At 42.0% G+C, this 72,089-nt stretch overlaps 2 non-coding genes and 1 pseudogene across 2 annotated transcripts; 2 read left to right on the plus strand and 1 right to left on the minus strand.

Moving 5' to 3' along the window:
- The first annotated feature begins 17,053 nt into the window (after positions 1-17,053).
- On the plus strand, positions 17,054-17,125 carry TRNAC-GCA (transfer RNA cysteine (anticodon GCA)). The gene has a single exon. It is a non-coding gene; the product is annotated as a tRNA-Cys (tRNA).
- A 2,605-nt stretch (positions 17,126-19,730) lies between these two features.
- On the plus strand, positions 19,731-19,802 carry TRNAC-GCA (transfer RNA cysteine (anticodon GCA)). The gene has a single exon. It is a non-coding gene; the product is annotated as a tRNA-Cys (tRNA).
- Positions 19,803-24,908: 5,106 nt separating this feature from the next.
- Positions 24,909-25,747, minus strand: LOC114205661 (nascent polypeptide-associated complex subunit alpha pseudogene; annotated as a pseudogene).
- Between the last annotated feature and the right edge of the window lie 46,342 nt (positions 25,748-72,089).

A 72,089-nucleotide genomic window follows, 5' to 3' on the forward strand; every position in this document is an offset into this window, starting at 1 on the left:
AGAAAAATCAAATGGTCAGGCTACTGGAAGATTTCTGATCATGCCCCCCTTTACTCAAAAAGAGTAAAAAGAATATGCAAAGTGATTATTAGTTTTGATTTCCAACATCCTGAGAAATTTGCATCTAAAGCACATCGCAAATGGATTCCAGAAATTAGTTATTACATGTGGAAATGGGCTGACCTCACTAAGACTACTAAGAGGGAAGTAATCGCTTGCACTTTAAGATTTATTTAATTTACAGCATACATTTATTAGCGATAATTTGCTTAGTTCTATAATTGGGCACAAGGGTAGGGCTTGTCTAGCCAACAGCTCTAGGCAAAATGCTAAGTAGAGACTGAGTGGAAATCAAAATCTTTGTAGCCAGTATGCTGCCTCTCCAACAGTTCTCAAAGATTCTTTCCAAGTTCCCCTGAGCAATGTTTCCCATTTGAGATAAGGAGGCAGCTCAATGTCCTGCTAGTTCACCATTATTGATTTTCCCTAAACTTCCTTTCTGGCCAAATGAAGGGCTCTCCATCAGGGGATCTTCAAGGGAGAGCAGCTCTTCTAGACGAGTGTGGTTTAATGTTCTGCATCCTTGGGGATAAAAGAGAGCCGAGAGGGGTACCTGGGCTTCTTGGAACGGAACAGAGACAAAGGTGAGGAGAATGTAATGAGGTGTTTTGAATCTCTGTGGCTTCTTTATGTTTGATCGTGTACATCCCTTATAACTCCATTTACTTTAGTTATTAAGTTCTTAAATGAATAGTGTTTATTCCTTATTGGGTGGATGACAAATTCAGGTGTGACCTGGATAATCAGGAAGTCTTGGAGAGGTTTCTAAGAGGACAAAATTCTGGAAGAGGACTCGAGAACAGTTCGGCCTCCCAGCAGCCTGCTGGAAGAATGTGGATGGGCTGATGGAGATAAAGGTATAACCTCAGGAGAGGTTAGAAAATGGAAATACCTTTTGTGAGTGCTAAAAATCTCACTAAGTCTCACTGTTACTACCTTTAGGTAGAGTTCCATCTTCCTCATTTGCCTGGAACTGATATGTGTGAGGCTCTTTTCTCTGGACAGGAAGTAACTATGTAGTCAGCCCAGGAAACTGAACTCATGCTACTAAGTGGGTCTTCTCACCACCACGCTCAAGAAAAAGAGTATGAAAGGTTTTCTATATCCGGGAGTGGACTTTTTGGGTGATGATAGACTGGAGGATTTGGGGACGATAGATTAGGGAAGCTAACCCTCCTGTGACCCAGGCTAGGGTTGGTTGGAGCCTGAGGACAGACTAAGACAGCCTAGAACAACAGTGCTGATTAGAAGGAAGTGTAGTGGATGATGGAGTGGGGAGGAGCAGAAATGACAAGGGAGTGGGAAGACTCGGGCTTGGGATACCTGTTCTCAAAAGGTCACGTTTGAGACACTTTCTCCTCCAACTTCCAGAGCTCCAAATAAACCATCTGACTTGTGATATGAAAACCCACATCACACAACTTATGATCCACAGCAACAACTGAGATCACTGGCCCCACAGGACCACACCATTCTTGGGGTTTCCAGTTTCAGGAGACAATGACTATAGAACAAAACAAAAAGTCTCAATGGTTGCTATTTATACCCCCACAGAAACTCTCGCATTATCTAAGGCATTGGTTCTCAAAGTGTGGGCCATGGACCAACAGTATTAGCAACATCCGGGAAATGGTTAGAAATGCAAATTCTCGAGCCCTCACCTCTGATCACTGACTCAGACACTCAGGATCTCATCTCTGAGCCTTAAGGTGCTCAACACTTAGCCAACCTGAAAAACACCCCCACCCCAACTTCTTGGCTTTAATTGGGTTACTGTTTTAGAATTTTGGGGAATGTTAAGAATTTGGGAGTCATGTTTTACTCCCTCTCACTTGGAGCACACAAAGGAATAGCCAATAAATTGAACAAACTCAATGCTTTTCTTTCCTCACCAACTGTCAGAGCTCTTAGAACATGAAATAAAAATAGAAGAAAATTCTATTAGCAAAGAAAATCCATAGCAGATTGGAAAGCTGTAGATTTGACATTAAGATCAAGGTCTTGCAAAATGTATATTCGTATGAGATGTACAGATACCTTTATAAAATTCATGAAAAGGGAGGAAGAAAACGGTGTGGAGAGGTGTAGGCTCCAGAGAGTCAGCACCATCTGCTCCTCAGCCTGTGTACATTTCTGGCTGATGCCTTTATTTCTCACCCTTAATAATGGTGGTTCTCACCTTGAACACAGTGGCTCTTCCAACAGCCCTGCTCTGATTTCCTGGTGCACCATCATTTTCTGCTGTCTCACTCACTTGCCGTATTTTCTCCCTCTCCCTCCATTTCCCACTTCTTTCTTTTGGTGGAATTGCCGGTACACACCCCTGTCTATTCCAGACCAAGGTAGAATACGCCTTGGCCCTTCCTATCCCTCCTGACTATCTCATGACATATCTCCCCCTCATTACCTTAATAGTGGTCCTGTTGGGAGAAAGCCGTGTTCACCCACCACCTATGTACTTTCTTTTAGCTGAAGACTCAATTCTACTAATGCCTTTCAGGTAGGGTTGCTAGATTACTAAATAAAAATATAGGAAGTCCAGTTAAATTTGAATTTCAGATAAACAATGAATAGTTATTTTAGTATAAGTATGTCCCATGCAATATTTGCAGCACACTTATACTAAAAAATCTATTTGTTGTTTATGTGAAATTCGAATTTAACTAGATGTCTTGAGTTTTATCTGGCAAGCTTACTTGCAGGGAACAGGGATTCCCACTTTGGTTGCCTAATCCAGGAGAGGTACTTTCTTTTAGAAAAGAACATATTTAGTCATAAAAATAAGGACAGGCTATTTGTACACAGCTGTGCTGTGTAATAAGATAGCCGCTAGCCACATATCGATTGCTATTGAGGACCTGAACTGGGGATTGTTTGAACAGTGTATACCCAATTTTGAAGGCTAAGTATGAAAAAGGAATATAACATTTTTATATTTTATAGTCTCAATAATTTTTTACATATCGATTACTTTTGAAATGATAATAATTTAAAATATTAGGTTAAAATGTATTTTGAAAATTAATTTCACCTGTTTATTTTTACTTTTAAATGTAGCTACTAGAAAATTAAAAATTATATATGTACCAATTTACATTTCCGGCCATGGTGTGTGAGGGTCTGCTTTTCTCCATGTCCTCACCGACACTTGGAGGGAATGTAAAATTGTACAACCACTGTAGAAAGCCGTATGGAGTTTCCTCAAAAAATTAAAGATAGAAATACTATGTGATCCAGCATTTTCACTACTGGGTATTTATCCAAAGAAAATGAAAACTCTAATTTGAAAAGATATATGCACGTCTATATTTATTGCAGCATTGTTTATAATAGACAAGACATGGAAGCAACCCAAGTGTCCATCCATAGATGAATGGATAAAGAAGATGTGGAATGTATAGACAGTGGAAATATTACTCAGCCATAAAAAGAATAAAATTTTGCCATTTGCAACAACATGGATGCACCTAGAGGGTATTATGCTAATTGAAATTTGTCAGAGAAAGACAAATATAATTTCATTTATATGTGAAATCTAAAAAATAAAATATATAAGCAAACAAGAAAAGCAGAAACAGACTTATAAATATAGAGAACAGAATGGTGGTTGCCAGGGGGAGAGGGTTGGGGAGATGGGTGAAACAGGTGAAGGGGATTAAGAGGTACAAACTTTCAGCTCCAAAACCAATAAGTCATGGAGATGAAAAGTAGAGTATAGAACGTAGTCAATAACATTGTAATAATGTTGGATGGTGATGGATGGTAACTACACTTACTGTGGCGAGCACTAAGTAATGTATGGAATTGTCGAGTCACTATGTTGTACACCTGAAACTAACATAACATTATATGTCAACTATACTTCAATAATAAAAAAATAATATATGTAGCTCACATTTGAGGTCTCCATTACGTGTCCAATGGACAGTGCTGGCCTGGAGTGGAAGCCAAGTCAGGGAGACCTAATGGCCATCAGGCCATGAGGCAGATGCCCCCATGCCTAGGGGTTAGAGTCCCCTCATTACAAGGATATTGTGGCTGACACAGTTGGGGGTGTACCCAATCCTTGAATATAGTATGTATTTACAAAGTTTTCATTGTTTTTATTTTCTAGTCTGATGATTTTTGGTGATTGGTGATTTTTGAATGATTGCCGAAAAATAGTCAGGGCTGATGTTTGCTATTCTGTGCATTTGGCAGTTGAGTTCTGACATTAGATTGAGATGTGGTGGGAGGGGGTACTGAAGGAGGAGGCGAGCTGGGAAAGATCCTGGCTCCTGGAAGCGGCGCCAAGTTGTTCTTTTTCACTTCTTTTTCTTTCTTTGGTTTTATGATTGCAAACTGGTGGTGGCAGGACAGCTCTGACTATATTTGTTAGAAGCAGATGTCCATGTTAATTTAGGATTTTGGAGACCGAAAACCATAGAGAGTGGCACTATGAAATATGGAAGAGGCAAATGAAAATTTTGTCAGCCAAATCTCTACAAGTCTCCTGACTTCTGAAAACTGTTTACAGAACTGGTTTCTGAAATTGGGACATCTTTTTATAACTGAAATATTTCAGGATTTCGAGGTTTAGATCTAGGACTTAAATTCTCCTTGATCTGCCACTGCCTTTCTCCCCCCACTTACCAACCTTCTTCTGAAGTTCCTGGAAAGTAAAGAAACACTAGTGAAAGCAAAGAAAACTTGAGACCTTACAGGAGCCAAGGGCTTGCTTGGTCTGGTAAAAAAACCTGATCTCTACCAAGTTCCATTTAAAATCTGTATGCCAACCATGTCAAACTGAAGAATCCGTTCTTGGCTGCAGGATCTGCCATCTGTCAATTTCCATTTTTTGTTCCTAATCTTCACCACCCACTGCCTGGGTTGCTGCATTGCCCTCCACAGATGCCTTGTCACTTGGTTCTAGGATATGGCATCCAAGATCTCAGGCCAGTAAAGAAGAGTTGCTGCCACATCCCTTATCCGCCGCCAATCTAGTGAATCTGGTGGTTATTTCACTGAATCCTGTGGCCCTCTCCCCTGTGGCAGGCCTTCTTGTTGGCATTGCTGTCATTATTTGGGGGACCCCTGTAGTCTATGCGTAACACATGGCTTGTCAGTAAGAGGAAAGCTGATGACATTGGCTGGCAGAATGAGGCAGGGAACAGAGACACTGGGGCTGTGTGCCAGATGCCATTTTGGGAGAAGGAGAACGTCTCACTTCCTTGAAGCCTCAGGATCTCAGACCCAAAGGAAACTGTGTGTAGGAGGAGGGGTAGGTGCTGAGCAGGAGATTTGACTGTGTGGGAAAGTGCCGCTGGCTGCACTCTCTCCCTGACTGGGCATCTCCTTCACTGGGCAGCCTGGCTTGCCTAGACAGGGGTCTGAGGATTGGTACCTGGCTTGGAGCTCTGCCAAGTGAAGCTGGAGATTTGCCAGAAACTTATCAATCACTAATCATTGGTCCTTGTCCTAGACCAACGGGAAACTGGAGATGTAAGGCAATATTCTAGATGGATGTGCCAGGACAGATAAGAACAAACAAAACATTCAGACATGTCGGGCTTTGCTCGCCAGACCATATCGCCAAATTCAACTATTCTACTTTGATTTCATTTTCCTTATTTACTGCCTAGTCATAATCATGTTGCTCACCATTATGTTTGTACTATCTTGGGTTTCATCCATAAGGCAGTGACCCTGCAAATCAGAGCAGGTGAGGGAAGGACGGGGTCTGGATCTGAGCCTCATATACCCCGGTGATGGTGGCCGGGGCTAGTCCGTGAGGTAGAAAAGAAACAGGACCCAAGGGCTTTGTAGTCTCCAGTCTTGGTTGAGGCATAGAGTGGTAGAATGGCCCAACAGCTGTAGCAATGACAGGGAATACAGGCAGGTAGTTCCACTTACAAATTGCTACGTGATAAACCATCCCAAAGTTAATGTGCAATACAACAGCCGTTTATTACACTTATGAATTCTGTGTGTTGGGAATTTAGAAAGGGCACGATGGAGATGGTTTGTCTCTGCCTTGCATCATCTGGGGCCTTAGCTGGGAAGACCTGAAGTCGGGATGACTTGCCAGCTAGGACTAGAATGATCTAAAGACTTGTTCACTCACATGTCTTGCTGTTGGACTTTAGCTGGGGCTGTTGGCCTGAATCCCTGCACATGATCTTTCCCGATGGCAGCTTGGGCTTCTTCCCAGCATGGTAGCTGGGATTCAAGAGCACGAATCCCAAGAAAAACAGGCGGAAGCTGCATGTCCCTTTCTGACCTAGTCTCAGAAGGCCTACAACATTGCTTCTGCCATCCTTTGTGGGTTGTAGAAGTCCCGAGCGCCTGGTCAGAATCAAGGGGCAGGGACTACTTTTTAAGGGGAGAAGTGATGAAGAATTTTGGGGTCATGTTTTAAAGCACAATCTATCCCCTGACCACAAATGTTTACATTCTTCCCGCGTGCAAAAATACATTCACTCCTCCCAAGTCCCTACAAAAGTCTCATCCCATTATGAAATCAAGCTCAACCTCAAGGTGCAAGTGCAAACGAGGCCCCCTTGGGTGTGGCTCCTCAAATCCTTCTTGTGTACCATCCTTCTCAGTCTGAAGACCTATGAACTGAAGAGATTGATCAGGTGTCCCCCTATGTTGGGACAGGCCCAGGATATACACAACAGACACTCCCATTCAAAAAAGAGGGGAAACAGGAGGCACACAACAGCCCCTGGTCTGCAGCAATTCTAGAATCTAGCAAGGCGCATGTGACGAATTCCCTGTTAGGGTTCAGGGCTACTGTCATGATTTTCTATGCGTCTTGACTCTGCCTTCTGGGCTCTTAGTTTTGCCCAAAGTTACCTTTCCTTGGTTATAAGAAATGGACTCATAGGCAACGCCAGGAGGTTTGGGAAGGGAGGCGGCCAAGTACCTGGGCCACCCGTCCATAGCGGGCAGAGCTCTGGCCCCTGGCTTTGGTTCTGGAGCAGGGACCTGACCATCAGTGGGCAGACTCTGGTGATAAAGTGAGATCTATAGCTCTCTGTCCTTGGGGTGGGAGGACTAGACAGAAGTTAGTGTCTGATGTCCCTTACACAAAGTGGGGACCTGGGTCTAGGTATGCGTTAGTGCAGGGAGCTTGGAGGACCCAGGTAGACGAGGCAGTTTTCCTAAAAGACAACGACTAAAGCTCTTTCAATCCATGTGAAGTGGGTCAAGTCAGAAAAAACTTTATGCTTGTTTTTTTTATTCACTTCCCAGAAGTCAATCAAGGCCCTTTGAGAACTGTATTCTTCCCAGCAATCTTAAATAATGCATTAACTTGCTGTTCCCAGGGGACATAATCAAGGAGTTTTAACCTATAGTAGTTTTCCTTCAGAGCTACTGGAATATTTTAATTATTTCCTTACAGTTTATATTTCACACACTTCCAAATAGGGTTGAGGCAGTTACATTTGAAAAACAAGACTAGCAAAATAAAGTAAAAACCATGTGAATAAGTATGCTAAAAACCATGTGAATAAATATGCTAAAAACTAGAATTAATTTAGTTACAGTGATTGAATATTAAATTTACTCTGAGTTTCATTCTGAAATATGCTGTGTCTATGGTCTGATATATCTGTGAAAATGTACAAAAGTCTAAATATTTGTTTCTGGGAATATTTACTTCCAGCTCCTTTAAAGATGAAGCTTATCTTAGTGTATATGGAGTGTTATTTAGAAGATGTATTTTGAATGGAATGTTTGAAGTTGGAGGGGTCTTGAGAGATCAATTCCAGGTCTTTCTCTCTGCAGATAAAGGTTGGAGGATCCAAAGAGATTCAGGGGCTTGCCCAAAGATCTGATTGAACAGAGCTGGAGTTGATGGCTAGCCAGGGTCCTCCTCCATACCATGAAGGAGAGATTCTTAGATCTGAAGTTTTCAGTGACTGCTCTGTAAAGCTTAATGAGAAAGGAAAAAAAAAACCCTGTATATTTGCTGCAAGAAATTATGATTTGATATACACAGGGCTGATTTCAGATATAAAGTGACTCTAAACAGACACGAACAGGTAAGGGTAAGTGTACGACTAGGAAGGGAGATCTCAAGGGAGGCCAGAAGTTATTCTGGGTGCTGCTTACAGTGAGATTCCAGAGAAAATGACAGATTGAAGTCTCCATGCTACTTTCTCTTTGGCCATCCAATGGGAGAATGCCAGTATAAAGAACGATTTGGTCAGACCAAAGAATTTCAGCTTCCGTGTGTCGTTTGCTGACTTATTTCCTCCAGTAATTAGGATTGAATCAGAACCATATATGTGATATAAAGGATTTAGTATAGAGGTGAGACCTTATTCAGTTGTGGGAGCTGATTGAGCAATATACATAAGTCTGGTGCCCTGGGTCTGGTGCTGGGCCTGTGGTCAATGAGGCCAGCAGTCATGACGAGAGGGAAGATGGACATGAAGTGGGGGAGAGAAATGACAAACTGGAACCCCCATCAGTCTCTCAACGTCTCCAAACCTCCAACTTCAATGATGTGGGTGAGCTCCTGGCACATTTCACCCCAGAGCTGCTCTTACGAGGATTCAGAGAAGCTAAGGAGGAGGTCCAGCAGGAAGTGGATAGAACTGTGGACCTGGGACTGCCCAAAGCCAACAATGTGGGCCCAGAAATCAGTGCATATGAGTGAACCACAACAGCACCTGTTCTAGCTCCCTCTATCTCAGTGTAAACATTTCCCTCCACCTTCTATCTCCTGCACACTCTCTTGTGGGTGCAACCCTAGCCCAGAACCATGCAGAGAAAGGAATTCTGGGAGATGTAGTTCCAGCTTAACTCAGTTGCTTTCATTCAAGCCACCACATCTATGAATTAAATTATTCTCTTTATCCCCCCAATAACCATATATTCAGTGTGCTATCCAAACAATTGGCAGGTTGGCTATTTTTATTTTATTAAAATTTTTTTTTTATTGAGGTATAGTTGACACAAGATGTTACATTAGTTTTAGGTGTATAACATAGTGACTCGACAACTCTACATGTTATGCTGAGCTTACCACAAGTGTAGCTGCCATCTGTCACCATACAGTGCTATTATGATATCATTGACTGTATTCCCTATGCTGTGGCTTTGATCCCCATGACGTATTCATTCCAATAACTGGAAGCCCGTGTCTCCTTTCCCCTTCACCCATTTTGCCCATCCTTTTACACTGTTCCCTCTGGCCTCTTCTTAATGAGTCTGTTCCTGCTTTTTTTGTGTGTTCATTTGTTTTGTTTTTTATTTTTTTAAATATATTTTTTTAAAGATTTATTTATTTATTTGACAGAGAGAGAGACACACAGTGAGAGAGGGAACACAAGCAGGGGGAGTGGGAGAGGGAGAAGCAGGCCTCCCGCAGAGCAGGGAGCCCGATGCGGGGCTCGATCCCAGGACCCTGGGATCATGACCTGAGCCGAAGGCAGACGCCCAACGACTGAGCCACCCAGGGGCCCCCATTTGTTTTGTTTTTTAGATTCCACATATAAGTGAAATCATAATATTTGTCTTTTTCTGTCTGACTTATTTCACTTAACATAATACTCTTTAGGTTCATCCATGTTGTCACAAATGACAGGATCTAATTCTTTTTATGGCTGAGTAATATTTCACTATATATATATATATCACATCTTCTTTATCCATTCCTCTATCGATGGACACTTGGGCTGCTTCCATATCTTGGCTATCATAAATAAAGCTGCAGTAAACATAGGTGTGCATATATCTTTTCAAAATAGTGTTTTTGTTTTCTTTGTGTAAATACCCAGGAGTGGAATTATTATTATTAATATTTAAATATTTATTTATTTATTTATTTATTTATTTATTTATTTATTTATTTATTTATTTATTTTAGAGAGAGAGAGCCTGAGCAAGTGGGTGGAGGGGCAGAGGGAGAGAATCTTCAAGCTGACTCCCTGCTGGGAACAGAGTCCCACTCCAGGCTGGATACTTCCACCCATGAGATCATGACCTGAGCCAAAACCAAGAGTCGAACACTTAACTGAGCCACCCAGTTACCCCCAGTAGTGGAATTATTGATAGTATGGCATTTCTAATTTTTTGAGGAAGCTCCGTACTGTTTTCCACAATGGCTGCACCAGTTTGCATTCCCACCAACAATTCACGAGGGTTCCTTTTTCTCCACATTCTCAATAACACTTGTTATTTCTTGTCTTTTTGATTCTAGCCATTCTGGCAGGTGTGAGGTGATATATCATTGTAGTTTTGATTGTTGGCCATCTGGATGTCTTCTTTGGGGAAATGTCTGTTCAGGTCCTCCACCCGTTTTAAAATCAGATTATTTGGGGTTTTTTTGGGGGGCGTGTTGACTTGTATAAATTCTTTATATATTCGAGATATTAACCCCTTATTGGATATATCATTTACAAATATCTTCTCTCATTCAGTAGATTGTCATTTTGTATTTTTTATTTTTATGGTTTCCTTCGCTGTGCAAAACTATTTTGGTGTAGTCTCAATAGTTTACTTTTGCTTTTGTTTCCCTTGCCTGAGGAGACATATCTAGAAAAATATTGCTAAGGCTGGTGTCAAAGAGATCACTGACATGTTGGCTATTTTTGGAAAATTTTTAGGAAAACTTAGAGAGGGGCAATATACGCCAGCAAGACAATATTTCATGAAACAAATTAGCAAAGGCATTCATAGAAGGACACAGGACTATGGTTGTCACATAGTAACTTGTAAGGAACAAACTTGCCCATAAATGAGGCACATCTGTACATGAAATTTTAACTTCTGCACTGAAACACTGCAATGTGAGTAGCTTGAATGGATCTTGTAAAAGGGCCATTGTTTCATCTAGAGAATAAATTGAACCCTGGGAGATTGAATCTAGATTGCTTTGCGAGAGAGAAAGGAAGAAGGGAGGAGAGAAGGGGAGGAGACCGTGATTTTGAGAATGAGTTTTAAGGTAAAAAACAGACCTTGCTGTGACCTCAGGGCTATAGCAGAGCACATGGTTTTCCCTTGAAGCCTCTGGAGATGTCAACTGCAAAGCAATTACTAAAAATATCATTTGGCCAATCTTCCCCATGACAACCCATGTGGGTGCCCTTTGACTGGGACACCCCCTCACCCCACAATTTTAGTAAAACTAACATGTACCAGCCCCCAACTTTCTTTCACCTGGCTGAAGGCTTAACACAAATTGAATGACTTCCCTAGACAGGGTATGGATAGAGTAGACAACCTGGGCACAGGACAGGTGGATTTGTGGGTTTGACTGTGGGGCTAAATCCAGAGGCTGCTTTTCCAAGAACAGAAGAATAGGTTCTAATATTAGCTTTATTTTGCTTTTTGGTTAACTGGGTAATGAAAAGGGGCTAAAATAAATGATGCGGTGACCATCTGGGGAATAAAGAATGCCAGGCGGTGGTAGGCCCTGCTGGGAGCAGACAGAGGCATTTGGGTTTGCTGTTGAGTTAGAGGAAGAATTTGTCTTGGTCTGTGAATCAGGCAAAATCTGTTCACTAAGTTGGAGGTCGTGGAGTAGCTTCCCATCAAGTGATATAAAAGCTTACATTGCCTGCCGTTTCTACAGTAGGCATGTGTTTGGTTTTTTGAGGTGGCTTCTTTCATTACTCAAGTTCTTTGTAATATTAGGGCATAGGCTTTTTTTTGGTGTGAGAAAACACATAACATTAAATTTACCATTCTAATCATTCTAAGGGTACAGTTCATTAATGTTAAGTATGTTCATATTATTGTGCAATAGATCTCTAAAACTTCCCTATCTTGCAAAACTGAAACTCTATACCCAGTAAACATTAATTCCTTTCTTCCTCCAGCCCTTGACAAGTATTTTTTTTCTTTCTTTTCCTAAACCACTTTATTGAGGTATGATTGACATAAAAAAAGTATACATGTGTAATGTATACAACAACTTGTTGAATTTGGAAATAAGTACAGACTCATGAAACTATCGCCACATTCAAGGCTTTAAATATCCATCACCTCACCTCCAAGTTTCCTCTCACCCCCTTTATTTCTAAATTTCTATCTATCTATCTGTCTATCTATCATCTATTTATCTATATATCTTAAAAGATTTTTTCTTCTGTGATAAGAGCACTTTACATAAGAGCACTTAGCAAACTTTTAAGTATACAATAAAATATTGTCAACTGTTGGCCATATGTTGTACTGTAGATCTCCAGAACTTATTCATCTAGCTTCACTGAAACTTTGTATCCTCTTAACTGGCATTTCCCCATTTCCCCCTCCACTCAGATTCTGGTAACCACTGTTCTATGTACTCTCTAGTTCTATGAGTTTGGCTATTGTACATTCCTCATAAAGTGGGATCATGCATTGTTTTGTCATTCTGTGTCTGGCTTATCTCACTTAGCATAAACTCCTCCAGGCCGATCCATCTTGTCACAAATGGTAGGATTTCCTTCTTTTTCAAGGCTGATTAATATTCCATTGTATATTTATACCACATTTCCTTTATCCATTCATATGGTGATGGACAGTTGGGTTGCTTCCACATCTTGGCTATTGTGAATAATGCTACAGTGAACCCGGGTGTGCAAATATCTCTTCGATATTCTTCTTTGAATTCTTTTGGAATATGTATGAGAAGTAGTATTGCTGGATCACATGGTAGTTCTATTTTTAATTTTTTGAAGAAACACCATACTGCTTTCCATAGTGGCTGCACCATTTATGCTAACAGTGCACAAGGATTCCAATTTCTCTTTAACCTCACTAACACTTGTTATTCTCTGCTTTTTTGATAGTAGCCATCGTAAGGGATGTAAGGTATCTCATTGTGGTTTTGGTTTGCATTTCTCTTGTGATTAGTGATGTTGAGCATCTTTTCCTAGAGCATAGGTATTTATAAGAAAAAAAATCTTTTGTGGAATAAAATGAGGAAAAATTAGGTAGTAAGGCTGATGGTAAATCTTGTGCCCACAGTAACATATTCCCTTTCTTTTTAATCACTTTTTTCTGTCATTTTTGGGCCATCATTTTGCTTTTGACCTAGTCTCCCCACTAGAAGTTAATTTTTAATTTGTGAGTCATACATTGTTGGGATTGGAAAAGATTAAGGAGATCTTCTAAGGGCAACATCCCCATTTTCGAGTCAAGAACCCTGAGGATGAAAAAGTGAAAAAGAATTCAACTAAGAAGGAATATAAGGGGAGAAATCCTTAATATAAGGAGAAAGAGACTTCTGATTACTGAAACTTAAATTCTAATTCATTCCCATTATGAAAGAGTCCTGTGGAATCTGGAAATATCAGGAAGACCCAATTTCCAAAACTCTGTGGTCGAGCATATTTTGAATAACTGCCACAGTTTTCCTGACATTTCTGCCAGATGTCTTGTGCTGTCATCTCCTCCTCTTCTGTAGCCCTGATGTAAATCTTTGAGTGATGGGCTTTGGAGCTCAGATTAGATCATTTGGCTTGTATACCTTATAATTAAAACACATATTAACTTTTACTTATGTTTGATAATGAGACCCAGTTCACATGTGTGACATGATGATAAAGGGAAGAGAAGTTAGGAATACAATAGCAGGCCAGTTCAACCATCATTTCTGATCTCCTAGCTTGTAGGTAGGGCAGGCGGGGGTGGTCTGTGCCTCCTGAGGTATAAGAAATCTCAACAAATGTGGACAGTATCCTCAAGGCCAGAGCAGGCCCAACCATTCTTCCCAGAGCTTGCTGTGTGTATTAAGGGTTCTCTTGAGAAACGGAACCAACAGATATATGAATAGATTTATTATGGAGGCTGGAAAGTCCCAAGATCTGCAGTCACCAAGCAGTCACCAAGCAGAAGACCCAAAAGAGCGGATGAGTAGTTCCAGTCTGAGTCCAAAGACCTAGGACCGGATGGTGTGAGTACTAGGCGGAAAGACAGCAGACTCAAGCCCCAGGAGCTGATATTTCTATTTGATTCTGAAGGCAGGAAAAGACTAATTGCCTAGCTCAAAGAAGTCAGGCAGGAGGAAGTCCCTATTACTTTTTCTTCTATTCAGCCCTTTAGTGGATTGGATGAAGCCCATCTAAAAAGGGAGAATCCATCTGCTTTATTTGATCTCTGATTCAAATGTTAATCTTACACAGACTTGTACAGACACACCAAGAATAATGTTTGGCCAGATGTCTAGGCACTCTAAAACCATCACACTGTGGGTACCCTCTGAGGGTTTCCAAGATGACTTTGGGAACACATGGACATATTTACCAGCTGTGTGACCTTGGGTAAGGTATTTAACTTCACTGTGCCTCAATTTCCTCATTGTAAAGGTGATAACAATTCCTCTCTCACTGGGTTGTTTTAAGGATTAAGTGAATTAATATTTGTAAAGTGCTTAGAACCCTGCATGGCAAATTATAAGTACAGCATGTGTTTAATACAACTTTAACATATTTCAATAGTTTTGTATTTATTTTGATGTGTAGTAGAAGGAAATACAACTGGCATGATTTCAAGGATATTTTTGCTTAGGATGAGGTGAAAAAAAAACCAGTAGCTTGATTTCAAGACAAATAGTAAGTATAAATACTGGTATGGTAGACCTTGTGATAGGGGAAAATGAATGATTCTGTTTGGGAAATATTGTGGATGAGAAAAAAATAAGATAATATGTAGGGTAACCAATGAAACCCAACCCAGTTTTCTGGGGGAGTTCATGGGACACAGGACCTTCAGTGCTGAAACCAGGAGAATGCACCGCAAATCAGGATGTTTAGTGTACTCATATGTAATGTGGAATTGGATAACATTTCTGGACATTAGAGACTATTTGAAGCTCCATTTTCCTTTCCAACTAATGAACTCTTGAGCTGGGCTAGAAGTGGCAATTGGTTCACAAGTAGATGCTCATAAAATTTAGACAGAGCTACTGGCATTTGGATCATATGAGGACAATGAAGTTGGCTGGTACATATGAGAGACAGTTTTGTTTGATAACACCAATAAAGTAATCAATAAGATAGAAGCAGCTCAACCAGTCAGCACCAAATGAGCAGTTTTTTTCTCTTCTCCTTTCTTCTTTCCCACAAAAATCCTGTGCTTTCCCCACAGGAGCGGGACCCTTTTCTGACTACTCCATCCGGAATCTGTACATCCCAAATTGCAATTCTGACACCCCAAATAAAGGCCTTTGTTCTTTTTTCAGTTTCCCCTCCTTTTCTCAGTTGACAGTAAGTTTGATATTTATCCCAGAGTCACACATTTTTCCTGGCACAGGGGGTCTCCAAGGAGCTGGTAGTAGGTAGAACCTTGGTTCTGATCCTGCTTTGATATGTCTGTGACTTTATTTATTTATTTATTTATTATTTATTTTTTTAAAGAGTCATCCATTTATTTAAGAGAGAGAGAAAGAGAGAGAGAGAGAGAGAGAGAGAGAGTGCACGTGCTGGGGGAGGGGCAGAAGGAGAGAGAGAGAGAGAATCTCAAGCAGACTCCTTGCTGAGGGTGGAGCCCAATGCAGGGTTTGATCCCAGGACCCTGAGATCATGACCTGAGCTGAAATGGAGAGTCGGACGCCTAACCAACTGAGCCACCCAGATATGTCTGTGACTTTAAACAAGGGTCTTCAGTTTCCCTCCATCTGTGTTTCTTGGTCTGCAAAAGAAGTGGTTGGAATAAATGATCTCCAAATCCCGTCCAGTGCTGGTTCTTAGATATGAAGCACACACTATATCTGTTGCGGCTAAAATCTCAATTCCACTGATGTTCCAGGTGAGAAAAGAACAATGAGAAAAGCATGTACTGTTAGTCTCTTCAGGGGCTCTCAAATCCAGCCTAAGGCAGAGGAGAAAAAGAACGGAATGGAGTTTCTCCCCTCTCCTGACTCCCAACCAACCACAGCCCTGACACAAAGTGACAAGCCCACGCTTAGGATGCTTTAAAAAGACCTGAAAAATGTATGTGGTCTGGGAAATCAGCAGAAGACAGACTTCTCAATAGGTTTAAACATGCAAGATTTCCATAAGAAGGACCTGAACTGTTTGTTGGGGTGAGAGATGTCTTTATATAAAGCCATGAAACATAGGTGGCTTTAATTGTGGCTGTGTTTGGAAGCTAAAAAGGAATCTTTGGTGGTAAGTAGGACTGGGAAAAATAATTGACTTAATTGATTAAAGGCTCCTGTTTGGAGCCTTGTTTCTCTTCATCCAATGAACTTTCGGAGTTGACAATATTCCAAGTTCCAGGCAAGTTATGTGTTTTTTTTTTTTAAGATTATTTATTTATTTATTTATTTAACAGAGTTAGAGAGAGCACAAGTAAGCAGAGCGGCAGCCAGAGGGAGAGGGAGAAGCAGGTTCACCGCTGAGCAGGGAGCCCGATGCAGGGCTCGATCCCAGGACCCCAGGATCATGACCTAAGCCGAAGGCAGACGCTTAACCAACTGAGCCACCCAGGCGCCCCTCCAGGCAAGTTATGTTACATAAGAATGTAATTCGCTGACCATCTGTTTTTGTAAGATTAAAATCATCTTACAGTCCTGGCTTGGAAAAGCTATTTCACACCAATCATTATTTATACATATTTTTTTTCCAGAATCAATTTAATGTAACAAATATCTACTGAGGGCAGTTATGAGCTCAGTTCTGTGAAGTCATGAAGAGGAATAAGAATCTCAGTTGCTAGGAGCCCCAGCTATAAAGGAAGTGTGACAGGAATCCAGTCATCGGCATTATGTTGATGTTGCCATTTGTGGAAACCCTGATGATTTTTACCTGGCACTGAGATTCACTTTATGTGAGATGGGGTGGGCAGACAGGCTCTGGGTATTGGGAAGTCTAAGAAGAGTTTCTGGGCTCCAAGAGCTTAGTTTTCAGGAGTCCTGTCGTTTTTTCATAATAAACTTCTTCTAAGGCTTGTAATGCCCAGACGCCTTCAAGGCAGCGTTCTCTCTAATTATAGCTCCCCTGAGTCACTGGAGGTTTCAGAACCAGAGTGTTGAGAGAGAGATAGACTATAAAAACAAGCTTATATCACTGGGGGTATAGCTCAGGGGTAGAGCATTTGACTGCAGATCAAGAGGTCCCTGGTTCAAATCCAGGTGCCCCCTGTACACTCAAATTTTGCTTCAGAAGGATATGGATTGATTTTGGCTCTATTATTTTCCGTAACTCGTGGCTGAATAATAACTAATGTCCTTTGTGCATATGCCAGGCACCAGTCTGAATTCTTTGCATCAATTATCTCCTCCATTTCCCTCCCAGATTCTACAAGATACATACCATGCCATCAGTATCTTCATTTTACACGAGGAGACAGACAGACTTGGAGACACCCAGTAATTGGCTAATGGTCAAAAATCTACAAAGAGAAGGTTTAGGATTTGGACTCAGAGCACATGTCCTCAATGACTTCCTGATGCTACTTGTACTGTTCTAGTGGTAAAAGTTTTGTGACAAAATTCCGCTTAGTAATGCTCCCAAGGTGCCAGGACTGTCCGTCCACTTTTAGAATCTTTGGGCTGCAGGGTCAACCCAGCGACTTAGTGACCGTGCTCACACTGTGCAGTGCCCTGGGGAAAGTAAGTCTTCATTCATAAAACACTGCTAGGGGTGAGCATGAAAGGGCCCGAAGTTTAGGGAGCTGCACTCTTTTCCTGCTCTAAAGCTCGAGGAATTTCTATTGCCTTTCCACCCCCCATTCCTTTCCTGTAGCCCCGCACTCCCACCACAGGTGCCTTCACTCAGGACCCAGGTGTGGGCCAGAGGTCAGGCCCGAGTCTGAGTCTAACCCCTGCCCACAGCCCAGGCCATGCTGTGTCTTTAGAGGGGCTTGAACAACACACAGAATGCTGACTATGAGGCAGGACTGTGCCAAGCGGGAACCCCAAGGTGACTAGGGCACGGCCCTGGTCTCAGTGTGCTCTCCACCAGGAAGCAGGGCTGCAAAGTGCACCATCAGAGGGATGGGACTTGCAGGGAGCTGTGCCAATGTCAGGTATGCAGAGGAGGCAGTGATGCTGTCCCTCTAGGGGAGGGAAGGGTAAGGGAGGCTTCCTTGGGTTGCTGATGGCAACAAGTTTCAAAGACGAATAATATCTCCCAGGACAGAGCGTGGAGTGGAGGAAGGGGTGTGGGGCGTGGCAGCTGAGCTGCAGCCGGACTAGGCTGCCTGGGCCAAGGCTGGGACCAGATGGATGCAGGTGGAGGCAGCTGGAGAACACAACAAGATTTGGGAGTGTCAGAAGATGAAGTTGAAGAGGCAGATAGAGATCCACATGAAAACAAGCCCGCCTATTGTGCTGAGACTTGGAGCTTCTGGGGGAGGCATTTAAAGGGCCGTGACCCAGATAGACTCCATTTTAAGCAGGGTGCTCTGGGAGCAGGAAGGGGGGCGGCTGTGAGCAGTGGAGGCTGGGAGGAGGCCATTTAGGGGGTGGTGACATTGCCAGTGTGGGGGTGGGGATGGACCTAAGTGACGTCAGAGCTAAAATGAGCAATACCCAGCGATTAACTGGAGCTGGAGAAGAGAAGCTGAGAGAAGCCCACGGTTGTCAGTGTTCTGACCAAATGATGGAGTACACGGTGGTGTCACCAACCCAGATGGGGAGGCGGCTGATCATATGGTTAGGGAGGCAGGCCTGGCGCTGAGCCCCAAGCCTACACCGGAATCCCGGCCTCAGCACCTCCTGGCTGTGTGACCACTCTGTGCTTCAGTTTCCCTACGTGCAAAATCCATATGCTGATATTAATACCTATTTTATAGCATCTTTGTAATGATCCCCTGGGAAGTTATGGGTGGAACCTTTACTACAATGGCTGGCACATAGCAAATGTCCGGTAAATATGAGCTGTTATTATGACGACAAAGCAAAATGAGGAAGAGGTGCAGGTTTGGGCAGGCAGGTGGCACGTTTGTTTTGGGGCACACTGGGTATGAAAGCTGAGGTTTTTGTAAGGCCTCAGAGGGGAGCGGCTGCGAACGGGCATCTGGGACCCCCCGAGAGCTGGTGAGCTGAGGCTTCAGCTGCTTTTGGCTCCTCGGCTTCGTGGAGGCGACAGGCCTCTTCAGGGAGGATTTGTTGCAACGGCAGAGATTCTCTCGACCTTTCTTCTCAGTCTCAGAGATACACAAGATTAAAAATCCTCAGACGGGAGCTGAAGGCAATAGGATTCAGAGGTATTAGAGGTGAACTTTGGACTTTGGAATACCTTGTTGTTGTTCGACTGTAAACCGGGACAGTTCATCCTGGATGGAGTCCCCTTTGAAAATCTGATGAAAACATACACACTATCCGATACGTGCACACACACGACATTTGCCTATCATTTCAGAGTCATACCTGAACCTCTGAAGTTTCTGGATACGCGGTTAAGGTGCCCTCCCCGTCCAATACTCGTCGGTGACCCAGTACTTAAACATTCATCGGTGTGAGGGTGCGGGGGAGAACCTCTGTAGATGTGCCCAGAGATTCCTGGGCAGTTGGTAGTGTATTTTAAAAACTGGAAGATTATACTGAGAATTACACTGAGCTTTAGGTGCTGGGAAGAGGATGAACATACATGTTCTGGGAAAAGTAGGAGCTGGTGTGTGGCTGAAAGGGAATTGAGGATGAGTTTAAATCCAAGAAGAATCTCAGCTGTAAAAGGTATTTATGAAGTATGATGTAACTCATAGAAGGGAAATAAGTGTCTATGTGAAGCCTGTTGCCATCAGGGGGTATAGCTCAGTGGTAGAGCATTTGACTGCAGATCAAGAGGTCCCTGGTTCAAATCCAGGTGCCCCCTCTGTGATCTTTTGCTCTTCTTGACAGCCTTTTTAAAACACTGGGTTTAGGGTGAGGCAAGCAAGGTGCCTAGGGGCTCAAAATTTAAGGCTGTGCTCACTCTCATGTAAGTCCCTTAGCTTGTTAATTCCCCACAGTAGAGCCTTGTGCATATGAATTCACCCCTCTTCCAACATATACACACATAAACACAGTCACCCACCCAGAGACATATATACACACACCCCACACACCAGATGTCCCCCAACCACATACACACACCCGGACCCACACAGCATCACACAGACTCACCAACAGACAAAACATACACGCACGCATACGTGGACTTTCTCACAGATACCTTTATTTTTCCTTTCTGTATGTTCAATCTTATTAACCAGACCCTTTCTAGCTTCCTTTCTCCAAACTTTTACCCATTTACTAGTTTGGATTTACAAAAGAGTTGTAAAGATAATATAGAGAGGTCCCGTATACCCTTTGCTCAGCTTCCCCTAATGTTAATATCTTGCATAACCACGGCACATTAATCAAAACTATGCAATAAACATTGATGAAACACTATTAACCAAACCTTAGACGACATTCAGATGTCACCAATTTTTCCACTAACATCTTTTTCTCTGTTCCAGGATTCAATTCAAGATACCATATTGCCTTGAGTTATAATGGCTCCTTAGTTTCCTTCAGTCTCTGACAGATGCTCAGTCTTTCCTTGTGTTGTTTTTTTTGTTTGTTTTTATAATCTTAACACTTTTGAAAAGTCCTGGTCAGATATTTTGTAGAATGCCCCTCATTTTGGGTTTGTCTGGTGTTTTCTCATGATTAGACTGAGGTTATGGATTTTGGGGAAAAATATCACAAAGGTCATGTGCCCTTGTTGTCCTCTCTTAGTAGGGGTAGAAGAAAAGCCCTGCAAAAATTTAGGAGTCCGCTGCATTGTAAAAATTTAAAAGTACAATGGCTGAGGCTTATCAGGATATGCCTTCTAAAGTGAGATACCTCACAGAATGAAGCACATCACTTGGTGGGTCTCTTTGGATTTTGGTGTCAGTGTATTTGGATGGGCTTCTTTGGTATATCTACTAGATAACAATAACCCAGAAGATTGTCAGTTTTTTTTTTTTTTTTTTTGTGGATCCTAGAAAAAGAAAAGGGTCTGCACTCAGTCGGGGCCAGGGGGAAAGCTGTTCCTCCACGTGGGTGTTATGACTTAGTATTGCAAGCGTAAGTGGCAGCTCCAGCTTGGTTAATTCATCTTTCCTTTGTTTCATAGTGCATTGAATTTACCTCTTGTTTATGCTAGTACGTGGTACAACATAACTGTTTATATGTCTATGTATTAGGCTAACCTTGGCAACAGTGTGGTGATAACTCTGAAATCTCAAGAGCTTAACACAAGGAAGATTTATATCTTATCCATGCAAGATCTGGAGCAGGTCTGGTGGTCCTTCACCCTCTTGTAGCTAGGTCATCAAGCAAAATGTGGCCTCCAGGGTCATCACTCCAGGGGTAGTGAGAGTTGGAGGAATCGCACGCCTGCTGCCTTAGTCCGGGCAAGACGCACCACACCTCAGCTCAGAGTTCATGGGACAGAACTAGTCACATGGCCCCCACTTCATTGCAATGGAGACTGGAAAAAGTTAAGAAAGCGTTTGGATGTTAGTGAGTATTAACTTTTACTGCCATAACTGATCTTGCCTACTCCAGTGTGGGCCCCTAGCTGGTAGCAATTCTTTTTGATTCTTATTGTTATCACCAGTGACTGGTAAGTACCTTGTCCATTGTCAGGGCTCAGAAAGTATTTGATGAATAATGACTATTGGCTAATTGAGTGAATGAGTAAATGAAGCAAGATACATAAACAAGGTATATTCTTAAATTATTTGGAAACTGATTTTAGTATAAGGCAAGAATTATACCTCTCACATTGAAAAAAATGACTTATTGATGCTTTCTAAGCAATCTCTTAAAAGATTCAAACTTTTGTTGAAGAAGACAACTTCATGCCCATCAAGTAAAACACAGAACACTAATTTTTTTGCAGCTTTGTTTTACTTTGAAAAAGAAATGGTTACTACTCTGCCTCCCTTTCTAAAATTGTCCACATGACATTTACCCATTATAAAGTCAAAATACCTTTATTGTATAAAACCTTAAGCATATATCAAAGAATGTAGGAGGGAATTAAATTTGGTTGGATCTTTACTACCATCTTTTGTTAACTATTGTCTGTTAAATGTGATGGTGTTTGTACACGTGGGTGCATGTTTTACGTAAGTATACGTAAACATAACAAAAATGTATCAGGCATATCTAAGCAACATCTCAGATCCTCTTGTCCGTTCCTGTTTCTGAGGCCCTTGGCCAGCTTTTTTCCCCTGGCTGCCACTGCAGTAGCTGAGGAGGTATGGACTCTATCAACGTCACTCAGGTCCACCCAGCAGTCCCTCTCCTGTCCCTGCTGGATGCCTCTCACCTCCTACTCTTGGCTTCCCTCTTGCTTTTGAGTTATAAGAGGCCATGAGACCCCCTTGGTACCCCCACATGCAGAATCTGGAGGTGTTCAGGAGTTAATGCATCATGGGGAAAACCTTTCACCAACAAGATACAGAGGCTGAGGGCTAAGTCTTCTCCTCGCTTCCTCAGCACAGACTGTCCTGTGATGCAGTAGTTCATACACCCTTTGGAGAGACAGCTTTACGAGCTCGAGCAATCAAGTGCACTTGTTAACAAGTGACAGCCAGCTTGGAAATGCCCCTTTGCACTAACTTACTCTTTCTCTGCCTCACTCTCTTTTACCCCTCTCCTCCCAGGGATCACACTTGGTGAAAAACTAGTGACACCCAAGCTTTTGCCTCGAGCTCTAGGCTCTGGGGTATCCAGAGACCACAGACAGTCAGGATACTCTTTCCAGTTCTCTCTCAGCCTTTACCACCACACAATAGAAAGGAATTGCGTCCAAGCTCTCATTAAACAAGGTATCATCCCTGCCAGGTTCCAACTGCCAGGATCTGCATCTCTTCCCCTGAGTTTTTTTGTTTTTTTGTTTTGTTCCCCCTGTTTTGGCAGCCAGAGTCTCTATCTATATCTGCCCCGGGGAGCAGCCTTCAAAGAACAACGGACAGAGGTTGCTGTTTAAATAACTCAGATTCCTTAACCCCTCCCCCATGGATGAACTTAGCCAAGATGCCATCCACCTTGGCTCCAGAGTTCCCAACAGTGTTAGGTGGGGCTGCCCACAGCGTTAACTTGTATGACAGAGCAAACCTCATTGGCTGCTTCCCTTTTCCTGTCTCACTTCCGCTCTCCTCCATCAGTGTTATCTTGTGGTCACCTCCCGAAGAAGCTCCTTGAATTTGGATTCTGGACGCAGAGTCTGCTGCTATGGGAACCCAAGCCAAGACATCAGCCTACAACATAATTTAAAAGATTGTTATAACCTGATCCTTTTCATTTAACAAAATAACCTGTACCTGATGTTCAATATTCTAAAACTTATCTGAAATAGAAGAGTTTAAATGCTGCATGGTATTTATCATATGGACCGTAGAAAGAATATGTTGGACATTTCTGCTTCCAACTTTCCTATCCAGCTGTAGGGAACCCAGCACCAAACAGAGCCAGATAGGCTTTGTCTCTGGGGGTCAGAGTTGCAAATAAATAAGCTATAGATCAGTCATTTGTGCACGTGATAGGAAAGGAATAGCCAACATAGAGATTTCCCCTGACTTCTATTTGATGTTTTTTGAAGGTTGCCCTGTAGCAGGGCTTCTTAGAGAAATATCAAAAGCATCTCGATTATGTTCTGCTTTTAAGGAAATGAATTGCCTCCAAGCTTTCATTAAACAAGGTACCATCTTGTCTCATTTCTCTTTGAAAAATAATGACTGCAAAAGCTCATTATGTGGTACTTTGCTGCCTGATGGATTTTGTTTTACTGTGGGACAATTTGGGGTTCCTGCTTCCTAAGGGACAGACCTCTCTCACTGTTAGACAGTTAGGATGACTGCTAAAGTTTTATTCCAACCCCCTGAATGATTTGGGGCCAGTTAACCAAACTTTGTCAGTTCTGGGTTTTCGTTTGTACATTGGAGGTAATAAGAGTGTTCCCCTTACTAAGTTTGATGTCCGAATTGTATGCTGCCAATGAATCCACAGTGGCTGCTCAGTAAATGATAGCAATTACTTCACAGTGATTGCATTTTCAGTGGTGAGAGGAGTAGCACAGAGCAGAGTGTGGGGCTTAAGAAATTTTCCAGGGGACGTAGCAGTGGGACAAGCAGATATCTAATTAGATTCAGGGAACACGAATGGCTGTCTGCTCAAAGGTATCTCCTCTACATGCTCTTCCTGCTGCGTCAGAGTTGGACTCAAAACCCTGCAGAATTCCAACCCTTCTGCCTGGCATAGCCTCTTCTCAAAGTACACCAGGAACATCAGCAACGCCTCGGGAACTAGTTAGAAGTGCAGATTGTCAGTTTCCTCCTGGGACATTAGAATAAGAATTTCTGGAGGTGGGGCTCGGTAATTTATGTTTTATTTATTTTTAAGATTTTATTTATTTGTCAGAGAGAGTGAGAGAGCACAAGCAGGGGGAGCAGCAGGCAGAGGGAGAGGCAGACTCCCATCTGAGCAGGGAGTCTGATGTTGGGCTCGATCCCAGGACCCTGGGATCATGACCTGAGCCGAAGGCAGATGCCTAACTGACTGAGCCACCCAAGGGCCCTGGTAATTTATGTTTTAGAATGCTACTCTTGTGCATCCAGGTTTAGAAAATCCCCAGTCTACTCTAAGCCTCTACCTTGGCTTGTCTAGCCCCTCCTCCCATGGCCAGCCCAGGGGGCTCTGCCAGATTCATGTTCCTCCTCTTCAAGCCTTCACCCTGAAATGTTACTGTGTGTTCGGTTGCAATTACACACGCCTTTCCAGCTCTGATTTTCATCTCTTGTCTTGTGCACTATACTAAGACCTTAGGTCTGCCATTGGGTGTGATTTCAATCCCTCCCTTTGTCCCTGTGTCTGGCAGCTCCAGACAACTCCTCCTGGTGCAGTTTAGTGTCCTCAGTCTCCCTGGAGTCTGATGAGGAAGCTGATATTTCTTTTTTTTTTTTTCATCCAACAGGAAGCCATAACTTTATTAATGATAGAAACAGTACAAATTTCAAACCAAGCTGCAGTTATTCTTTTGAAACACCAAAAAAAGTCCTCGTTTTCAGATGGTTACATTGTTAATTCCATAATAGCATTTACAATATCATTACTGTTGTTCTTCAGGGCCCGGACTGCCTTTGCTCTTGACACATTTGCTTGTGACATGACCAATTCTATGTCCTTAACCTCTACACTGGTTTCATCAACCTCTTCTTCTTCACTCTCCTTTTGTACAGTTGGAGTCTGTGTGTTTTCTTGAATGTTTGAGACAGCTTCACCTTGAACTTTGAATTTCTCAGCAGCTGCTAGTTGTGCTTGCTGAGATAAATCCTCGATCTTGGCTTCCCCAAAAACTATGTAGGTATCTGAAGCTGGGCTCTTGTAGACATCTGGTTTTGTGATGACAAAGAGGATATTCTTAGATTTCCGGATAGTGACTCTTGTAGCCCCTGTAAACTGTCAAAGACCCAGTTTGGACATAGCCTTCCGTGCCTTCTTTTCACTCCGGCTCTGTTTTGCTTTACTGACTGATTCTTCATCAATTTCAGCAGCTGCTGCCAGCTGGGCCTGTTGTGTGGTTGCCTGTGTGGAATCCTGTTCCTCAAGCTCTGGTACTGGTTCATCACTGTCAGATTCTGTTCCAGACCCTGTCTCAGTCTGGGGCTGTGGCAACTCCTGCTCTGTAGCAGGGACGGTTTCTGTGGCTTCACCAGGCATTTTGTGAGGGGAACGCGGAACCAAGATGGCAGCAGAAAGAGAGCGAGCGAGAGCGTGACCCACGCCTGTTGCAGAAGGAAGCCTGGCGGAGTGGCGAAGCTGATATTTCTACCAGGTTTTGGCCCCTGCAGGAGGATTGGCCCATTAGTAGCCCAACATTCGGGCTCAGTGCTGCCCCAGTCTCCAAGAGAGAGTCAGGCATCCTTTTTAAGATTGAGTCCCTGAGTCATAAGCTGTCATTTCTGTTACATTTTATTTGTTAGAAACAAATCACCAAGAGTGGTTCACATTCAAGGGGAGGGGAATTAGGCTTTACTTTCTGAAGGGAGGAGTTTCAAAAATTTGAGGGCATGTTTTATAACCACAGAGTCAGTCTTTGGGGAAAGCTTCTTTCCACATACCACCCATTTTTTTTTTTTTTTTTTTTTTTTAGAGAGAGAGCATGCAAGCATGGGGAGGGAAGATAGGAAGGGCAGAGAGAGAGAAAGGGAGAGAGAGAGAGAGAGAGACACTTAAGCAGACTCCATGCTCAGCGTGGATCCTGACTCAGGGCTCGACCTCATGACCCCGAGATCATGACCTGAACCAAAATCAAGAGTTGGATGCTTAATCGACTGAGCCACCCAGGTGCCCCCATACCACCCAGTTCTTAAGATGATCTGCTCTGCTGGCCCATTCTGGCAGATTCTAGATGCTCACCTTTATCTTTGGCCAGGGGTCCTAAACCAGCCACTAGACAGAGAGCCTTTTCTATTTCTAATATTCAATCGAGGTTGCTGTCAATATCCAAGGGGTCTAATCTCTTTATAATGATAAGGTTCAGTCATTTATTGAGCACTTACTGTGTGAATTGGTAACTGGTGCATTGGTTATGCCCTAATTGCCTGTGTCTTCCTTGGTGAGTCACATGTCCTAACACAACCAACCAAAGCCTTTGTCACTAAGAGATTAAATTGAGTTAATAAGTTCCAAATTTTTGTATATTAACCAGGCACAGAACTGCCACATGAATATATGCAGCTAGAACAGAATGCAAAGCTGCTCAGCTGAGAGGGTGAGAAGTGGCTGAAATCTGGCCCACACTCCACCAGCTGAGTTAATTTGGACTCCATGTGCCTAGAGGAAAGGGAGACTTTTTCCGATGTGCACAGGTGTGCTATTGATCTGCTCAGCACGAAGCCCTCAGGGCTAATTTTTACATCCGTGTGTGTGAGCTGGCAGTGGCCCTGGTTGGATGTCTTTTTGTTGCACACAACAGAAACCAACTCAAACTGGTTTTAGCAAAACAGAAATTTAAACGAAAAAAAAATCTAGCTTTCATAGTTGGCTTCAACATGGCTGGATCCAAGTAACCAGGTCATGTAGCCAGGAATCTCTTTCTCTCCTTTTCTTAGATCTGCCTTTCTTCATGTTAACATTATTCACAGGAAGAGTCTCTTAAGTGGTGGCATGTTGACCAGATTTACCTCCTCTCTTAGCCACCCCAGGACTAAAAGAAGTTTTCTAGTGTTTCCAGTCCTGTGGTTAAATCTCATGGGTCTGTTTTGAAGCATTCATGTGCCAATGGCCATGAAATTCTCTGATTTGACTGTCTCTAGAGATGGGGAGTTGGTTCTACCCCGTTCAAACCACACTAAATTTGAGAGTGGATGGTTATCTATTTTTTTAAAAAATGATGCTTTTACCAGAAAAAAAGTAGTGGAAATAGATCTTGGATGGATTAACAATAATACATAGCTACTACATCTATTCACTGGATTCACACTTGGGTATGGCCAGTCAGCATAGAGTCAAATTACAGAAAGGGGACTGAGAAGATGATAAAGAAAAAGTGTGGGTCTTACCCATAATCCTGTGGCAGCCACAGGTTACCCTCAGGTAACCTACAGATTCTCTTCTCAGGGAATTGAAAAGCTATTCCTGTAGCTCGGTTTGGCCTCTCAGTATCGGCGATATAACTGGGATCTCTTACATAGCCTCTGGATTTTATCTCATTCCATCCTGTTTTCTATCTAGCTCTTGCTCATGGCTCCTTGTAGTATATACTGCAGAAGCCGGGGTTTGAAGAATACTCATGGTATGCTTTGGATGTGTCAGTCCTTGATGTCCCTGACTTTTCCTTTCTTGTTCTCAGGCTGTCTCACTTCTGAGTCTTTTTCTGAGGAGTGGGAGCTGATATCTATAGGCACAGACTCTTCTGAAGGGACCCCAAAGAGCCTTCTTCTCATTCACAGGAGGTAGGTAGACCTACCTGAGAAAGGTCTAGAAGAGGATGGTCTAAGAAATGCTAGTTTGTTATGTTACCTATCAGAATCCAGAGATTTGATCACAAGGCAGGAAACAGTCACTTGAGGAATTTATCCTATTTGGGGCCGTGTGCTTCAGGGTGGCCCATTCTTGGCCAGTGTTTTAAGCCAATCCATCAGTTGCATTTCTTGGTCTACAGAAATTGGTTAGGAAACGGAGTCACAACCCAAGGACAGCCAATGCTTCTCAAAGGGAATGTTTCTGGTTCTTTTAGGAAAGGGTTCCTTTTTTGTTTGTTTACTTCTTGCAGGCCTTAAACCTGGAAGTATGCAAAAGCTGGAGCTTTTTTGCCAGCTAAAAGCCATAAAGAGTAATCAGCTCTGAGGAGCCACTAGTACAGAGGAAGTGAAAGCTAAGAAATGGAGAGAAAAAGGCCAAGACGTGGGAGGTAGTTTTAGACCCTGGAGCAAGTCATGCCTGACTTGCTAGACAACTCCTGGGCATTTCAGTCTTGAGATCCAGAAAATTCACTGTCTGTCTTGTTCTCTATCACCTGCAAACAAAAAATTCCTCAGGAATGCATCCTGACACCATGCTGTTCCAGTGATTACAGAGGTCCACTAGGGCCTGCATGCTCCTCTTCAGACCCAGAGCGCGGCTTCTCACATCCCCAACCCTATCTCCAGAATCCCAGTTAGCCCCTCCCCACCCTGCTGAACCCGTTTCTCTCTTTGTAAATGTATGATAATAAGTCATGCCACCCACCACCTACGGGGGTTGAGGACTAATTAGAACACTTGTGAAATTCTTTGCTTTTACAAAATGTCAGCAAAAGAGCTCTATGTATTATCTCTTACTCTTGATTCTCCTGCCCTTAAAAAAAACTTCTGCAAAATAAAATTTGTCTTTTCTTTTAAAATATGACCAATTATCTAGATTCACTTCTTTTTAAAAAAATTTATTTATTTGACAGAGAGAGAGACAGCTAGAGAGGAAACAAAAGCAGGGAGAGTGGGTGAGGGAGAAGCAGGCTCCCTGCTGAGCAGGGAGCCCTATGTTGCGGGGCTCCATCCCAGGACCCTGGGATCCCAGGCACCTCCTAGATTCACTTCTTAAGGCGCAAACAGCTAGATGAAAAATATTTCTCTCTGTGGTAGGGGGTGGGATTCGGGGACAAACTGGCTCTCTCTTTTCTGTTCTCTCACTTTTCCCCCTGGATTTTTCTAAATTCTTGACTTTTGGGTTTCCAGTACGGGAAAGAAATGCAGTTATTCAGACAATGCCAACACCAGTGAGAGGTTAACTTGACTTTGTTTTGAATCTGGGTTTATCCCCAATTGGTATCATTTTGAGAAAATGTTCCCCTCATTTGTGTGAGTAAAGTAGCTTTACCATGGAGGAAATTGACCATCTGATAAGAACATCAGGAAAGAAAAAAGTGCATGAAAATGTATTGGAAAGGAAGGGGAGAAATAGAGGATGAGCAGTAAAGAGAGGAAGGTGACATGGATTGAGATAGAAAATGTACTTGAATCAACCTCTGATCATGGTGTCAAATTTTAGTTAGATAATAGAATACTGGTAGGGTTGCCAGATTTAGCAAATAAAAATACAAGACACCAAGTTGAATTTGAATTTTAGATAAATAATAAATAATTTTTTAGTATAAGTATGTCACATTTAAAGATTGCCAGCCAATCTTTGAATGTAGGAATATGGGGATTTTTCTTTCTTAGGGTCAATGAGTTTTCTTGCTAACATTCCGGAACCTATGAGTGAGACTGACTCCAGCTCCTATCTTGAGATCGAAACCATGGAGTAGTTGTCTTATAAGTTCCTGAAACTTCTAGGCTCTTCCCTGTTTCAGCAGATGCCTTCAGAGGGCTGACATGTTCACATATTCTTTTTATCTGAGCACTGTGAATGTATCATCCTTTTTTTTAAGCTTTTTTTTAATTGTTATGTTAATCACCATATATTACATCATTAGTTTTTGGTGCAGTGTTCCATGATTCATTGTTTGTTCATAACACCCAGTGCTCCATGCAGAATGTGCCCTCCTCAATACCCATCACCAGGCTAACCCATTGTATCATCCTTTCTTAAAAATACTTTTTTATTGTGGGAAATTTTCAAATACACACAAAAGTAGAGAGAATTACCATGAACTTCCATTACTCTGTTTGAAGACTTGTCAACATTTTGCCAATCTTGGCCTGCTTACTCCCCACCCCCCCTTATTTTGCAATAGTATTTTAAAGACAATCCTAAACTTCACGTCACCTTCAGATACGATGTTTCTTTTTAAATTTTATGTTCCCTCTCCTGTCCTTAAGTATATATCTGATCTGTTTAATATTGCCAAGATTCCACTTTCCCCCTTTATTTCCTTTCATATAAAATAGTTAATATAAAATAACGGCTGTCTTCCTTCATAAGATGATCTTGGTTCATTTTCTTCCTCAAAGCATCCCTGTAGTTCAAGACTTTGCCTCACTCTGGTGACCTGTTCAGGCCTCAGGGATCTGGCCCGCATTGTGCTGAGCTGTCTGTGGACCATGGTGGGTGGGAGAAGGGTTGGGGGTGAGGGGGTCATTTTTTGGCTTTCTCTCAAACTTCCTTCCTGTGACAAGTGCTCATCCTTTCTCTCTTTACTCCTAGCTTTATGCATCATGCAAGTCTATACTTTTTAGGGTAACTATGGGATCCTCTGATTTAATATTTAAATATTCCCAAGAGGGGGCGCCTGGGTGGCTCAGTCAGTTAAGCATCTGCCTTTGACTCGGGTCATGATTCCCAGGGTCCTAGGATTGAGCCCCGCATTGGGCTCCTACTCCCGCTGCTTGTGTTCCCTCTCTCGCTGTGTCTCTGTCTGTCAAATAAGTAAATCTTAAAAAAAAAAAAATTCCCAAGAGTAGGTTTGAAGACACTGTGAGCAGCATGACAGAGGACTGTGGCTCTCACTCTTCGGGGAACACATGGTCCCCTGAGGTCTTGTTAAAACACAGACCCCGAGCCCACCCCCAGAAGTTCTGGTTCCATAGGTCTAGAGTGGGGTCTGGTGGTCTGGGGAGCACAACCTTAGAACCACTGGGATAGTAACAACTTTCTGGTTATGCAACCCTGAAGAAGAATCCTTGTTCTGGGACCGTGGGCAGGTTACTTAACCTCTCTGATGTAGTCTCCTCATCTGTGATCAACAGATGGTCATTTCTTCTCCCTTTCCAGTGATGACTTGCTGCTTTTAAGAGTGTTAACAGAGAAGGGGAGGCAAAACTGAAAAGGAACAAAGGCCTTTATTTGGGGCCTCAGAATTGTAATTTGGGGCACGCAAATTCCAGAGTAACCAGAAACGTGTCCTGCTCATGTGGGAGAAATCAAGGGATTTTTATGAAAAGAAGGAAGGGAAGGGGTAATTCCATAATTTAGATAAAAAAGAGAACAGAAAAAAAAAACAACACACTGCTAATCTGGTGCTGACCGGTTGAGCAGTTTCTGATTACTATCCTATTGATTATTTTATTGGTGCTATCAAACAAAACTGTCCCTGGTATGCACCAGTTATCTTTCCTGCCCTCATATGATCCAAACTAGCCAGCTGCTCTGTTGAAATTCTATGAACTTGCCACTTTTGGCCCAATTCAGAAGTCTTAGTTGGAAAGAACAGAGCTTCCAATGGAGTCTCTCATGTCCAGAAATGTTAGACGTTTCTACAAACGCAAGAGCTCACCCTTCCTTTGTGCTGTTTTGTCAGTGGCTAATTGGAAATGGTTTTGCCTGTATTCACGTCCTGGAATCCAGTTGCATCCGTAGTGTGGAGTTTTGGGTCAAAAAGGTACTGTTGAACTCGGGGTTGTACTCTGGCTCCTGAAGAGAGGGAATGATGAGGAGATAGCTAAAGGTCGTTCATTCAACCAGTTTGTATTGAGCACCTACTGTGTGCCAGGCACTGTTCCAGCTGCCAGAGATACAGTTAGACAGGATCGTCGTCCTTAAGAAATTTGCATTCTAATAGGATGAGAAAGAAGGGAACATTCCTGGTGAGGCCCTGAGGAAATAGGAAAAATACAGCGAGGAGCCAGTTAAATAATAATTTATATTATTCCCTCACAGTTCCGGAGGCTGCAAGTCCAAAGTCAGCTTTGCTGGGCTAAAGGTACGGTGCTGGCAGGACTGCACTCTCTCTGGAGGCTCTTGGGGACAATCTGTCTCTTACCTGTTTTGGCTTCTAAAGCTGCATTCCTGGGCTCATGGTTCCTTCCTCCATCTTCAGATCTCCCTTCCATCTCCTCACCTCACCTCCTGTTGCCTCCATAACACAAGACAGTGTGGGGGCAGTGCAGAATGTAGAGGAAGGGTGGAAGATGACCCAGAAAGGATGGGAACAATGTCTGAGAACTGTGCTGACTGTGGCCACCGGGGCTCCGCGAAGCCATGTGGTCACACAGCAATGATAAGCAGTGTGTATTGGAAGGTCTCCACGGACCAGTGCTTTACAGTTCTCACAATTACCCTTTGAGGGAGGTGCTTTTACACATGACAAAACTAAGGCTCAAAGTTCAACTTGTCCAGAGTCACTCGGTGAAGTGGTAACACCAGGAGTCCAAGGCAGGCAGCCTGCCTCCAGAGCAGAGCCCCAACGAAAGCCTTCCTACTCAGTATGTAGACTAGCAGCACTGGAATCCCCACCACGAACTCGAACTCAGCAAAAGTGCAGACTCTCGGGCTCCACCCTCTACCTGCTGAATCAGATTCTGCATTTTCCCAAGAGCCCCTGGGATTCCGATGCAGGAATTGGTTAGAGAATCCCTGCCCTCAAGCATTCCATTGGAAATGCCGTGAAAGGACCTTTCCAGCAAGCTGAGGAAGCTATCTTGCTCTTTGGTGTTCGCTTTAACAATACTAGGGAGCCCAGTTATTCTGATATGTCTTCATCTGAGTAAGTAAACAACAATTAAAAATAAACCCTCCCTGAGTTCATGTCTCTAGGCCTAAGGAAGGACATCACAGTGCCCTCTAAATAGCAGTTACTTGTCTCCTGGGCACTAAAATATTTGCTGACTCAGTTATTCATCATCTCTGTGTGCTGCGGGGTCCAGGGTGATAAATTATGGAAGAGAGTTATTAAATTACAGCAGTCTCTCTTACATCAGATGCTGGTGTTAGGCATATTTTGGGCATTGCTATCATCACACAGGAAGTAGAGAATTGTGATTATTGTGCTTATAAAAGATGGCTATTCTCAGAAGTTTGTTTTTACCCTGGGTCCTTGTTAGGCTGGTATTCTATTTCTAAGGCTTAGAGTGTGTGATTTTGGCTGAATCAAGGAATAGAATATATAGAAATAGAATCGGGCTAGCAGACCAGTGTTTCTCATGAGCCATTTGCATTAGAATTGCTTGGTGCTGGTTAAATGTATAGATCTTTGGCCCCCCCCTGGAAAATTAGAGTGAAGGGTGAGATCCAGAAATTTTAATTTTTAACTGGCTAACCTGGCAATTCTTACATAAGTGAATCTTTGAGAATTACCATTGTATACATCAGACCTAACTCTGTTATCGTGTGATGACGAATCAGAAAAAAAGAGCAGTATAATGACTTGGCCTAAAATTTCAGTGCCCCACAGAGAGTAACATTTCCAACTTCCTATAATATAATATATATATGTGTGTATATATATATATATGTATATAAAAGTCTTGTATAGATGGTTGGCTTTTTCGGAGAGCCTTTTGGATCTATCAGCATCTCTCTCTTTTTTTGGGTCTATCAGCATCTAATAAAGGCAAGGCTAGCTGATTGTGTGGCTACATGTGAGATAGGCAAGTAAATGCCAAAGAAACAGTAGTGCAATGTAAAAATTCTCTCATGTGATAGATACTAAGTGACCATTTTGTCGTCAGGCATGCCAAATCCAGAGGATTTTTGCTAGAATTGAAAGAGTTAAGGTAAGGCACCTGGAAGAGTTCCTTGAACGAGCTGACATAATGCCACAAATTGCCAGGAGGGGGCAGCAGAGAGCTGCCGAATGGCCCACAGTGGCCCGTTGAACCAAGGTTATCAATTAGGAGATGTTAGAACAGCGGCCAAAAGCTGGTTCTCCCAGGTGTGTCTGCTAAGGAGACATCTAACCTGGACAGTCTGAAGCTTGGCCCTAAAAGAAGAAATCTGGGTCTGAAGCAGAGGCAAGTTTCCTCTTAATGAAAAAAGGCAATGCCCAGGCTAGTGGGTGGAGGAGAAAAGCAGGAGTCAGAGAGGCAAGCTGAGTGAGTCAGGAGCAGGGGTAAGTGGTGGTGTGCCACAGTGGGGTGGTGGACTCATCAGGAAGCTAAGGGGCTGTCGGGGAGCACGAGCTTCTTCTGAGGCACTTACCTTGATTTACAGCATTTTAAGGGCCACTGCCCTGGTAAGATTAGGAAACAATGGGGCTCCTGATGAAGAACATTTCCTAAACAGATTATTAAAAAACCTGGAACTTAATCCTTTATTTGACAAGCCCTTTCATAGTGCAATCTTCAAATTCTTTTTGGAAAATGCCCTAGTATTAAAAAAAAAAAACTTAAGGAAAACAAGGCAGTGCATGATTAAATACTGCAATTATGGTACAATCAATACTTGCTCCAGAAGCTTCAGTGAAGGGAGAGATCAATGAAGGTTTGAGTGGCCAAGGAAGGTTTTTTTTAAGGAAGTGAAATATGATCTGAGCCTTAACCAGCGAGTATGATTTAGAAAAGCAAATGAGGACACTCAATGAGTCAAGGGAGAAAACCTCTGTCTGTTTGCAGGCCTGTGATATAGCCTGTCTGCCTATATCAAGGGGGCCTGGAGTGTTTGTTGGGCTGGGGCATAAAGACACTTGTTTAACCTTTGTTTGATGGTTTCTGACACATTTTGAAGGAAGAGGGTCCAGCTTCTTATGCAATAGGAGTGTACCACTCACTTAGAGGAAATAAACATTGATGCCACATGCATCTGATGCAGGTAGCTCACAATGAGAGAATTTGCTAGCGGGGACATGTTGTCTGATTCCTTCCACTTAGGGCACCATAATCTTGACTCTGCGAATAGGCAGGATCTGCTCAGTGCATGTCTAGATCTATAAGATTATACCCAAATTTTACGAAGATGATAAAAGGTTTTATTGTAAATTCCTGAAATCATATTCTGTGCTGAGAACCAGGTACGGTTAACCATGTGCTTACACAGAGACCCATCTCACAACAGATCTATCTTCTACCCACGAACGGGCAGGTGATTAGCCCTTATCATTGTGGCCCAGAGAGTAATTACCACGTATTTGGGTAGATTTTGTTTGTATACCCCGTCTCTCCCCGGATGTTAGCTTCGCGCTTTTTATTATTAATCACTGATAGATCTTTTTGTCTTTGCTTATAAACTAGTTAAAAACACTATCTCCTTTTCAACTAATTTTTATAGAGTGCTTTATGTCCCTCCAACACACTCTATAAAGTATTAGCCTTTATTTGGGTTCTTGACACAGCAGCTCTTGTTTTTCTGATGTAGTGTCTCTCAACTTTATTTGTGTATTTATTTATTCATGTATTCATTCATTAATTCATGCATTTATTTTTGAGTCTGAGTAACTTGAAAGATAAAACACTTCCCATCAAAATCAGTAACAGTGGCTCCCTGTGCCAGTGATTCTCTTGGGAATGGAAGTGGGGCCGAGGGTGAAGTTTCCATTGGCGATTCATCACAGAGATCCCAAGAAATCCTCCCCTCTAAGCCCTGCGGTGCTTCTAGCTCAGAAGCATTGCTATCACTTCAGGATTCAGGACAGCGTGAGTGTGTCTGGCACAAGCGCCGGTATCTTGCAGTAATCCGTGCTCTCTATCTGCTGTGGTTTGGGAAATTTTTCCTTCTGGCGAATCCCTTTGGTAGGTCCAATCACTTCCAGTTTGGGATCCAAGGGAAAGCATGTTCCTCATGGGTGGTACCAAGGGACCTTCTTGGAGAACACCTCCACATTTCTTCCTGGCAGCGTGAGTTTAGAGGGAGATCAGCGATAGTATTATTTAATCATTTAATGCCCACTCTCGGGTTATGCATTCTTTCAAGAAAGCGTTTCCCTTGAGGACATTCCTCAGGGTGTCAGGACACCCATAAACAATAGTTGAGGAAGAGAAAAGAGCTAAAGTTAGGGTCAGTTGTCTGAAGCTCCATATAAGAAGGATAACTTAGATGAGAGGAAATTAACCCTTGGAGGTGTTTCATACCTCTAAATGGCTGAGAGTAGGAAGTATCAACAAATCTGAAATCACAGTTGAACGCTGTGTTAGTGAGTCCAGGCCATATTAAAATGGATGAGGGTTGCATATGTCTGTAGATGGGACTATGTTTTACATGCAGAGAGTAGGTAGTTTATTTCTAATTAACTGATCTGATCCACACTGCTGGATCCTAATTTTTAGTCCAATGGAATAATTTTAGTCCGACTCAATAATTTTAGTCCGACTCAGTAATTTAAAGTCTCTATAAGTTTATGCTTATTTTCTTTGCATAGACACTGTCTTCCTGTCCCTACCCATTGTGCCTCTCTAAAGTGGTGGTGGATCCATTAGGTGTTGTCGTATACGTGACCTTGGCTGGTTGGTGCGGCGGCGGGGGGGCGGCGGGGATGGAATTCTTGGACTGCGCTGTTTTCTGGAACTGCTCCCATCACTGTGGCAGAGGGGCTGTGTTGGGCTGCTCCCCAGCTTGGAGAACTCCAAGGTTAACTAGCTCCTCCAGAGGAGTGTTCAGCTGGTGTCCACTGCTGAACCGCAATGGTTTGGCAGGTTTCCCTGTTACCTTAGCCCTGCCCTCATTCTTGCTGTGCTGTGGGTACCCCTGAAGCCTGGCTGGGATTGCTTCTGTGAAACTCCCCAGGCTGACTTTCAGGGGCTTTGGGGAGTTTTGGGTACCATCTATGGGACCAGAAGGCAGCAGCTTTGGAGAGTTAACTAAAACCTTTCCTCAGGGATGCTCACACCAGTGTATTTTCATTCCAGTGCTGGAAACCATAAGCTGGATAGAAGTCTTTTCCTTTTTGTAAATTCCCTCAACCCCTTCCTAATACACCTCTGTTCTCTGAGTCTCCAATCCAAATAAGGGAGACTGATGTGCATCTTGCTTCCTCTGTTTCCTTTCTTCCTTCCTCCATCCCTCAGGTTGGAAGGGGAAAACTTTGTGTTTCCCACTTCCTTGCCATCTTACCTTCTTTCTCCCCTGGGGCAGCAAGCATCATAGTGAGTCATCAAATGTGTGTGGAGTAACCTCCCTATGGTGATCCCCACCCTACATGGACTGGCAGCATCAGCACTACCTGGGAGCTTATTAAAATGCAGAATCTCAGGCCCTACTTACCCAATGGACCAGAAGCTGCCTTTTTAACAAGATCCCCTGGTGACTTATGTTTATATTGAGGTTTGAGAAGCACAGTTGTAGAAGAAACTGTATGATCTTATTCACGTAGGCTTAGCCCTTAGCAAGTTAATAGGAATTAAAGAGATTTAAAAAATTCCTTTTCTCTTGAAAAACCTTGCTTTTATAAACCATTAAGTTGCTACAAAACTCCAAAGCTGAATATTAACTGTTTTTCTTTTTGCACTCTTGCTTTAATAAATCATTAACCTTCTAAAGGGAAATAGATGTTTCTGAGAGACTATGGGATGTTTGGTATGAGGAAATACAGATGTTAATCATACTAAAGTATTGTCCCTTAGAGATTTTGGAAAAAGAGAAGAAAATAATGAGAGGTGAAGTAAGTAAAACAGTTAAGTTGGTGACAATATAATTTGTTATACTTAAATCTTTTTGTAATGACTCTGGTACTGTACAATTTATAAGTAGAAAGCAAATTTAACTGATTTATGTCACTATATCCATGCTTCCTAAAAGTGTGTTTTGCCAAAATGTCCAAAAGAGGTGGGTTTCAGGGGGGCCTGGGTGGCTCAGTTAGGTGTCCTACTCTTGGTCTCAGCTCAGGTCTTGATCTCACAGTCATGAGTTCGAGCCTGGTGTTGGGCTCCATGCTGGGTGTGGAGCCTACTTAAAAAAAAAAAAAAAGGTGGCTTTCATAATCAGTTTAAAAAGTGCTATGAACTATATATCACTCTTAGAGACTTACAATAAATATTGTTATTATAAAGGAGCTGCAAAGTCCTGACGGGAAATCCCTCTAACTCATCTAACAGGGTTTTCTACAGCTCGCTTGTCTGTGGAACACTGTTTCATGTAATATCCATTAGCATACCACAAAACCTATGTCCTCTAGAACATGCTTTAGGATATTCTAATCTAGGGGCACCTGGGTGGCTCAGTTGGTTGGTTGTCTGCCTTCGGCTCAGGTCATAATCCCAGGGTCCTGGGATCGAATCCCGCATCGGGCTCCTTGCTCAGCAGGGAGTCTGCTTCTCCCTCTGCCTCTGTCCCTTCCCCCCTTGTGCTCTCTTTTGCTCAGATAAACAAATAAAATCTTTCTAAAAAAAAAAGAATGTTTTTTTTTTTTAAAGATTTTATTTATTTATTTGTCAGAGAGAGAGAGAGAGCACGAGCAGGGGAAAGGCAGACAGAGGGAGAAGCAGACTCCCCGCTGAGCAAGGACCCCAATTCGGGACTTGATCCCAGGACCCTGGGATCATGACTTGAACCAAAGGTAACCGCTTAATCAACTGAGCCATGCAGGCATCCCAAGAAAGAATATTCTAATCTAAAATAACCCCTTACATTAACTATGCAATGATTGCAAGTCTAAGTTGTGGCGTTCCCAAGTGCAACCTGGTGGCTCCTAACTGGTCTAAACTGACCCAGATTCTCTTGACTCACAATCAACGTCAAGGGCCCTAGGATCCACAGGGCTCCCTCCAGGTGGTGCCTCCTCCTCCCCTGTGTCCTAGACCTGGCTGCTCTGCTGAGATATCTTTGTATAGCTAGGCCTTGTTTTCTGCCTCTATAATCAGCCAGTTCAGTTGACACCATGGATTGTTGGCTTGCCTCTCAATTCACTTTCACCTCAGATGCCACCTCTTAGATCTTGGAATTGAGCATGGAACATAGGATAAAGAAGCTGACATCTCCCTCTCACAACCCAGCTCAGCTCCCAGGCCAGGTTCCTGAGACTCTTGCTGCTGAAGAGGAGAGCTGCACAATTACTGAAGTAAATCTACTCTAATGAGTCAGCACAGACTGCCTGATGACAGCTGCAAGAGCCAAGACATGGCTTTGCAAACCACAAAAGAGGACACATCATCTGTATGGGGTTTCCGTATCCTTTCTTGGCAGTCTTGGAAAATTGTTCATATGCTGTGTGAGGCTAGACTTGCAATTTCAGATTCTTTCTGGTAACATTACATAAAGTACATGCATGTTTAGAGAGGATGAGGTCTCAGAGATTCCCTCCTCTTTTTCTCTTGTGGCAGAAAGAATCTGGTGTGCACTGTGTTTGGAAACCAAGCCTCATGCTGTAGTTACACATATGATCAACTGTGTATAGGTTAGCATGGAGTATAATTCCATGGGACTGATGTTGCTAGATATGAGTCAGAAGAGAGTCCTATGGTTGAAAAATGTTGGGAACTGCTGGGATGATAGTTGGAATATTGGTGGGGTCAGAGCGGGATGGAAGGAGTGTCAGAAAGCTAATGGATTGTGAGAAGGCAGTCGAATTACACACCTATGCTCAAGACATGGCCTCATACTAGGAGGGATATACTTCCCTGCCCCTCGACTAGGGTTTGGCTATGTGTCTTGCTTTGGCCAATAGGATATTAGCAGACTTGACATGAGCAGAGGCTTGAAATAGGCATGTGCAAGAGCTTCCCCTGGGTGGCCTACTCCTTCTCAGTCTGGGCCTCAGAATGAATACTCCAAAGGCTGACCTGAGCCCAAAAGCCAAGCTCAGCCAATCCTTAGCCTGAAACAGAGGTGCCTGACTTAGTCCAGCCTAAGTCAGCCAAATTACTATCAACCTGCAGACTTATAAGTGTCAGAGTAATTGCATGCTGTAAGCATTCCCCATGGAATTTTGGGGTTGCTTGTTATGCAGCACTATTGTGGCAATGGCTGCCTAATATACTGGATTAAAGAAATTAAATAGGTTTCTGCATTGCATTATTTCTTTAATCTTCTGTGTGCACAGCAAATCTTTAAGATGGCCGTAGAATTAGTGGCAATTCTCATTAGACCTTTCTTTTTCAGAACAATTTATGATATCAAGGCAGGTAGAGATATAACCAGAGTTGGCTTTTAGGGGGAGGGTAATTAACCCTCCTCTTTTCTCCAGCCCCTAATATAACACACACATACAGAAGTTCACCCTGATAAGAAGGATTGCTGATATGATGGGCTACAGCCCCATAGTTAAAGGGTCAAAGTGTTAGAAGGAATAGTTTTGGATGTGGAGAGGGGAAAGGTGAAGTTTTTGAGGTTGTTCCATTTATTATCTTTATGCACATAGCTGTTAATCGATTCATTCTCTGGGAAACGGCTCAAAAGACAGCATAAAATGAAGAAAATACGTACTGTCTGAGGTAGGGGAGCTACCCACCTGTGAGGAATTAAGAATGGACCTCAGAAGTGTGGCAATAAGGTAATCCAGCTAATTACCACACCTGCTAGTTCACTGGGGGTATGTTTCCTTCCCAAGTTTTTCTTGTACCTCCTTTTCTCTTATGAGGGCTGACTGGAGCTGTACCCTCATGGCAGGAGCTTCCTACATCGAGCAAGCCTTGGGTGGGGGACCCCGGACTGTTCTGCTAGAGGTCAGTCTTCAGGAGAAGTGGTTCCGTGTTCCTCCTGGGTAGATGTGTACTTTCCTTGCCTGCTCTCGCCGCTGGAGTGATGAAACCCAAAGCTAAGCCAAAGACACCAAGGAGGCCATTTACTTCTACCCTTTGGGACAGGGGTTGGAAAAAACTCTATTTTTCCGGAACCACACAGTAAGTATTGTAGACTTCCCAGACCATGCAGTCTCCATCACAACCACTCATCTCTGTGGTTGTAGTGTGAAGACAGCCACAGATAGTATATCAGTGAAGGAATGTGGTTGGGTTCCAAGAAAGCTTACTTACAAAGACAGGTGATGGGATGAATTTGGCCTGTGGCCATAGTTTGCTGACCTCTGCTTTGAGAAATGATTTCTTAACAGCGAACGCATCACTGTGCTTTAAGTCAACCAAAGCCCGTTGTCTGGAAAACACATTTTCCTGAGGTTTCCCCTCGGCACTTCTTGATCATGAACCTGTGGCATAAAGTGTTAGGTTGGAGGGTCCTGGTTTTTTGTCATCATTCCCTCTTTTTTCTCAGATGGGACAAAAGCATAATTTATAATGCTCTTGTGAAGTGAGCTGTATGCATTATAATTTTGCCCCTCTTTTGTAGGTGCTTGACATTTACTTTCGAATCATCCACAAAAGACATGGGGGGGGGGAATCTAATAGCAAAATAAATTGTAGGACATTAAATACTACAGTTTGGTTAATTGTAAAAAGATAGGTTAACTTTGCAATAACCATTGTGAGACATGAGACCCTGGTGTATTGCTTGTGCATTAGAAGGGTAGGCAGCATATTTAGTGTAGGTGAGTAGGGATAACTCTGAATTCAATTTCACAGTAATGAGACCCACGCTATCTGCACAATAGCCTTCCTGCATTTCTGTGCACTTGAAACTTTAATGACATTACCTCAAAACATGGCCCAGATTTCTTTCCTTTTATGAATCTCCTAAGTTTTGTGCCACCACGATTTCTCATAGAATAACTGCAGGCCATACGTTTAAGCAAGCTGAAATGAGTTACACAAGAAGTCACTCCTGCTGTTCATGATCCACTTAATTACCAGCTTTGCTAGATCACCCATCAGTAACCCCAGAACTTTTCTAAAGAAACACAGCCACAGTCAAGGGGAGAGATTTGACGGTTGACAGCATGTGGCTGCATTTTTCTGTCTTTGGATACCAGTGGATTCATTTTCATTGCTTGTGCATTAGAAGGGTAGGCAGCATATTTAGTGTAGGTGAGTAGGGATAACTCTGAATTCAATTTCACAGTAATGAGACCCACGCTATCTGCACAATAGCCTTCCTGCATTTCTGTGCACTTGAAACTTTAATGACATTACCTCAAAACATGGCCCAGATTTCTTTCCTTTTATGAATCTCCTAAGTTTTGTGCCACCACGATTTCTCATAGAATAACTGCAGGCCATACGTTTAAGCAAGCTGAAATGAGTTACACAAGAAGTCACTCCTGCTGTTCATGATCCACTTAATTACCAGCTTTGCTAGATCACCCATCAGTAACCCCAGAACTTTTCTAAAGAAACACAGCCACAGTCAAGGGGAGAGATTTGACGGTTGACAGCATGTGGCTGCATTTTTCTGTCTTTGGATACCAGTGGATTCATTTTCAGGCTTGCAAAGGTCTTAGGCACCTCCATGCCTTCATTCCACAGTGGGAAGTTTCTCTAGACACTATGGGAGCACAAAGAATGCAAGGAGAGAATTCTGGCAGCTAATTTATAAATCTTTATCTTAAATTCTATCCTATTGGCTCTGCTGAACTCTATGAAATCGAATTAGACAATTCTGTCTGATTTTCTCCCCAAACCTTATGTGCGTTTTGTATCTTCTCATTTTGATGCCTAATGAGTGGGACTGGGTTCACGCTTATGTGCTGGTCTTCCTGGGGTCTATGAAACCATTTCCAGAGTGAAAAAAAAAATCACAGACAACAGTTCCAATTAGCAGAATGTGTGTAACTTTCTTCTAAAAGAACCCAAAGGAGTAGCCTGGGTGACATCTGCTTTGGATTAGTTCCTGCTTTCAGTGCCTAGGCAGGGAGGCTTTCCGATAAAACAAAACAGCACCCCCTGACCCCCGCCCTGAAAAATGAAGATGTAATGTGTCCAGTGTGTTAGAGGCTTTGGAAGTGACCCAAACACCAACACAAAGTAGACTGTATAATTGCTTCTTCTGTTGCATTTATTTTATCGCATTTATTTATTTATTTATTTATTTATTTATTTATTTATTTATTTTCTTGCATATTTACTACCTTGTGTGACCTAATGGGCCTATTAGAAGGGGTATGTTTTAAAACACAGTATGTGAATATCACATATTGTATCTGATGAAAGTCAGATTTTGTTTGCCTTTGTTTTGGTAACCAGTGTCTGTCCATCTCACTTTTCCTACCAACTATTTGGAGGACCCGCTTTCCCCTTTTTGTTGTTAAAATTCTGCTTTCCAACTCCAGACTCACCCAACTCCATGCCACGTAAGGCGGTCACATCATTGCCTACCTTCCGGCCACCAACATGAGTTTTAATTGGGTCATAGGTTCATTGTTAAGCCAATGAGATATCTTGAGGCTATCCCTGAGACATATAGGCTAGAAGCAAGTGTTCTTTCTACCAGTTTTGAATAGAACACGCTGTAGCTCTTTGTATAGTTTCAGCCATTTTACTGTCCTGTGAACGTGAAGCATGCATTCAACCTCTACAGGGCAGAGCTGAGAAATAAAGAGAAAGAAAGGTTTTGGGTCCCTAATCAGTTCACATTTGATTTTCCCCTGGATTTTTCAATGATACAAGATAATAAATTCTTTTCTTGCTTAAGCCCTTTGGGTTGTATTTTCTGTTACTTGTAAGCAAATGAGGTGTAAATAGTCAGATCCAGATGACCACTGTTCATGCTGAAAGGAACCTCAGGGATGATCCACTTCAACACCTTTAGAGTGAATAAATCAGGGAGCTGGGACTCTGACTTGATGCCAGTTCCATAGTCTGCTGGTGGTAGAAGTATGTGTAGCATCTGGCTCTCTTTCCTTTCCTGCTGTTAAATTAAGAACTATATCTATCCTTAGGAGATGTGACACATTCCAGAAAGTTGCTTAATCTTTTTTATTTATTCTCATTCAAATATGCCAGCTCTAATGTCCATTTTTACTTTTATCTTCTAAAATAAAATCACAACTGGCTTGCCAACTAAAAAAAAAATAAACCCACAAAAATAAGAGTTATTGTAACAGGCCTTTGACTTGTCAATTTGAGTTGAAACTATGACATTCCCTATGACTATGTGATGGGCCTGCTCTGGTCTTTGTTACCTCAAAAGTGGGTGCATCCTACCCACTGGCATCAGGTAACTTGACTTCGCTCCCATGGTGACTTCTAACGGGCCCAACCTCCCAGACTTGGGGACTGAGCCCCCATCCCTTTCTCTCCTGGAGTCAGCCTCTGCTCAGGTACCTTCTCAACTTTGGGCAGAGTCTCTGGCTCTCCCCGGAGTTGATGTTAAAGTCTTATCTCCACTCACACTGCCCTGCCCCACCTCACTGAACTCTCTTCCTAGGATTCTACATATGGTTTGAACTCTGGTTCTCCTTATAAACCTGTAATGATGGTCCTTTCTGCCTCATTAAAGGATATGTGTGTTGTTTTCTTGCTCAGATAGCCCTTGGAACTCCTCTGACTATGCTCCTTGGGAAACCTGGAATATTGCCTTTTCTTTTTCTCAAATAGAGCAATTACCCTATTTGCTACTCCCAGAAGACTTTAGCTAATGCTGATGTCCTGAGGGCCTAATTGAATTTATAGACTTAAGAAAAAATAAATATGAGCCAATATTTAAAAACCTGTGATATTATGTCGCAAGTATCTAGTTTTAGACTATTCTTTAAAAATGAGATGATCTGGCAACAGTGTTTCCCCATTTTCACCTTTTACAACTGTTGGATGTGAGTTTCAGGTGCCCTTTTGGAGAGTGTGCCACAGTCCCCAGCATTCCCTATTGTACTGTCATGTGAGCGACAGCCCCCACAGCATCACAGGGGCCAGCCAGGAGTGATGGTGGCCTATGAGCGTGGGACAGCTTTAAAGGAGAGTGGGGTTGGAGGGAGAGGGACAGTGCTTATTTCTGGTTGGATTCTTTCTGCATTGGAGATTTGGATGCGGGAAGTTTGTTGGGCTTTGCTCTCAAGATCAGCCCCTGGGCTGAGAGGGAGTAAAGAAAACAAGACTGGGAAGAGAGAGAAGTTGCACAACAAAAGACCTCAGTCAGTCCTACAGGGGGTTCTGCAGCCGGGATGACATTTCAGAGTTGTCCTGGATTGGGCCAAGTAGATTAAACCTTTATATTTTCCACCCCAATCTCTGGATGTGGGCTGCTCCTGAGAAGACAGAGTACACCCGAGGTAGGGGGGCTCTCTTCGGCTGGGAGCAGTCCCCACAGAGGGACTCAGCTGAGAGCTTTCAGGCTCCACAGCTCCCAGCACCTGGAAGTATGAATACTTTAGTCCTGGAGGGGCAATGCAGGTGGCTCTCAACAGCATCTACTAGAGTGAGGTTTGGCAAACTGGGGCCCAAGGGCCCAATGCGGCCTGCCACACGTTTTAGTAAATAAGATTTTACTGGAACACGGTCATGGTCATTCACTTCTACACCGTCTGTGGCTGCTTTCCTTTCACAAAGGCAGAGTTGACTGGTTGTGCCTAGAGTATTTATTATCTGGCCCTTGCAGAAAAAGTTTGCTGCAGACACCCGAGGTAGGAGTAGACCAATCCAAAGTGTCTTGTTCAGCAGAAGGTCTTTGTGACATTTTCCAAATACTAGGGCAGTAGGAAGCGGGTGGAAGGAGGGAAAGGTGAGCATAAGGGGGAAGATTCTGGCTTAGGCAGGAGGCCTCATTAAAAAATTTGCCTCGAGCCATTTAAGTACAAGAAGGTAACTTCTGGAGGTCTTACTGAGCTGACCTGCAGCCTGGCTCAGGGTTTTCTCCTTCTTCTACATGATGGGGTCAAAGAAGGAAGTCCATGATTGTTTTTACAAAGGTGAGGTAATTCATGAGAGGCTCATATTTTTAAATTCATTTGCTACAGCAAAAGAGAGGGTGGCCAACTCAGTCTTGTAACAAAGTCTGGGATTTAAAAGGGTCTGGCATATTCAGGAGCTCTAAGGCCCATGTTAGAGAGAAGGGGAGAGCTCCAGAGGAGCCATGGCTCAAATTCTCCATGGTTAGAGACAAACACATCTGAATGTCAGTTGGCCAAGATATACACTTAGAACAAATGAGACTGCCCAAGCTTTAGTATGAGCTTGTTCATTTCCATGTTCAGTGTTCATTTCAATGTGGTGCTTCTTTATCATTCACTTAAAATAGGTAGTTTCTATAACAACAGTCCTAACTTAAATAAATGCATGCTCGTCTCTTTGTGATGGAGGAAAACAATGTTTCAAAGACTCTTTTCTGCTTTGCTAATCACTTTCAAAGCTGAAAAAAATGTTCTGACTTCATAACTTCATAGGAGACTGAGCCCATCTCACTAAGTTGTCTCTGTGAGCTCTGAATTACTATTTTGGGGCAGAACCCAGCTGCCTGTGGAGGCCAGATACCCATTTGTCTCTGTACAGCAGTGAGGTTAGATGCATTTGGTTTTGAGTCTGGGCCGAGACAGTTAAAAATGCAAGACACTGAGTGTGGAAGACACCCACGAGCCCTTCAGCAGGGCAGGTGGGAGGGGAAGTTCAGGATGAAAGGAAGCTTTTGAAGGGTGAGGGCAGTGTTTCTTAAGAAAGCCCATCTACGGCAGGATCACTTGGAGAGCTTGATTTTAAGAAAACACTCCTGAACCCCAACTTGATCCTTCCAAATCAGATTCTATGAGAGTGGAACTCCAGAATCTGGACTTTTTAAAAAACAAGGTCTTCAGGTGATTCTGATGCACACAAGTTAGAGGAACATCTTGGCTCATCTTTTGCTCCCTTGCTATCTATCTACCTCATCCAGGGGAAAATGTATTTACATGACTAGCAAGAACACATTTGTTGGGGGTGGATAAAATTCCAATGAGGGATTTGTATTTTGATGGGTTTGGCATTTAGGGATGTGGTGGTGATGCCATTAGGGTTTATGATTTTATGCGTTCGAACTGCAGATCTGTCATCCATTCTTGCTAAATTCAGTCAACAAACATTTAAATATTGATTGACCACCAGCCATGTTGCAGGCATTGTGCTAGGCTTGGTGAGTAGTGGGAAATATAAAAAGAATGCCTACCCTCAAGGAGTGCACAGTCTGGCAATTGCTGCCATTTCACAGATGACAGACTTTGGTGGACAGAGGTGGGCTGCTACTAAGTGGCAGAACTGGGACTCCGTTTTGAACTCTGAGTCTCCTAGTCTGGTGTTTTTTTGAGCGCTTCTATCTTTTTAAATGTAATGATGCCCTTTCTTTAAAAAAACTAGACTTGGCTTGGAACATGAAGAATCATACTCAGCATATTTTTATATAGCATATAAAAATATTTTTATATAACATAAAAATATATGCTATATAGCATAAAAATATATGCTATATAGCATAAAGCATATGGCATATAGTTATTTTATTTTAATGCCCCAGCCATCTCTTTGGAGTCAGAAATCCTGCTATCATTTGGAAATGATTCTGACTATGCAAGTTTCTCACTATAATCACGTTCAAGTTGTAAGACTTTCTTTCAAAACTCTCCTAAGGAAGCTTCCCTGCAAGGAGGTCACAGAGAACAAGATCCAGTACTGCAGAGATGTTGAATAAGAGGAAAATGGAGGCACAGTCAATGTGTCTCCCACATTCGTGGGACATAGGAGGCCATTAGTGACCCCCGGGGTGAGCAGTCCTGTCCAGTGGTCTGGACAGAAGCCAGAAAGCAGGAGAGTAAAGAGGAGTTGAGGGAGGAGCAGGAGAATGGAGCTGAACTCAATTAAATGATCAAGATAAATGGGATCAGATAAATGGAGGGAACTGAGACAGGGAGCAAAATTTGGCCAAAGAAGCTGGGAAATTGAGCATAGGGAGCGGTGGGTTAGAACTGGAGCTGAGGTTATTTCCAGAAATGCAGAGCAACACCCAGAGGCCGTTGTTTACACTCACCCAAGTGGGCAGGCCACATCTTGTTACAGCAGTTGGGACTACATAGCTGGCTCTGATGTGGTCTTTGGCCAAAACAAGTAATGAGGTCCGCTCAGACTCGAAGGATTAGGAAATAGATGTTTAATGGGAAAACTGAAAAATCACACTGCAAACTGGAGTAATTGGGGCCACTTTTGCAAATAGTCTACCCAATCATCCTTCTGCTTCCATGAGCAGGCAGAACCCACCATATTGGCATGTAAGTCACACTTCGTTGTCTGCACAGAAAATCAACTCCCTTTCCCCAGGGGTGAGGTCTGCCCAGGTACCCACTGAATGAATTGATGGCTACCCAGTTGTTCTATCTCTACTGCCTTGTCTTAGGCCTGGAAAGCAGGCTTCTTGGCCCTGATTACCTCCAACATGCTCTGTAGTCCCTTTGAACTTGAAATGCTTTTAGTAATGCCTTGCCACCCAAGGGACCCAGTTCTGAGAGGAATGTATAATGTTAGCAGAAATGAACAATACAAAAGAGGCAATTGAGCCACATGACTTCTGGGAACATCCAACGCAAAAATGTTGTCATTTCGACACTCCCTGGTCTTCTCAGAAAACGACCAATAGCACAATGAACTTGATGTCATTAAGCAGTAAGCTCCCTCGGTGATTATGTTGGCTAACCTTAATATGTACAGAATGTTGCCTTCCTCCTTCACCATCACTGTGCTGCTAGGAGCTGCCTTTAGGACTTCTTTGTAGTTGAACAAAGCTGGTGATGATCCCAGTGTACTCAGTGAACCCCTTCCAAGGGATGGCCCTTGAATATCAAATATGCTGCTCTCTCTCCACAGGGCATGCAACGACCATTAACATTCTTCTCATGCCTTTTGTGAGAATTACAAACTAATTACAGAATGCATAATTAAGTGCTTCATCTTTCAAATGTGAAAAAAACCCCACAACAACCAAGCATTCCTCCCTTTGAGCTTGATTTTACTATTGGTGATTAGCAACATGATTCACTCTGAAATGGGAAGGCTGTGCTTTGAAGCATACTTCTCATTTTTTAAGCATAATAAAAGGTTGGAAGCTCAGGACAGGTTTGAGGTATTTTTCCCCATAGAAGTAGAGTTCACCGGAAACCCCTTACCTCTCACCCTTTGTGAATTATTGTTTAGTTCTCATGGGGCTTGTGGAGTGCATTCTTTCTTCATTGGCTCAGGTCAAGGTAGTGGGTCTCCGAGGCATAATACAACAACTACTGACATTCACTTAGCATATTATAGTCAGGGGAGCTTCTTTATACCCATCTCTCATTTAGTACTTACAACAAGCCTGTAAGGAAGCTGATTCTATCTCAATTTCACAGTTGAGGGTCCTGAAAGCCAAGGAGTTGATGTGATTCAGAGTCATATGACTAACTAAAGGACGACTGGGGTCTGTGGCCAGGCTCAATATGATTCTAAAATTCCATGTGCTTCCTCCTACAACATTATGGAAAGGATGGGGGTTCAGATGGATAAGTTGTTTGGACCATACCTTGGGATCCCCCACTTTATTTTTCTCTTGTGTTTGATACAACCCAGCACTGCTCTTTGTGATGTTTGTTGGGAGTCGAGTTATGACAGCACAAATAAACAGGCAAACTCATCCATTCAAGGAAGCAGATGTAATACTGTCTGTATGTTGAGATTTAATTATGGGGTCAGACCTTGTTATAAGATAATTTCCCCTTAAAATGGCTTAGAGAGTGTGGAGGAAGCCTCCATAGACATGAACATGCTTCAAAGTAATTAGACATATGTATCAGAAAACATTCTACTTCTCTATTCATGCCACACTTTTTGAAAAAAGATTTTATTTTTAAGTAATCTTTATGCTCAATATGGAGCTCAAATGTACAACCCCGAGATCAAGAGTTGCACGCTGCACTGACTGAGCCGGCCAGTGCCCCCACACTTACAACATTTCTGACACAAGATGTGTGGGTTTTTTCCACACCCACCAATTCTTGGACACCAGCTGGGTGTCCTGCAATTCAGTTCAATTCTGATGCTGTCTCCCTGGAGTTAGTATTAGTATCAGATCCCACAAGTTAAGGGCTCAGTCTCACAAGACTGACCCCCGCCCCCACCCAGTTTTAGAGACCAATCACAAGTCCAGGTTGTCACCTATAGTACAATTCAGGGAAACACTTACTTATGTATCCTGGTTTAATAAATAATAAAGGAAATGTTAAAGGATATAGAAGGACAGCCGAAGGAAAATATACATAGGGTGAGGTCTGAAAGGGTCCTGAGCACAGGAACTTCTGTCTCTGTGGAGTTGGACAGGTGGATGCGTTCTCCAACCCAGAAGCTCTCCAAACCTCATACTTTGGTTAATTAACTTGATTTCCAGCCCCTATCTCCTCTCTGAAAAAATGGGAGGTAGGTCTGAAAGTTCTAAGATTCTAATCATGGCTTGGTCTTTCTGGTGACCAGCTCCCCTCCAGGAGTCCACCAAGAGATGCTTGTTAGAACAAAAGATGCTCCTATCACCCAGGAAAGTCTGAGGGATTCAGAAGCTTGTGTCAGACACGCCTATCACTCAAGAAATTACAAGGGTTTTAGGAGCTCTGTGTGAGGAACTGGGGTCAAAGACCAAATATTAATAGGAACCAAGGTAGTGGGCAGAGAATGTATAATATATACATTATATATATATAATGTGTGTATAACTCTCTTATTATTTCATAACACATTAACCCCATGAATAGCTACTGTCTGCCCCCTCCCTGCCCACTTCTCTCATTTTATTATCTTTTCTCTTTTTTGTCCCCACTAGATTATACAGCTGTCCACATTTAAATTCCAAATTGGAAATTGCATGTATATTTAATGTATGAATCAACTGACATTCTTCCTGTCTTGGGTCTGGAAAATGAAGTCTAGGAGAGCTTTGTTGGGATTTCCAGAAACTGCCAATGATCTCTTTTGTAGTAGATGTTCTAGAAACCCTACTTATACTTCACTGGTCTACCATCCAAGTGATGGCACTTGATTTCTTTTCCTGAGGACTTTCTCTGGATACCAGAGTCCATTTGAGTACCCACCAGGCATCCTCCAGAACATCTTCTGAGACTAGTCCTCAAACAATGAGTTATAGGAACTGGTAGACAAATACTCCAGTTCCCTCACTTCTTTGGCAGGATAACTTTGAGGCATATGGCCTCCAGAGTTTTTCCAGTGAGACTGGGCTCTAGGTACCTACTAACATACCCGACTTGATATTGCTGCCTTTTCGTTCCCCTGTCTTGCTCCCCCCCTCCCCTGCTGGTATTTCCTTTATCTCCCACATAACTACTTGCATTCGGTTCTACTCACAGCAGATTTAGGGTCGGTCTCTGAAGGAATCCAAACCAAGACACCTTTGTACTCAAGCAGTAGAGATACTTCCTTCTGCTAAGTCAACAAGTGTTTGTCAAGTACCAATTCTAGGTCAAGCATCATGTGTGGAGAGCAGGATATCCCAAGTGAGTTCTCCAGACTCACTCTGGTCAAAGCAGATCGGGAAGTATAGCATGCTACAATCTCCCATATAGCACATTGGCATATTAAAGGTTCTGAGAAGTTGAGCAATAAAGAAACAAGCTTACCATTGTTTATTTTAGTATTTCTTAAAATTTTTAGGTAAGGAACTCAGTTTCTCTGCCATAGCAGCTATTATATTCCTGGGCAGCGTGATGGCAAATGCTTATCTAGATGGACTGTTACACCAGGAAGGAGCAACTCAGGACAGAATTCTGATACCAGGAGTTTCTTCTATGCGGTGACAGATTTTTTCAGAAAGAATGTTAAACCAAATCTTTTAGGGTTAGTCTTCTTTCAATATGACACTAAAATACTCTCATTCTCTCCATCTCTGTCTCTCTTTACATGTCTATATATTTATGAATTCATCCACTTAACCATTCTCTTATTCACTCATTCGATTAATATTTGAATAATTACCATATGCAAGGCATAGTGCTGCATATTGGGAGATATAATGCATAAGTGGATGTAACATTTCCACCTTTCCAAATATTACTCAACCCTAAAGAGAATGAGATCTTGTCATTTGTGACAACATGGAAGGACCTAGAGGGTATTATGCTAGGTGAAATTAAGTCAGAGAAAGACAATTATCATAGGATTTCGCTTATTTGTGAATCTAAAAAACAAAACAAATGAACAAGCAAAAAGGCAGAAACACCCATAAATACAGGGAACAAACTGTTGGTTGCTAGAGGGAAGAGGGGATAGGGAGACGGGCAAAATGGGTGAAGGGCGGTGGGAGATACAGGCTTCCAGTTATGGAATGAATAAGTCACGGTGATGAAGGGTACAGCATAGGGTATACAGTCAATGATATTGTAATAGTGTTGTGTGGTGACAGGTGGTGGCTGCACTTGGGGTGAGCGGAGCATAATGTATAGAGTTGTTGCATCACTATGTTGTATACCTGACACTAATGTCATTGTGTGTCAACTATACTTCAATTAAAAAAAAATTTCCACCTTTCCAAAGTACAGAACCATTTTGATACATTTTGGGTCTTATTTTAAAACTAAAAATCTACTTTGTGTTCTGTCGATTTCGGTGAAAATATTAATTTTTGATACTTTATTTGTTTAGAGAAGTTTTAGATTTACAACAAAATTGAGAAGGAGGTACAGAGATTTCTTAAATACCCCCTGTCCCCCTACATGTCTAGCCTCCCCCATTATCAACATCACTCACTGGAGTGGTACATTTTATACCAAGGATGAAGCTACATTGACACATCATAATCACTCAGTCTGTAGTTTACCTTAGAGTTCACTCTTGGTGTTGTACATTGTATGGGTTTGGACAAATATATAATGATGTGCATCTATCATTATAATATTATATAGAGTATTTTCACTGCCCTAAAAGTCCTCTGAGCTCCACCTGTTCATCTGGATTTGGCCATTCTAATAGTATAGTGGTATTTCATTGTTCCTTGAATTTGCATTTCTCTGATGACATTTGAAGGGGAGCATCTTTCATATGCTTATTTGCCATCTGTATATCTTCTTTGGTGAGGTTTCTGTTAAAGTCTTTGGTCCATTTTTAGATGAGGTTGTTTTCTTATTAATGAATTTTAAGAATTCTTTGTATATTTTGGATAAATCCTCTATCAGATGAGTTCTTTGCAAATATTTTCTCTCATTCTGTGGTTTGTCTTTCAATTCTCTTGATATTGTCTTTCACATGGCCGAAGTTTTTAATTTTAATGAAGTCCAGCCTATCAATTATTTCTTTCATGGACTGTGTCTTTGGTGTTTTGTCTAAAAAGACGTCGCCATGCCCAACGTCATCTAGGTTTTGCCTATATTATCTTCCGGGAGTTTTATAGTTTTGCATTTTACATTTAGGTCTGAGATCCATTTTGAGTTAATTTTTGTGGAGGGTATAAGATTTGTGTCTAGATTCACTTTTTGCATGTGGATGTCCAGTTGTTCCAGCACCATTTGTTAAAGGGACTGTCTTTGCTCTATTGTATTGCCTTTGCTCTTTTGTGAAAGATCAGTTGACTATACTTATTAAGGTCTATTTCTGGGCTTTCTCTTTTGTTCCATTGATCTATTTGTGTGTTCTTTTGCTAATACTGCCCCCTCTTGATTACTTATAGTAAGTTTTGAAGTTGGGTAGTGTCAGTTCTCCAACTTTGTTCTTCAAAATTGTTTCGGCTATTTGAGGTCTTTTGTCTCTCCATATAGACTTTAGAATCATTTTTTCTATTTCCATAAAATAACTTGCTGGGATTTTGATCAGAACTGCACTGAACCTATAGATCAAGGTGGGAAGAACTGACATCTTGACCATATTGAGTCTTTCTGTCCATGAATATGAAATGTCTTCATTTATTTAGTTTTGCTTTGATTTTGTTCATCATTTTGTAGTTTTTCTCAAATAACACTTACACATATCTTGTTAGATTTATGTCTAAGTATTTAATTTTTGGGGTACCAATGTAAATGATGTTGTGTTTTTAATTTCAAATTCTAATTGTTCATTGTTGACTTTTGCAAAGTATTTGTTTTAAAATCAATTTTGTATAAAGTATGTTTTTGATCACGATGGAATTAAGTTAGAAATGATAGAAAGAAAGAAGTTCGGGAAACTCACTAACGTGGAAATTGAACGATACTCCTAAGTAACCAATGGGTCAAAGAAGAAATCACAGGGGACATTAAAAAGTACTTTGAGATGACTAATGTAAAGTACTGCTTGGAGATAAGTTTATAGCTATAAAATGCCTGTTAGAAAAGAATAAAGATCTAAAATCAATAACTTAACCTTTCACTTTAAGGCACTGGAAAAAAAAAGAACAAACTATACTTAAATCAAGCAGAAGAAAGGGAATAATAAGGATGAAGGCAGAAATTAATGAAGTGGAGAAATGAGAAACAATAGAGAAAATCAACAAAACTTAAAGCTGTGTTTCTTCAAAAAAGATCAACAAAATTGACAAACTTTTCACTAGATTGACCAAGAAAAAAAGGGAAGAGTCAAATTATTAATATCAGAAATGAAGAGGGGACATGATTACTGTGTGTCTTAGCTCGGGCTGCTCTAACAAGATACCATACATTGGGTAGCTTATCAACAACTGAAATTTAGAGGCTGGGAAGTCTGAGATCAAGGTGCCAGCATGGCTGGGTTCTGGTGAGCTCTCTCTTTCAAGTGGCAGACGGCTGACTTATTGTAGCCTTACATGGTAGAAAGAGTACATTCTAGCTGGCTCTCAGGCCTCTTCTTGTAAGTGCACTAATCTCATTCATGAGGGCTCTACCTCCATCATCTAATTACCAAAGTCCCTACCTCCAAATAGTATCACCTTGGGGGATTAGATTTCAACATATGAATTTGGTGGGGACACAAACCTTCAGTCTTTAACAGCAACCTTACAGAAATTAAAAAAATATGTTAAAGGAATATTATGAACAGCTGTATGCCAATAAAGTAGATAGCTTAGATAAAATGAACAAATTTCTAGAAAGACACAAACTACCAAAATGAAATCAAGAAGTAGAATGTCTGAACAGACCAATAATAAGTAGAGATTGAATTAGTAGTTTAAAAAAAGTGCCCCCAAAGAAAATCTCAGGCCCACATGACTTTACCGGTGAATTCTACCAAATATTTAGATAGGAATTAATACCAATTTTTCACAAACTCTTCGAAAAAACAGAAGAGGAGGGAACATGATTAATACAATCTGCTTCTCCGGTTCCCAGCTCCACAACTTCAGACCCTAGTTTACAACTCATCCCTTGCATGAGTTGAGCTTACTACTTACCACTTCAGTTTGGCCTTGGAATCCCTATGTGTGAATTGTCCCTTTGGAAAAATCCTGATGAGATGAAACCTAAGATCCTGGATCTATTCCTGTCTCTTGGCTTGGGCCTCAGAGGACCAGACCCTGTGCAGCTGAGATGCTGTCTCTCTCTATTACTTCCCTGGGCTAAGAAATGGTTTAGCCACCCAAGAGACATGGGGACTAAATGCTACTCATCATGCCTCTGGTTGTATTTAAGCCAATCAACAGCCATATAGACTCCCTCAGAGTGTATGCCAACTGATTCTGGATCAGCTTCCAGCCAGGATCTGTCTGGTAGCACCAGGTCAAGGGAGGGCGTGTGTAAGCACATGGCTAGGTTCAGTCTTTTCCCAGGGAAATGAACCATCTTTAAGAGGTTTTTGGCTCCAATTAAGCAGGACAACTCGATGGCTATGTCTGGCTTTATGGTCTATATCAGAAGCTTCTTGGAATAAACTGATTCATATGAAGGGCTTATAATAGTGTCTTGGACGTAAAAAACCCTCAACAAATGTTAACCATTTATTGTTCACCACGTTTATGGTGCCTGACTCTTATGGAGACTCAATAAATGATAATTTACCACTCCTGCCAACTCATGCTATCCTGTGTCTCCTACAGAGTTTATATGAAATCAAGAGAGAAATAATCCTGTGGGTTCTTGGTAATCTGCAAGGCACAAAACAAATGCAAAGGAAAAATTTCCTGATCCTAACAGCATTTATGATTTTCAAAGAATTATGAGAAAAAAATAGTAGACGTGTATGAGAGTTTTTGACTAACTGATTACTAAAAAAGTTTACGAAATCTTAGCAGGGTTAAACAATAAAATCCCTTTAGCAAACTTATCATTAGACCTGCTGTGGAATTACTAATTTTTCATGACATAAGAAAAAGTTAATGTGTTTTTCTTATGCCTAAATCTAATCTTATGACTTAACTCTAAGCATAGATTTATTATATGTGATGGAATTCTAGGATGTATATTTTGAGACAATTCACACTAATTATTCCTTACATTTTCCTTCTCATTACCTTGTTAGAGTTGAGGGAGAAGACTATTTTTGAACTTGAAATCTTCTATGTAAAAAGAGTAAGGTTCCCATTGTTTTTAATGTACCCTAATTACTCCAGAAAGAGTCAGCCAGGGGCTAAGAATATTTTATAAAAATAACCCCAAATCAGTTTGTTCTCTCTTGTCTCTGCCCCATCCTGCCTGGTGGGACCTGGTTTCCTCTACAGGGCTCTGGAAGTTCCTGGAGCAGGTCTCACATGTGCTCTTCCCCAGTCTGCTTTTAGTCTTTTCCTCTCATGCACTGATCTGCTGTGGTAGATCCTCCCAGTCCTGCCTTACCACTCCTGATGGAGCTGTTGCTGCCTCAATGGTGCCAGTCCTTGTCCAAAAGCCACTGACCCTAACCCAGTGTGTCCCGTCACCACAGAACCTGCTGCTATTAATGCCTCCTTAATGGCCCAAGGAGATCATAAATGAAACCAGCTGTATTTACTCCCTTGTTTATTGCATTCCTATTTCCCCATGATTCAGACTTGAGTCTATGGAGGTTAGGGAACAATCTGAGGGCAAACATGTTCTTCTTATAGATATCTGCATCCTTCAGAGCCTGGGCCCCTACCCTTGAGCCTGACTCCTGCTCATCCTGGCCTCTCTTTCCTGGGTCCTTGTAGCCTCAAACTTGACCCAGCAGCCCACATCCCCAGGCCAACACAACTCGGGACCATTCCCAGACTCCTGTTACTATTAATGAAGTCCAATTGGCAATTAATTTTTAAAATCAAGCAGACCTATTCTTCTTGAAAGAGGAAGTACATTACAAAGAAGGTGATATAATTCCTATTTCCAGAAGATCCTTACAATTCCCTCATAGACAGGCTTCCAAAGTGCCCCCGGGGTTGATTTTATACCAGCTATATCCCAGCATGGGTTCTGGAGTCACATCTGGATTTGAATCCTATCTCTGCCATTTAATTAGCTGTGTGACCTGGGCAAGGTGCTTAAGTTCTATGAAATTTGATTTGTTCATCTGTAAAATAGAGATAAAAGATAACTTTCTTATGAGATGGCGGTGAGCACTAAATGGTATATGTAAAGTGTTTAAGAGAGAATGTGTCCCATATTGAATATTATAGTGCCAATACCAATCTTCAGTGATAATGGCTCTTGGGGTCTCCAAATAACTTTGAAAGAAGACAAAGGCCCTTCTGGCCTATAGTAATGAGGAAGAGTTTTTATTATTTTTGTGAGGTCAAAGGAAAGACAGAAATAGACATACCTCAAGGCTGCCTCAAAGTGTAAAATTTGGCCTAAAATGAACATTGATAACGAGAAATCTCTTTTCCTAGTGTAAGGGATGGGAGGGGGATATCACTAGTTGAGGTGGGTCACATTAACTAACTGTTGCACCTTCTCTCTTGGAGGCACTCTTAGGGTGGCCAGATGAAGCAAAGAAAAATACAGGACACTGAGTTAAATTTACATTTCAGATAAATAACAAATACTTTGTTAATGTAAGTATTCCCCACATGTCGCATGGGCATCCTATATTTTGTCTGGCAGTCCTAACCCTTCTACCACTCCTTTTGAGATCCTGGCACTATGTGGCTTTCTGCTTTGGACATTTTACCAGACATCTTGGTGCTTGTCTGTCTGTGTTGGTTGGTGGTTGACATGTCCATTTCAGAAGGTCAACAATAATCCTGAATTACAGAGTTCATACATCATGACAAGGAAAAGCAAAATCTTCTAAAACTAAACTCTGGGGTGTGGGTCATCATGAGGCTGCTCTATTTAGCTCGTGAGGAGATGCTGGCTGCAGGGCTTCTGCCTGGCTCAGGTCTTGAGCATCATCATCATCCTTAGTGCTGAAATAGGCAGCTCAGAATAGACCAGGCTTTGTGGCTGAAGCCAGCCCAAGGAAACACTTGATAAATAGTGGTACTTATTAATATTTGTCCCCATTTCACCTGGGTCTGCTGATCACTGGGAACCATCTGTTCCAGTTCCACTGTGTGAGAAGACTTGATGGAAATGCCCATTAATCACAGCTGGGTCTACTGGGGAGTAGGATTGATGGCAATTAATTGACAATATTTATTTGGGAAGCTGCATTACTTTGTGATAATTATAGAACCATGAGTAAACCATCCCCTCCCCCCTTTTCAGTAATAATTAGAGCCATAGAGACATGTAGAAATTGCTCTGCTATCTTACCGATCTCTCCAGGAGGCTACTTTTCCTGGATGGCTGGAGCATATTTGGGAGACTGGGCTGGCTCAGTGGTGGCTGTTGCTCCTCATCTTTCCAGTAGGAACATGACAGTCTGGATCTTCCTTAGGGCCCTTAACTGGTCACCTGCCTGGCTTTCCTTATTAACAGTCTCTCCTGACTTAGTGGGAAAGCTAGAATTATTAATAAAAACTCATGGACTGAGCTTGCAAGAATCAATAATAAAACTTTACATTTGTAGGGGTTCTTGCAAGACTTCTTCACACATTTTATCCATTTGTGGATTCATAGCGATCACTGAAACCTCCATTTCGCAGAAGAACAAAAGTGTTGGGACTTTCTTAAGGTAGTTAAACTTCTAGGATTAGAATCCAGGTCACCTGACCATTAGGCCACATTCTATCTGATGGCTCTGATCTTTTGTGGTCATCTTCCTAGGAGAGGGAAGTTCATTTCAGTAGCACCTGAAGAACAATTTCATGGTACCAGAAGAAGGTGTCATTCCTATTTGGCCCAAAATTTCAATTAAGGCATCATAGAAATAAGCAAATATTACCCACCCCTCCACAGCCAATTGTTAAATAATTACTAGTATACCATTGCTAACCCTTCAGAGCACAGCTGCTTTCTTCTGTCAGTCTATACACTTACTTCTAAACAAAAGGCTTTCTCTACTACAGTTCTACTGTTCAGTCAAGGGAGCACTGGGCATTTGTGTCTGTACAGCACTTGAAAGGTGGCTTGTCCAAACTGAGATGTGCTCTACGTGTAAAATACACACAAGATTTTCAAAGACTTAATATGCAAAAAGGAATGTAGAATATCTCATTAATAATTTTAAAAATATTGATTACATGTTGAAATGGTAATATTTTAGATATGCTTGGTTAAATAAAAGATATTACTAAGATTAAGTTGACCCTTTATTTTTTGCTTTTGTTACTGTAGCTACTAGAAAATGTGAAGTTAGGGGCGTCTGCGTGGCTCACTCAGTTAAGCGTCTGATTCTTGATTTTGTTTTTTTTTTAATAATTTTTTATTGTTATGTTAATCACCATACATTACATCATTAGTTTTTGATGTAGTGTTCTATGATTCATTGTTTGTGCATAACACCCAGTGCTCCACGCAGAATGTGACCTCTTTAATACCCATCACCAGGCTAACCCATCCCTCCACCCTCCTCCCCTCTAGAACCCTCAGTTTGTTTTTCAGAGTCCATCGTCTCTAATGGTTCGTCTCCCCCTACGACTTACTTCCCTTCATTCTTCCCCTCCTGCTATCTTCTTCTTTTTTTTTCGTAACACATATTGCATTATTTGTTTCAGAAGTACAGATCCGTGATTCATTAGTCTTGTACAATTCACAGCGCTCACCATAGCACATACCCTCCCCAATGTCTATCACCCAGCCACCCAATCCCTCCCACCCCCCACCACTCCAGCAACCCTCAGTTTGTTTCCTGAGATTAAGAATTCCTCATATCAGTGAGGTCATATGATACATGTCTTTCTCTGATTGACTTATTTCACTCAGCATAACACCCTCCAGTTCTATCCACATCCTTGCAAATGGCAAGATCTCATTCCTTTTGATGGCTGCATAATATTCCATTGTGTATATATACCACTTCTTCTTTATCCATTCATCTGTCGATGGACATCTTGGCTCTTTCCACAGTTTGGCTATTGTGGACATTGCTGCTATAAACATTGGGGTGCACGTACCCCTTCGGATCCCTACATTTGTATCTTTGGGGTAAATACCCAGCAGTGCAATTGCTGGATCGTATGGTAGCTCTATTTTCAACTGTTTGAGGAACCTCCATACTGTTTTCCAGAGGGGTTGCACCAGCTTGCATTCCCATCAACAGTGTAGAGGGTTCCCCTTTCTCCACATCTCCTCCAACATCTGTCGTTTCCTGACTTGTTAATTTTAGCCATTCTGACGGGTGTGAAGTGGTATCTCACTGAGGTTTTGATTTGGATTTCCCTGATGCCGAGCGATATTGAGCACTTTTTCATGTGACTGTTGGCCATTTGGATGTCTTCTTTGGAAAAATGCCTGTTCATGTCTTCTGCCCATTTCTTGATTGGATTATTTGTTCTTTGGGTGTTGAGTTTTATAAGTTCTTTATAGATTTTAGATACTAGCCCTTTATCTGATATGTCATTTGCAAATATTTTCTCCCATTCTGTCGGTTATCTTTTGGTTTTGTGGACTGTTTCTTTTGCTGTGCAAAAGCTTTTTATCTTGATGAAATCCCAATAGTTCATTTTTGCCCTGGCTTCTCTTGCCTTTGGCGATGTTTCTAGGAAGAAGTTGCTGTGGCTGAGGTCGAAGAGGTTGCTGCCTGTGTTCTCCTTTAGGATTTTGATGGACTCCTGTCTCACGTTTAGGTCTTTCAAACATTTGGAGTCTATTTTTGTGTGTGGTGTAAGGAAATGGTCCAGTTTCTTTCTTCTGCATGTGGCTGTCCAATTTTCCCAACACCATTTGTTGAAGAGACTGTCTTTTTTCCATTGGACATTCTTTCCTGCTTTGTCAAAGATGAGTTGACCATAGAGTTGAGGGTCCATTTCTGGGCTCTCGATTCTGTTCCATTGATCTATGTGTCTGTTTTTGTGCCAGTACCATACTGTCTTGATGATGACAGCTTTGTAATAGAGCTGGAAGTCCGGAATTGTGATGCCGCCAGCTTTGCTTTTCTTTTTCAACATTCCTCTGGCTATTCGGGGTCTCTTCTGGTTCCATACAAATTTTAGGATTATTTGTTCCATTTCTTTGAAAAAGGTGGATGGTATTTTGATGGGGATTGCATTGAATGTGTAGATGGCTCTAGGTAGCACTGACATCTTCACAATGTTTGTTCTTCCAATCCATGAGCATGGAACGTTTTTCCATTTCTTTGTGTCTTCTTCAATTTCTTTCATGAGTATTTTATAGTTTTCTGAGTACAGATCCTTTGCCTCTTTGGTTAAATTTATTCCTAGGTATCTTATGGTTTGGGGTGCAATTGTAAATGGGATCAACTCCTTGATTTGTCTCTCTTCTGTCTTGTTGTTCGTGTATAGGAATGCCACTGATTTCTGTGCATTGATTTTATAGCCTGCTACTTGACTGAATTCCTGTATGAGTTCTAGCAGTTTTGGGGTGGAGTCTTTTGGGTTTTCCACGTATAGTATCATAACATCTGCAAAGAGTGAGAGTTTGACTTCGTCTTTGCCGATTTGGATGCCTTTGATTTCTTTTGGTTGTCTGATTGCTGTGGCTAGGACTTCTAATACTATGTTGAATAGCAGTGGTGATAGTGGACATCCCTGCCGCGTTCCTGACATTAGGGGAAAAGTTCTCAGCTTTTCCCCATTGAGAATGATATTCGCTGTAGGTTTTTCATAGATGGCTTTTATGATATTGAGGTATGTACCCTCTATCCCTATACTCTGAAGAGTTTTGATCAAGAAAGAATGCTGTACTTTGTCAAATGCTTTTTCTGCATCTGTTGAGAGGATCATATGGTTCTTGTTTTTTCTTTTGTTAATGTATTGTATCACGTTGATTGATTTGCGGATGTTGAACCAGCCTTGCAGCCCGGGGATAAATCCCACTTGGTCATGGTGAATAATCCTTTTAATGTACTGTTGGATCCTACTGGCTAGTATTTTGGTGAGAAATTTTGCATCCCTGTTCATCAGGGATATTGGTCTGTAATTCTCCTTTTTGATGGGGTCTGTGTCTGGTTTGGGGATCAAGGTAATGGTGGCCTCATAAAACGAGTTTGGAAGTTTTCCTTCCATTTCTATTTTTTGGAACAGTTTCAGGAGAATAGGTATTAATTCTTCTTGAAATGTTTGGTAGAATTCCCCTGGGAAGCCATCTGGCCCTGGGCTCTTGTTTGTTGGGAGATTTTTGATGACTGCTTCAATTTCCTTCGTGGTTATAGGTCTGTTCAGGTTTTCTATTTCTTCCTGGTTCAGTTTTGGTAGTTGATACATCTCTAGGAATGCACCCATTTCTTCCAGGTTATCTAATTGGCTGGCATAGAGTTGCTCATAATATGTTCTTAGAATTGTTTGTATTTCTTTGGCGTTGGTTGTGATCTCTCCTCTTTCATTCATGATTTTGTTGATTTGGGTCATTTCTCTTTTCTTTTTGATCAGTCTGGCCAGGGGTTTATCAATCTTGTTAATTCTTTCAAAGAACCAGCTCCTAGTTTCGTTGATCTGTTCTACTGTTCTTTAGGTTTCTATTTCATTGACTTCTGCTCTGATCTTTATTATTTCTCTTCTCCTGCTGGGTTTAGGCTTTATTTGCTGTTCTTTCCAGCTCCTTTAGGTGTAGGGTTAGGTTGTGTATTTGAGACCTTTCTTGTTTCTTGAGAAAGGCTTGTATTGCTATATACTTTCCTCGCAGGACTGCCTTTGTTGTATCCCAAAGATTTTGAACAGTTGTGTTTTCATTTTCATTGGTTTCCATGAATTTTTTTAATTCTTCTTTAATTTCCTGGTTGACCCATTCATTCTTTAGTAGGATGCTCTTTAGCCTCCATGTATTTGAGTTCTTTCTGACTTTCCTCTTGTGATTGAGTTCTAGTTTCAAAGCATTGTGGTCTGAAAATATGCAGGGAATAATCCCAATCTTTTGGTACTGGTTGAGACCTGATTTGTGACCTAGGATGTAATCAGTTCTGGATAATGTTCCATGGGCACTAGAGAAGAAGGTGTATTCCGTTGCTTTGGGATGGAATGTTCTGAATATGTCTGTGAAGTTCATTTGATCCAATGTTTCATTTAAAGTCTTTATTTCCTTGTTGATCTTTTGCTTAGATGATCTGTCCATTTCAGTCAGGGGTGTGTTAAAGTCCCCCATTATTATTGTATTGTTGTCAATGTGTTTCTTTGCTTTTGTTATTCATTGCCTTATATAATTGGCTGCTCCCTCGTTAGGGGCATAGATATTTACAATTGTTAGATCTTCTTGTTGGATAGACCCTTTAAGTAGGATATAGTGTCCTTCTTCATCTCTTATTACAGTCTTTGTTTTAAAATCTAATTTGTCTGATATAAGGATTGCCACCCCAGCTTTCTTTTGGTGTCCATTAGCATGGTAAATGGTTTTCCACCCCCTCACTTTCAATGTGGGGGTGCCTTTGGGTCCAAAATGAGTCTCTTGCAGACAGCATATTGATGGGTCTTGTTTTTTAATCCAATCTGATAGCCTGTGTCTTTTGATTGGGGCATTTAGCCCATTTACATTCCGGGTAACTATTGAAAGGTATGAATTTAGTGCCATTGTATTGCCTGTAAGGTGACTGTTACTGTATATTGTCTGTGTTCCTTTCTGATCTATGCTGCTTTTAGGCTCTCTTTTTGCTTAGAGGACCCCTTTCAATATTTCTTGTAGAGCTGGTTTTGTGTTTGCATATTCCTTTAGTTTTTGTTTGTCCTGGAAGCTTTTTATCTCTCCTTCTATTTTCAATGATAGCCTAGCTGGATATAGTATTCTTGGCTGCCTATTTTTCTTGTTTAGTGCTCTGAAGATATCATGCCTGTCCTTTCTGGCCTGCCAGGTCTCTGTGGATAGGTCTGTTGCCAGTCTAATATTTCTACCATTGTAGGTTACATATCTCTTCTCCCGAGCTGCTTTCAAGATTTTCTCTTTGTCTCTGAGACTCGTAAGTTTTACTATTAGATGTTGGGGTGTTGACCTGTTTTTATTGATTTTGAGAGGGGTTCTCTGTGCCTCCTGGATTTTGATGCCTGTTTCCTTCCCCACATTAGGGAAGTTCTCTGCTATTATTTGCTCCAATATACCTTCTGCCCCTCTCTCTCTTTCTTCTTCTTCTGGGATCCCAATTATTCTAATGTTGTTTCGTCTTATCGTATCGCTTATCTCTCGAATTCTGCCCTCATGATCCTGTAGTTGTTTATCTCTCTTTTTCTCAGCCTCTTTATTTTCCTTCATTTGGTCTTCTATACTGCTGATTCTTTCTTCTGCTTCATATATCCTAGCAGTTAGTGTCCCCATTTTTGATTGTACCTCATTAATAGCCTTTTTGATTTCAACTTGGTTAGATTTTAGTTCTTTTATTTCTCCAGAAAGGGTTTCTCTAATAACTTCCACACTTTTTTCAAGCCCAGCTAGTATCTTTAAAGTCATGATTCTGAACTCTAGGTCCGACATCATACTAATGTCAGTATTGAGTAGGTCCCTGGCAGACGGTACTACCTCTTGTTCTTTTTGCTGAGGTGATTTTTTTCATCTTGTCATTTTGTCCAGAGGAGAACAGATGAATGAGAGAACAGAATGCTAACAGGTTAACAACATCTCTAGCAAATATACTCTATACAAATCAGAAAAGACCTGAAACCAGGGGACAAGAAAGGGAAAGAAAGAAGAGAAAAAAAAAAAAAAGAAAAAGAAAAAGATAAAAACAAACAAAAACAGAACAAAACAAAAAAACCCAGAATATGATCAAATATGATCAGGCTAGTGCATAGATCAATGCCACACACTAGCTTTTGGGCATATTTTCGTCTGTTAGAAGAAAGTGCCTGCTAAAATTTTAAAGGAAGAAAGACTTATATATGTACAAAATAAGGGTTGATACAATGAAGAGATGGCAGATGACTGTAAAGATGAAAATTAGAAAAGGAATTAATAAGATAAGAAGTTGTTTTTAAAAAGAAAGAAGATTTAAAAAGAAAAAGAAAAAAGAAATAAAAAGAAAAAAAGGGGAGAGAATGTGATCAGGCGGGAGAATAGAACAAAGCCATACACTAATGATTTAGGGTATATTTTGATCTGTTAGAAGAAATTGTATCTCAAAATTTTAAAGAGAGAACAACTTATATATATATGCCAAAACTAAGGGTAACTACTATGAAGGGATAAAAATATGACTCTAAAAATGAAAAATAAAAAATGTTTTTTTAAAAAAGGGATTGATAAGATGTTGTTTGAAAAAGGAAAAAGAAAAATTAAAAAAAAAACAGTTAAAAAATTAACTTTGAAAACCTAATGAATTATGGTAAAAAAGCCATGAATTCTATGTGCAGTATTCCCCTAGCGCTGGAGTTCTCCCGTTCTCCTTGATCGGTAAACTTGGTCTTGGCTTGCTGGCTGTTCATGCTGATCTTCTGGGGGAGGGGCCTGTTGCCATGGTTCTCAAATGTCTTTGCCGGAGGCGGAATTGCCCCGCCCTTGTGAGTCCGGGCTAAGCAAGCTGCTCGGGTTTGCTCTCAGGAGCTTTTGTTCCCTGCAAGCTCTAGGTACAGCTTTGGAGGACCAGGGTGAAAATGGTGGCCTCCCAATCTCCGCCCGGAGGAGCTGAGAACTCGGGGCTCCACTCCTCAGTGCGCCCCCAGAGAAAAGCAGTCACTGCCCTCTCCCCGGTCTCCGGCCGCACTCCGTGCTCACCCAGCCTGTGATTGAGCATTTCTATGTCTGGCACCCAACCCCGTGTCGAGTCTCCAAACCCAGCAGATCCCTGGGGTGCGCTCCCGTGCCGCTCCTCCCGGGGGAGGAAGGGGAGTCTCCCCAGCTCTGCCGTTTGTTGGGTCCCTGCTGGAGGCGCAGTGGCCCGACTGGGCCGCGGATCACAGTTTATGGCAACCCCGAGCTGAGAGCCCGCGCCTGGGCTCCGTCTCTGCAGCCGGCTTCCCTGCTCCGATACCATGGGAGCTCTGCTGCACTCAGGCACCCCCGGTCTTTCTGTGACCCCAAGGGTCCTGAGACCACACTGTCCCGGGAGGGTTCCACCCCCTGCTTAGCCACTGCAGCGACGTCCCTCAGCCGAGCCAACTTCCAAAAGTTCCGATTTTGTGCTCCGTGGCTCCACCACTCGCCAGAAGCGGCCGATGGAGGCCCCCTCCCCCTCCATCTATCCTCCCGAATATCGCCTCGGATTCACTTCTCCGCACGTCCTACCTTCCAGAAAGTGGTCGCTTTTCTGTTCAGAGTGTTGTTACTCTTCTTATCTTCGATCTCCTGTTGAATTCGTAGGTGTTCAGAATGGTTTGATCCCGGGCGCCTGGGTGGCTCAGGTGGTTAAGCGCCTGCCTTCGGCTCAGGTCATGATCCCAGGGTCCTGGGATCGAGCCCCGCATCGGGCTCCCTGCTCAGCGGAGAGGCTGCTTCTTCCTCTCCCTTTGCCTGCTGTTCTGCCTACTTGTGCGTGCTCTCTCTCTCTGTCAAATAAATAAATAAAATCTTTAAAAAAAAAAAAAAAGAATGGTTTGATCCCTATTCAGCTGACTTCCTGAGACCAGACGAAATCCAGGTCTCCTACTCCTCCGCCATCTTGCTCCGCCCCTCCTGATTCTTGATTTTGGCTCAGGTCATGATCTCAGGATTGTGAGAGTGAGCCCCGCATGGGGGTTTGTTCTGTGCGTGGAGACTGCTTAAGATTCTCTCTCTCTCCCTCTCCCCATATACCTCCTCTGCTCCCTCTATTGAAAAAAAGAAAGAAAGGAAATATAAAGTTACCCATATGGCTCACATTATATACCTAATGGATAGCACTGCCAGACTATAAGCTCCCTGTGTACAGGAACCATGTTTCCTCAGTAACTAGCACAGTGTTTGCTACATAGTAAGTACTTCAATAAATATGTGTAGATTGAATGTGTGGAAGAAGGTGGAGGAGAGACAATGGCTATATAGGGAATAATTACATGGGGTCTTGTAATCGATAGAGGTATAAAACCATTAGAGAGTTGGAAGGGACTGTAGAAGTCATATGTGTAGACCAAGTGCTCTGCCAGTGATGGAACACATCTTTAGGTGTCCTGATTGGTGGCATCCTGCCTTTGTAGGAAAATGTTTAGTAATTGGGAACACAGTGCCTCAAAAGGGCATCTGCCTCTGGCTGGGCCTTCATTTGCTCCAACAATCCTTACTGCATACTTGGGTGCATGTGCACATGTGTGCCAACATGCACATGCAGGCACACATGTGTGCATACACATGCGTAACCCAGCAACCGTCTACTTGAGGTGAGGAATAACTCCAGGTTCTACCTCTCTCCCTCTTCCCTGTTGGCTCTGCTCTTGGTCTCCTTCCGGGATCTCCCTCTTTGTCCAGCTTCCATGGGTTTGGTGATGTATTTGCATGGTTTTGGGGGATTTTGTATTCATTCTCTCCCAAAGCACTACTGCCCACTTCATGGCTCCCTCAGCTTCACATATCCCAACTCCCAAATAAGAGAAGGGCATAGCCTCATACTCAGACCAGGCTTTGTAGGTAAAGACCATTGGTTTGAGGCACCACCCAGAGCTTGTCCTGCCCAGACAGGGGACCTGGGATGGGAGCAGCATACCCTCTCATTGTGGGATGGCATCTATCTGTAGGAAAGCTTCCCTCTTTTGGAACTGAGTCTGTCTCCTGGAAACTTTCACCAGTTAGTCCATCTTCCTCTACCTCCTCTTCCTTCTTTTCATCATTGAATAGAAATAGCTAATATTTATTGAAAAATTCCATGAGCCATTGGCTCTGCTAAGCCTTTCACACCACTTATCTTATTTAACCTCATAACTACCCTGTGAGGCAGGTAGTACTAACTCCATTATAAGATGAAAGAGCTAAGGCTTAGAGAAGTTAAGTTACCTGCCAAAGTTCATCCAGAAAGAATGGCAGAGCTGGGATCTGACCCAAGTTCAGTCTAATTTCAAAGCCTAAGCTACTAGCCATGTTGCTATATTGTTTTGCAATCAGTTAATTCTACATTCTACAGTCTGTTCCTGCTTTCAAGAGTTTGAAGACAGCACACCCCTCTTCCCTGGCCCAAACACCAATCATAATTATTTTTTCTTTTTTTCAGAGTGGTCACTTTTATTTTCTTCCACTTCTCTTCTGCTTCTGGCAACCCTAATGCTCCTGTTCCTCACATGTTAGCTTGGTGTTGGTCATGCTACCATTACAGAATTAGAGGAAGTGTTGGTGTATGAGAAAATAACATATAGCTCTTGATAAAAAGGATTTTTACATATACTGTATTTTATTTGAGTTTTACAACAGCCTTGAGAGATAGTCTTCATATTTTCATATATTATGATAATAGCTGACAAGAAATTAAGTGATTTATCCAAGATCATACATGTGATAAATGAAAGAATTGAAACTTTAAAACTAGATCTTCCTATGCAGACTCCATCTTTCCCCCACTTAGATGCCCCCATACATGATGTTGGGGGTCTTTATGGATATTGACGTATTAGCCCCCTGGGGCCTTGGTTTCATGAGTTCCTGCACCAGAGCCCCTTGGAAAGTCTATGAGACTACGTTGAAAGCCAGATTCCTTCTTTCAGAAATGTTACAAAGGTATTGACATCTATTTATAAAGATACAAGTTTTTTTAATTGAACTATAATTAACATATAATATTATATTAGTTTCAGGTACAACATATTGATTTGGCAAGTCTATACATTACTCAGTCCTCTGCACAATGAATGTCGTCACCATCTGTACTCTACGATGTTATTACAGTATTATTGACTCTCTTCCCTGTGCTGTACTTTTCATGTCTGTGATGAAAATGCTTTTATAACTGGCAGTCTGTACCTCTTGATCTCCTTTATCTATTTTTCTTATACCCCACTCATCTCCCCTCTAGCAACCATTTTAAGAGTCATTATTCACCATAGCCAAGATGTAGAATCAACCCGTGTCCATCAATTGATGAGTAGATAAAGAAGATGTGTGTAAATACAGTGAAATATTACTCAGCCATAAAAAGAATGAGATCTTGCCATTTGAAACAACATGGATCGACCTAGAGGGTATTATGCTAAGTGAAATCAGTCAGAGAAAGATAAATACCACATGATTTCATTTATATGTGACATCTCGGAAACAAAACAAATTAGCGAGACAAAACAGACTCTTCTTTAAAAAGGATTTTATTTATTTATTTGAGAGAGAGAGAGAGTGGGCATGAGCAGGGGAAGGAGCAGAGAGAGAGGGACAAGCAGACTTCACAGTGAGTGCTGAGCCCCATGCAGGGCTCAATCTCATGGCCCTGAGATCATGACCTGAGCCAAAATCAAGAGTAGGATGCCTAATAAACTGAGCCACTTAGGCGCCCCAAGGCAAAACAGATTCATATAAAGATGTAAGTTTTTGAAAGAGTATTTGCATCTTTTCAGCAAGGCTTAATTTTGGTGGGAAAAAAGACAAGAGACTGAAGGGAACCATTACAAACACCTTGGTGAACCAAAACTTAAAGCCATGCAGGCTCCTGGTGGAGCACTTTATAAAGTACCTGGTGTGCAGCAGGACTTCAATAAGTATTCGTTGGAATGAGTGAGCTTACATAGGTTTACAAAGGTGAAATAGAGCAGACTAACCTTCTTTCTCCATGTAAGGAGCAATCAGAGCCTAATAAACCAAAGTCACTTTTCAGTATTTAGGAATATTGAGTGTTTGATGACATCGCTGAGGCTAGAGCTCAAATATAGTTTTCTGAGCCAGCCCTGGCTTTGGTCACCACCTTATACCCCCGGTAGAATGCCTTAGAAAGGTCCTTTTGGAGGGTTGGTAAATAGGTGCCATGGTAACCAGGTTCCAAGGTAACTAGACACAAGTGGGATGGTGGCAGTGTGCTGTAATCAGCATACTTCACCATTGCTTCCATGAACACAGCTGCCCTACCGTTCCCTGCGAAAGGACTGGGGCATGCCCAGCAGCTGACAGGTTTCAGATGGAAATGAAACAGTTCCATTAAAGGTTTCTGTAAAATCACCCCTGAATTACATTGTAGGCCCCTCTACTAAGCCTTCGGAGCTCTCTTTTATTAAAGCTCTCTGTCTTTAACATCGCTCACCCACCGTAGTCACAGTGCAGTTAAACTATGTAGCATTGCTTTGGCTATCAGATGATTTTGCACAACTTAAGCTAGCTTGCTGCCTCTTTTGCCTCCGCCAATTTGCTGGGAAACAGTGGCACCATTTTTTTTGTTTTTCCTGAATGGCAACATAAATGCAGATTGCCCTGCTATTACACCAGCTTAACAATAGTATGTATATATTGATAAAAATGATAATACTTTGTGGCTATAATCATTATCATGTTTTATCCACACATAAAGTCTGGGAAGTACTTATTATCCCCATTTTCCAGATGAAGGTGAGAATGGAGTCTCAGAAAATGTGAATGTCTTATTCAAAATCATGCAGCTGGTAGTGAAGAGGCTGGGACTCAAAACGAGGTATTTTCAACCTTCAAGCTGTGTCCTTGCTGCTCCACTGTATGACAGTGCAACCCCCTGCATGTTTTTCCAACCTTTTCTATTGCTGCTCTTCCAGAACCATCCCCATCTGCTCTGTGACATTCCTGTTGAACTGTTTGCTGTTCTCCAAATATCATTCTGCTTTTCAATTTGCTGCTTTGTGTTTCATTCAGGAATCTCCTTTAGCTCTTTGCCTCCCTGGACAGTGTCTCCTCACCTGTAGAACCGAGGTAAAGCATTCCCTCCTCTGTGAGATATTCCTAGAACCTCTCTTCTTTATTAGAAAAGACTTGCTGTTTTCATGAAAAGCAGTTACCTGTTTCCCCATCCGACTCTCCACTAGGGTGTGAACGGATTAAGGGCAGGGCCTGGAGCTCTTTGCTTCTGTTTTTCCAGGACCCACTTCAGGGTCCAGAAGCAAGTAGAAACTTAATAAATGCCTTTTGAAATGAAAGGCCCACATGTACTTCTAATGGTTAAAACAATTCAATTTCATTTGATTTATGAATGTGTCATTCCTTTCTGAGGACTGACACATCCTTGCAGAGGATGAGCTGTTTGGCCTCTCCATGTGGTGAGGCATTCCGTGTGAGTGATTGAACAGCATTCCAATAGATCACGAAGGCACATTTTAATTGTCAGAATGAGAGTCCTCCTCTTCAACGGCCAAGATTATTGGTATTTATTGTTACTTCCCACTCTTTAGTCTTTGGTTGATAGCTCCTATTAGCATATTTTTCTATAAAATTTGTCTTAACAATTATTGTGTACAGGGTCCAGTTTACAGCCCTTATTACTTGGAGAAATTTGAAAAATGACTTGTTTTTGGCTCAAGAATGCTGGACACTGTGCAGTTTCTCATCTCTTTATAGTGACGCTAAAGATTAATTTATTTTCTCAGGAAAAACAATTTCTCTGTCATTGTGAATCCCACACTTTGTCCTTCTCATTGAAGATAATGGTCTGAGACAACACCACTTTTCCTAAATGACAATAAGAGAATTATAGGCAAGTTGCCACTGGGTTACTGCAGCTTTGTTTTGGCTAGAGTTTTCCGATTGCTCTTCCTTCATCTATAGTTAGAAACTTTTCCTTTGTTTTCAGTGAAGGGAGTATCTTTTAGACAACTACATGCTAAGAATTAGACTTAAATATCATGAAGTGAGTATCAGTGTCAGTATTTGTGGTAGACATCACAAGGCATTTCTCTTAGTCCTTGCCAGGAGAACCCCAAATTAATTCCCAAGAAGAATATATACAGCCTCAACAGAACACTTAACAATGAATGTAGTAACTGTATCATGGCTTTCTGGCTCTCCTTTGCTGGATAGTTCCTTTTTCTGCCTCTCTGGAAGCCAGGGATAGAACTTTGAGTGTTAGTGAGCCCAAGGGCAGGTTCTTAACTTGGCTACTCCTATCCCTCTTGCTTCTTGCATTAG

Source organism: Eumetopias jubatus, unplaced genomic scaffold (assembly GCF_037043125.1).
Source record: "Eumetopias jubatus isolate StellerSeaLion01/CBP00866 unplaced genomic scaffold, mEumJub1_p1.0 scaffold_1, whole genome shotgun sequence".
NCBI lineage: Eukaryota > Metazoa > Chordata > Mammalia > Carnivora > Otariidae > Eumetopias > Eumetopias jubatus.